Here is a 72,089-nt window from a genome sequence, read left to right as displayed (position 1 = left end):
AACTTGGGAATCGTCAGCATAAAAACGCCGGCCGCTAGCATTCAGGTCACTCTTCGAATTCCCATGAAGACGAAAGCACGGAGGAGCAGGGAGGCCGTATTTTTAATACAAGGTGAGCGATGGTCTCAGGGGTGGAGGGTAGATAGAAGCTAGAACCATTCCATTTAAAAAAAACCTGAGAATACCCACCCTATAAGCGCTTCGTGCCTTGCCCATAATCTATTGATAGTCGGTAGGCTTAACCTGGACTAATATAAAGTGAGATTTGGATAATAGCGGTTAGTACAATCTCTGTGATCCTTGAAACCTTTATGTTTCCATATGGAGCTTTAGATACAAACAGACTTTTTGGTTTTTTTGAGTCAAGCTTAAATAATTGAAATACATCTTGTTCAAATAGACTAACTGATAGATATTTCTTAAATTTAGCATTTTGTTTTAGTCATTTGATAAGCCCCTTCCGTATTTCTTTGTCGTATATCTACAGATTTCTTCTTCCAACCATAAAGAGAAGAATCGGATAAATATCAAGAATTATATAACTACCATGAATCCCATACATTAAAAGACTCACCTGATATCAAAACAGGTCAGTATACCATGTCCATGACATGATGGTTACAAACATCAACTACTTTCTAAAAACACCATATATGTGAAGATAGCTCAGACAGGTATGATCTTTATATATTCAGGTCTAAAGACCCAAAGAAGCTACTCCTCCTTACCAGCGGTGGCCCCTCCGTGTGCACAGAAGATCTTAGTTCTGACATTTGAGGTAAATCGATATTGCTCACAAACTTAAGGGTTAAGATCCCATGTAGATAAGTGACTATGTTGAGCCTTCTTGTGCTTATTGTTTATATAGCTCAAGGAAATATGAAATACCTGAGAAGCTCGTAACATATTGGAAATCATTTGAAACGCATCAAATTTATAATACAGGTACGAGTCATAATTTGCATCTAAATTCTAAGGGTTGGACTCATGTAGATAGTGCATGGGAACAAATAAGAGGAATATGTCTCAGATGTAATGAGAACCTCATGTGTGATCTCGAAACGAGCTCCTTAATATTGGAGTCTCTAAAGACTAGATCATTTAAATTAGGGGTTCTAGCATGTCTAAACACGTCTAGGCATTAAATGGTTTAAAGTAAAGGCAAGGCGAGTGTGATGAACTAACAAAATAAACAACAAACACTAAAATACTCTTATTTAATTTATAGAAACGGAGTCAAATGTTTTAAATGTCCTGAAGAAGGTGTCAAGATTGAAAAGCACCGAAACGCTGCGTCGACTGTTTTCACTTTGAATGTATGAGATATCCATTGTATTACCACTGTTGGTGGTTTTTTAAAACTTGTTTTTGATTATGTTTTAGATTGTAACCCAGTTGGGAGGTAAAGAATAAATTTCATGATCATTTTTAATATGACAAAAATCGTTTGCCTGGTATATTCACTGGTGGTTCCAATTTAATTTATCTTTTGGTTCAGTTGTTCACTCTGCCTTGCATGTGTTTCTAATTTGTATTGTGATATAGGGAATTATCCTACTTAAGCTAGACCCCGTCTATGAATAACAATTTAGCAATCCTAATATGCTAATTTCAAGACAGGGACTCTAAACCTTTTCTGATGTCACGACCCCCCTCCCTGCTATAAACTACAGGGGAACCTCCTACTTGTTATTACTAATGAGCCATTATGGACAACAAGCTATTAATGCATAGTTTTTGGAATACTATACTACCCTGTATCAGAGTCAACTAGATCCAATGGTGTTAGAAGGGGAAGGATTCTTAGATATTGAACTGCCTCAAATTGATGCAGATGAAGCAAAGACCCTAGGTCGGGATATAGAACTAGGTGAGATCAGGGGGGGCCATAAAACTCGTGGACAGAAACAAAACCCCTGGTACGGACGGACTCCCGTTTGAGTTCTACTCCACATATGTAGATGCCTTGGCTCCCCGCTTGATGGCCCTCTACAGTAGATCAAAGCGAAATGGGTGCTTGCCCGTATCAATGAGGGAAGCAGTAATTATACCGATCCTAAAACCGGATAAACCAGCCTGGGATTGCACTGCCTACCATCCCCTCGCCATGCTCAACCTAGATTACAAGATATTGTGCCACATTTTAGCTAGCCATCTGATTATTCACATGACAACGCTTGTGCACATAGATCAGGCTGGTTTTATTCCATTCCGGAACATGGCCATGAATATACGCCGACTGCTCCGGCTGCTGGACTCCCCCGCTCATGACAGGGATGAGGCGTGCATCTTGTGGATTAACATCGAGAAGGCCTTCGACAGTCTTGAATGGCCATATCTCCTTAGAGTTCTGAGGGATTTTAGGCTAGAAGAAGGATTGGTGACTTGGACTGCAATACTGGTTAAGAGCTCCACTGCCAGGGTGCGCCCGGGAGGTGTTATATCAGAGACCTGCGCTGCGGGCAGGGGAACGAGACAGGGATTTCCACTGTCTCCCCTCTTGTTCGCACTGGCAGTGGAACCTCTGGCTGTCCATGCGCGATCGGGGAGATACTACCGGGGACTGGATGGGATGGGCCAATCCCAATTTATTGCATTACATGCAGACGATCTACTAATTTTCCTCACCAACTCTTCAGACAATCTGCACGGCGCTAAGAGACTGCTGGCCAGGCTGGGAAGAGTGGCAGGCCTTAATGTCAACTGGAAAAAGACGTGCCTTTTCCCTGTTTTGAGTGGAAGGAATGACCCACCGGGTGAGTTAGATGCCTGACTTATTTGGGTGTACATATTTATCACAGAGCCACTGACTTACTGGAAGGCAATGTCGGACGAGCATTACAAATCACCAAGAGTAACTTTGAATTTTGGGGTACTCTCCCGCTATCAGTAGCAGGACGGGTGGCGCTGCTAAAGATGGTCACTCTACTGCGCTTGCTCTATTACTTTGGCTCGCTACCACTATGGATCCCGCGGAAATTCTTTAATCAACTTAACACCATGATCACTGGATTTTTATGAGGCTCTGGGAGACGCAGAGTAGCGCTCGCCACCATGATGAGGCCTAGGCGGGAGGGGGGCTTCGCAGTGCCTGACTTCGAGGCCTACTACCATGCAGCTTTACTGCAGTGGTTCATGAAATAGATGGCGGAAAGGCTTTGAAATAGGGAGGCCCATGGGGATACGGACCCAGATCTAGGACACCTCTCTCTAGTTCTGCTGCGGATCCCCTTGAGAGAACAAGAGGCTCCGGGAGAACTGTGGGCGATGCTCCAGTGTTGGAACCGGGCTAGTAAAAGAGCCCACCAGGGGCCCCCATATGCGCCTGAGATTCGGTTGCTGGTTTGCAAGGCACTACCAAATGTGGGAGACTGGCAGGGATTAAGGATCTGGGAAGTGGCGGGGATTTCCACTATCGGAGACCTCTACGAGGACAATACCCTTCTACCCTTTAATGATTTATTATAGAGATACAAACTTCCTAGGAGGGACTTTCTCTTACATGCTGCACTGACAGCAGCCACCCGTAAGCATTGGAAGAAGAGGATGGTGGAACCGCCCACTTCTTTACCAAGCCAGTACGTGGTATCAGCGGCCGGGACGAGCAAGACAGCCACATGCCTTTATAGGCAGCTCACCCAGGAGATCAGACGTCCCTTGGAGAGTCTGCGTATTGAATTGGAAACAGACCTTGGGATACCCATAGATGAGAAGCCGTGGTAAGCACTAGTTGAAAGAGCATGAAAGTGTTCCAGAAACGCGCAATTCCAGCTAATCCATTATCTCACCCGCACAAGAGGAATGAGTATTTTGGGACCCCGAACAGCCTGTCCACGGTGTAAGTTAAAAAATGCCGAATTTTTACATATGTTCTGGGAGTGTCCATTACTGGAGGGGTTCTGGAGTGCGGTTTTGACTAAGCTAGGAGACATAACGGAAAGAGACATCACACTGACCCCGGGATGTTGCCTACTACACTGGTTTCCTCATACTTCCCAAAATAAAGTTACCAGAAAATTCATAGACCTGGGGTTAGTCCTGGCTAAACAAGAAATTACCAGTCACTGGAAGGCGACCAGTGCCCCTAGTGTTTCAAGATGGTTGCGGGAATTTATACAATGGGCTGTCTGTGAAGGGATTTTTCGATTGCAAATGGCCCAGAGAATGGGTAATGAAAAAATGCTGGACACGGCGAGAGCATGGGTGGCGCTAGTAGACTCGCTCAAGCACCGACTAATGATAACGAACCACCCTTTAAATGAGGAGAACTGTGTGTGGGGGTTGAAATATTGTCCTACCTGGGAAAGTAACCTGTATAGCGGCTTCCCGTCTTTGGATCTCTTCTTGCTTGAAATATTGAGCCTGATACTTTCCATGACTAGATACTATACTCCACAGAGATGTAGATGAATGAGTGACATGCCTGAAGGGGAGGGGGGGAACATTCTCTTCTCCACATCCCTCGCATTCGGAAAGCCAGATGGGGTGGTAGGGCATTCTCCCTCTTGGCTCCTAAATGGTGGAACGACCTTCCATTAGAGCTCAGGTCCCTCCCTTCCCTCCAAACCTTCAGAGCTGCCCTTAAAACACGCCTCTTTGTCCAAGCGTATATGTAAGCGCATGAGTGCCCGCTTTCTGATCTTTTTGTTAGGCGCCTTGACACCTTCGGGTTTTAGTTTGCGCGTTACAAGATGCACAATAAATAAAATAAATAAATAGGAGTTGAATAGGGGATAGGGAGGAGAGGGTTTCGTAATTTTATTGTTTTCTTAGATTTTTGTGCGTTAGTACTGGAGCGGACTATTGAGATGTCGATATGCCGTCATAGGGATATAGGGCATGGCTCACCTACGGACTCTGATTTGACAACCAAAAACTGTTTCCCTTCTGTTATAGGACCATGCGTGGCGAGAATCCGTAACTGGCAATGTACGACCAGCAGTTATGATTGTCAACAGCATGATGGAAGCTCTAAAATCCCATTGTATTGCTCCTGCTTTATTGGCTATTACTAAATACAATCTGTTTACAAAAAAAAAAAAAGGTTTCCCACCTTCGAGACCTCTGCCTCTCCCAAACTGATCTCTGATCTGACACCAGCTGACACATGAGAGACTAGCATTACAAGCTATGAGGGTGAACCTATTATATTTTTTGAGACATGGCTTCACACTTGGTTTAGTTTGCTCAACTTTAAGGAGCCAACTTTTCACAACTTAGAATTTTAGGGCTTCTAACGTGAAAAATGTGTCTGATCTAGCTTCGCCTTGCCTTAAAAGTTGTATTTGTATTTATTTTACAGAAATCAATCATTTAATCTCTGGTTCGATCTTGGTACCTTCCTTTGCTTTTTCGTCATCTCCAGTCCAGACCTTTTATATTTTTGAAGTCCGCACAGTTACAATTTTTAGGTGCTAATGCGAACTGTTAGTGGCTATTTTTGTAGGTCATATTATTGGGGTACTGTCTACTCAACAATGGATAGACAATTTTTTGGCACGTTCTACCAGATAAGATAGTTCTTATGCCTTCTCCATCTTTTGTGCCAAGATATCAAATTCATATCGCTTTAAACAGATTTACTTCGGCCTGTCCATTTTCAGAGGAGGATTGTATACACAAGGGGGCTTATTTACAAGCCCCTTGCGCCACTTGTGCGTCACTTTTCCCATGTTAAAAGTTTTTTTGTTTATTTGTAACCTAAGGCTCAACATGTCCCAAATTCCATCAATCCACAGTGACTGTGAGTTTCTGAGTTTCTGGTTCCATGCAGGATTGATCCACAAGAGCCATGTGCAGTTCTTGGGCAGCATTAAAAGAGTGGTCCATCAGAGATATATGTAATATAGCTACAGAATGATATCCTGTCTGTGTTAATGAACCAGTATCAATTGCTAGAAGGAATGTCTGTGTCTTCTAATTTCTGGCCAGATATTTTGAGTGTTATGAGGAAGGAAATAGTTAATGTATTATGAATTAGTATTTTCTTCCGATGATAATTGGCTCTTTGTGTACTTATTGTATCTATTTTTTTTATATCTGGTGCAGCCTGTGTATATCCTCATACACTAAGAGCTAGGCAAGGAAGATGGGTGATTATGATATTGGGATGATAGCCATTTGTAGAGTGGAATAGCTGCTTTAATCAGGTTCAGGTTTCAGGTTTTAAAGTCTTTATTTCGATAATAAAACCATAAAAGACAACATTTAAAAACACATAAGATTTGGACAACATAACAATATACCAATATACTGACATTTTACAACAACTGCTTTAATCAAAGAATCCTGGTGCTGACTAAAAGATGGTAAAACAGATCCTTCCTTCCCATGATGGACTGCTGAGACACAGGGGCCACCAACTCATACATGCCCTCCGCACTCATGGTGGAGGCCCTTCAATTATGGCTGGGGGGGGGCGCACTCATGCTGCGGGCCCTGCACTGGTGCCAGAACCTCACAGTGGGTAACTGCAGTATAGACATCCCGCCACGAGTGTGGGACACTCCCCACAACTCCGTGGCCTCTGCCACTACTTCAGAAACCCTTTGTGAATTGGGCCCACAGTTTGCATCTGCATAACCCATCTTACATACTGTGCTAACTCATGGCCCACTTGTCTGCCTTCGCTGCTTGTTTTTAATTGACTGCGGGTGGCTAGACACTTTCAACTGCAGGTAAAAGCTGCTCCTCTGTCTTACTTCCCAATAATCTCTCTCATTGTGCCACGGAAAAGGGTCATGAACAAGACGAGAGTCTTACACTTATATGTTTTACCTTTTACACACATGTGGCTAGGACAAGTACCACTGATGAACAGTCACAAGGAGAAAGTAAGAGGTTAGTAGTCAGTGGGGAAAATACATTTTTGACATACATTGGACAAAAGGCAAACATTCTGTCTGATACAAAACCATTTCCATAGATAGGCTATGCAATAAGCAATCTATGGCTCTGAGTTAGTGTTTGGAGGATAGGTACTCTGTCACATACATGACAAATATCCCATCCAGATAGAGTACAATTTGTGTCTTTTGTAATAAGCTCCTATGATGTCTTTTTCTATGAATTGTGCCCTTTAACTTTGATCCATTTGAGATAGTCTGTAGGTCAAAGGATGACGCCAGTGTTCTTTTCTGAGAGAAATACGTTTTTTTTTGCTTAAAAAGGGTGAATTAGGGACACCCAGATTAAGAGTATTCGGTAAATAAAACATGGAATTTCCGCAGCTTGTAAATCGAGTGCAAATGAAAAAAGAAACTGAGAAGAAATACTGAAATGTGAACAAGAATAAAAAGACTGTCCATTGTATAACATTTGAAAAACACATTAATGTTACACAACTATAAATAACATCTCCAAATCTTTGAAACCACAAAAAGTACAGAAATAAACACAGTTCTTACAATAAGCACAAGATTGTCTGAAATAATTGCTAATGTAGAATAAATAGGTAGACAGTATGTGTTTGAAGAATAAATAACATGAATATGCAGAGTGCTCATGGTAATATGAAAAAAACCTACTGACTGGTGCCTCGAGACACATTAATAAGCAAAGGCTGACCCATCACCCTTGTCATCAGACAGACAGTGCCCAGGTATTACCTTTTGCAAACAGTATGAATATTAAATGCACCAACTTAATTTGCACATTAAATCAAGTCTTTAAAATAGGATTGGCAAAGCTGTGTTTATATCCATAGCATTAATCACTTATTGTACCTGGATTGGCAGTTCAGGCTGAACTGTTTCCATGAGAAACAGGATCAAGCCTGATTTGCATTTGGCAGAGTCTGAACTGGGGTGGCGAAGGGTGCTAAAGAATGATGATGGCTTCAACCCAGATCAGTGACTGGAGGTGAGTGTCTGAAAAATGTCAGTGCTCCGTCCATCAACTCCTTGTGTTTGCTATGTTCGCTCTTGGTTGGCAGGGAATGCCCAGACGTGGGTCTCTTGCTCACTTTGCCATTGGACTCAAAGTCGCCTGGCTGATGAGGGGTATTACCTCAAAACCGGTCCTAGGATGCTTGTTTCCAGTCCAGGGAAGACCTGACTTGGCTGTTCAGGCGGGACTGCTCCCATGAGGAACAGGGTCAAGACTGATTTGCATATGGCTAGGCCTTAACTGGGGTGGCAAAGTGAGTTAAAAAACAAGGATGGATTTGACACAGATTTGTGACTGGGGGTGAGTATCTGAAAAGTTTGAGCGCTCCTTCCATAATCTAGTTGTGTTTGCCTCCTTTTATCATTTTACTAGACACATGCCATAATGACTCAGGTGAATCATCTATGTCTGTACTGCCTGCAGCCACATAGACAAAGTGGCATGACCCCTCACAGCAGTGGCATAACGAAACTTCAGGGGGCCCCCCTTCAAAGTACATGGAGAAGCCCTCCATGCTCTGGACCCAGTCAGGAGCCCGTACACAGTGCTGGTGGGTGCCCCTGGAGCTCGGACCCCAGCACTTCGGAGGCTATTGTTACTCCACTGCCTCACAGTGTACCGTGTAGGGGTGTTACAGCAGAAGTAGGATGTTTTTGCAGCATGAAACGGCAGAGCAATAACATCATAGCATTCCCCTTGCTCCAGCTGCAGCAGTGGGGTCCCAAGTAGAGCCTGTGGGGAAAGCGATACCACCAGTTCCTGGCAAACAAGGAGCCATACATGACAACATTTTAAAGCAGTAATGAAACAAGTGGTCCGTGGCTGCTTTAGAGAAGAATAAATTATAATTTATTGTGTGTGTAGCTAAAATAAGTCAAACTGTTAAAAAAAATACCAAAAATAAATGCAACAACATACCCTGCTGTCTAAGATAGCATTGTTCCAAACACACAGTCAATGTAAAACACAAAAGCGCCAAAGAATTGTTTGAGTTCAGTATATTTAATTTCATATACTTGAAACAGATCAAAATTAATTTGACAAAAGGAAGGTACAAAGGTTGCTCAAAGGAAGGGAGAAGAATGGGTGCGCTTGTGATGGGTAGAGAAAAGTGAATAGTCACAAATGTTCAGAGTTTATAAATTTTTACGACTTTGGCAATGGACTGGTAAAGAGACCAATACAGAAAGGCCTGTCCCAAACAAATCATTTATAAAAACATGTATATACTTTTTGTAAATGCATAAATGCAACATCAAGCAAAGGGGATGGGATGTGGTACAGGCAGTTAGTGGGTGGGGTGCGTCGACGTTTCGACTCGACTTGTGCATAGAGGGTGACTTAAACCTCTGCTGCGAGTCTTCTACAGAACGAAGGGGGCGGTGCAACCTAATCCTGGTGCCACACAGGCCTCTCAGGTACAACACTGGAGGTTGAGTACTTAATGGCTCTGTCAGGGTTTTCCAATAGTAGTGAGCTGAAATCCACTCATGAGGGCCCACCTTGTGAAGTCCTCACCGGTTTTTAAAACCGTAAATTAGTTATGATATGGTCATCAGACAATTGAATTAATCTGTCAAGACCATGAGAGAAAAACTAGGTGTCGCACGCCTCATAGAATCCCTTCTGCCAAGTTCAAGTGCACTTGAACTTGGCGTCCTGAAGAAGACTCGCAGCTGAGGTTTAAGTCACCCTCTATGCACAAACCGAGTCGAAACGTCGACGGACCCCACCCACTAACGGACTGTATCACATCCAGTCACTGCAGACATTTTCCTCTTTCAATGCGTGCTACAGAATGCAGCATGCATTGAAAGAGAAAAAAACAAGGAGAAATGAAAACATTTCTCTTTGTTTCGCTTGGCTACGCCACCCCTAGGGTGGTGTAGCAAACTGACGCATTTCCAGGTTTACGATTTCTCGTAAAACTGGAAATGCATCAGTGGACATGGGTGTTGCGTGAGAACACCCACAGCAACACCCATGTCCGGCCCCTAAAACGCAAAGTGTTTCATGAACAGGGGCGATATTTACAAGCACAGGTTAAGTCACGCAGGGTGACTTTGCCTGTGCTTCTAAATATCCCTTAGCAGGCTGCGCCACCGGTGCGTCACGCAACGTGATGCACCGGCGGTGCATGGGGCTTGTAAATCTGCCCCAAAGTATGTTAGGCCCTTACCTGCAGAAGTCCAACGTGTAAATTGAGCCTGTCTGTCTCCTAAGAGATTCTGAATAGAGGAGCAACTCTCCAGTCCCCCTGGCCAGTAAACCTTTTCTGAGGTCACTGAGACCTTGTATAATCTGCTATTGGCTGGTGTGTGCCCTGATTGGTGGTTGTATCTGGTTTTTCTATTGGATTTGGGTTATTGTTATCATTGGTTGGGTATTTGATTGGTTCCTAGGTCAGTGACTCAATTAGTGTAGGGTTGGGACTAGGGTTAGGTTTGCTATTGGTAGTAGAGATTCGTTTTTTTCTGTCGATTGGTTGCTGGGACAAGGGTTGGAGTTCTATTGGAAGTAGGGATTAGGGTTTCCTGTGTGATTGGTTGCTGGACGAGGTGTGGGACTGGAACTAGGGTTAGTCTTTCTATTGGAAGTAAGGATTGGGGTTTCCTGTGTGATTGGTTACTGTGAGTGACTAGTGTTGGGACTAGGGCTAGGGTTAGGCTCTCTATTGGACATAAGGATTAAGATTCTATGCCTGATTGAGTGCTTGGACTTGGGCTGTGATTGGCTGTAAGGTCTTGGTCATCTTTGGTTCTAGAGTTTAGGGTTAGTGTTGTGATTCGTTAGGGTTAGGGCTAGGGTTACAATTGACTGTAGAGGTCACATGATTACTAGGGCTATATAAAGCCAGGGCTCATGGCATCCCAGCCCAGGCATTGAAGCTAAGGGCAGAGAGGACAAGGGCAGTTGCCTGTTCGAGACTGGTCAGGACTAGGGCCAGAAATGCTGCCTATTTTCCCATACATCAGCACATTCCCCACCCAAACCATGACCAGAGTAACATTCACACTTACACCAAATGTATTCCACACTTTTACTACAAAGCAACCCTATGCACAAATCAATGTACCAGAACACACCTTAAAACCATACAAACCTCACCTATACATCCTTTTATCCCAGCTACCACACATTTGCACCATCATCTACAAACAGTACCCAACTCTATCCTATGCCAACCTATCTACTTATCACTAACAAAACCAACATTCATACCATACTTAACTATAACCCATCAAGACACACACTCCCCAGTCAAATTGCTCCTAATAGACCCCTTTTTATCACTAACAAACCTATACTCACCCTTCCATCATTTGTCCAACCAACACCATCCGCTTCTTTCTACAACAATAACACAACAACACAACACTTACACTCCATGGCACCAAACATTTTAACTCTTGCAGCAATCAAGTCTAAGACAAACACTCTTAACTCTACTTCATCCCCTACACACAACATACATTCTACTCACAAACACATCACCACCCCTTTTACCTTACAACATCCTCTTACAAACAATGGGACATATTACCAACAACTAGCGATAATTATCTCTATGTTGGTTTAGCGGCGATATTTTTATCGCCGAGCTGCGGCGATTTTTATCGCTTAGGAACCTTGCTATTATCAAGGTTTATCTCCTAAGCGATAACAATCGGCCGAAACGCATGAATATCGCTGAAAAGTCAGCGATATTCATGAATTACCGAGCTAATGCTCTTAGCCATGTTATCCACCTACCATTGGATAACATGGCTAAGAACTGCTCAGGGGCAGGTGTTAGCTTATGGAGATATTCGCGCTTAGCGCGAATATCTCCAAAAGTTGGTAATAGGAGATAGCGATGTTAGCTACTGTTTCCAGTCGCTAACATCTTGGCACGCCCACTTTGCATGTCATTAGTGATAAATATCACTGACATGCAAAGCGGGGTCCAAGATGGTCGCTATCTCCTACTAGCTGTCGCTAACTGGTGTTAGCGACAGCTAGGTAATAGGGAGATAATTTTATCTCCGCTTTCTTGGCTTTTAAAGCCAAAAAAGCAGAGATAAACCCCCTTGATAATATGCCCCAATATTATACAAACAACTCCATCTCATAATACAATACATTAGCACCTCTTTTCACTACTCCTCAAAACCAAAACATATCATTCACACCAGTACCACAAAATCTCTCAAGCGCAACACCTCATAATACTTACAGTCACAAAATACAATCATACACCCACCTTTCAACCTACACAAATGAACAAACTACAATGCCAAGCTTTCTCTCTTCCACCACAACTACCACACACACAGCAAAACAGCAACTCTCTTCTAACCGACTCTCTTCCATTGGACAATTTAGAACCTTAACACATGACCCACATGCTGCACCACCACCCCTAACACATAAACCTTCAGCCCTAAACAAATGCAAACAATATAAGCAATGTGTTACACATCACAACTTTGCTTCTCCATGTCCACTGCACAACAATGTTACACCTTAAACACCGTCTCCACCACCTACGCAGGCAGACCCATCAAAATGCCTTCTTAGCCTGCTGGACGAGGACTACATTACAGAACAGCTACACAATTCCTAATCAAATATAGCTAACACCAGCACTAAAAATACACCTGCTACAAACCCACACAATACTGATCACTCTTGTACGAAACAAAGTCTCACTGCCACCAAAACACATTCTCTAAACTGTCTACTAATAAATGCTCGATCGCTCTCTAAAAACAAACATCACATTGACAGCCTTCTCACTGGCGCAAAACCAAACATACTATTCATAACTGAATCATGGTCGGGAGATGATGTGACTCCAGTCCTATATGAAGCCATTCCTCTAGGCTATCAAATGATCACCCAAAATTGTATAGGCAAAAAAGGAGGTGGCCTAGCTGTTGTGTTTAGGCATCACATTGACAACCTTCTCACTGGTGCAAAACCAAACATACTATTCATAACTGAATCATGGCCGGGAGATGATGTGACTCCAGTCCTACATGAAGCCATTCCTTTAGGCTATCAAATGATCACCCAAAATTGTATAGGCAAAAAAGGGTTGGCCTAGCTGTTGTGTTTAGGCAAACATTACAGATCACTAAAGTTGACGGCATCTCCATAAAGAATTGTGAGGCTCTTCTCACCAGATGCAATCCTACACTGTCTTTCTCCTGTAAATTCCTGGTCCTTTACAGACCTTCACCTAGCAAGGCGACATTTTCAGACAACCTTCTAGACAATTTCAAACCTGATAACAATACACTCCAAACTATGCATTTTGGGTGACCCCAACATTTGGTTTGACAAACCCAATATGGCCAGTCCAAAAATAATAATCACTGGCTAGGCGCACTGAACCTGCATCAGATCGTTCACTGACCCACACACATTGCTGGACACCTCCTAGGTGTCATTTTTGCGAATACCGAACTTGTTACCTTTCTAACTATAACTCGAGTCACATGGACATACAACCACTTGCTTGCTTTCCAACATAAAACAACACTAAGTGATTCGCCTAGAACCACCTTACATGACTCCGCCTATCGGCCATGGAACAGACTCAATTTGGAACACTTGAAACACAACAAGCATCCAGTAGAGATCTAGAAACAATAAATTATGTTAAAATGCTATATAAGTGACTAGAGGAAGCTTTTGATATCCTGATAACACTCAAAACCACACAAAAGAAAACAAGCACCTTGGAGAAATAGAGAGATAAAAGACATAAAACAACAAATTGCTAAATGTGCAAATAAAGAATTCTATAAAATACTCTATGAATTTCATAAAACAAATTGCCTAGAAGGAACTCATCCCTTTACTCAAGATTTCAAAGACAAACTGGCAAATCATTACACGGAGAAAGTAAGACATGTTGAACTCATATTTAAAATAGAGACAAAGCACCAGCACTAACTCTTTTACAAAACAACAATTCAAGAATACTCTTACCCAGCCTCTCTGTTTCTTCCAACACATTTCACATGATTCATTTATGGACCTGGCTTGCCGGCAACCCTTCTGACCCATGTCCACTGCAAACTTTCAAAACAATTCTTCTAACAACCTCTACTGCCACTCCAGTAAAAAGAATCATCAATGATTCCTTAACTTCCAGAATATTTCCAGAAGAACTCAAAAAGTCATACATACGCCCTTTACTAAAGAAAACAAACTTGGACCCGCTGAACCCTGACAACGACAGACCCATTACAAATGGGCCTTTCCTGGGTAAACTGATAGAAAGAGCAGCATTTGCCCAGATATCACAATTCATAGAAGAGAATGCAATACTTACAAACTTACAAACAGGATTCCGTCCAGGCACAGAATATACCCTCTTTGCCATTTGGGATGGCTTGAAGAACACAGTTGACCGCAACTGGGTTGCTGCGCTACTCCTTTTGGACCTCTTAGCTGTCTTTGACAGATTTGACTATGACACTCTGATACAAAGACTCCACGAAACCGGCATAGAGGTGACAGCTCTAGACTGGATCACGTCCTACCATCCAAACAGAACTAATGTCATCCATACCCCACCTTTCTCGTCCAAACCTTACTCCACAAAAGCCGGGGTCCCTCAAGGCTCTTTCATCATGCCCATGCTTTTCAACATATACATGAAGTTATTACCGGTACTGATCAATCAATTTCACCTTACGTGCTATAACTATGCAGATGACACACAAATACTCCTTCAACTGGAATGCCCCAAAGAAACTGAAAACTTGCCAATTTTTAGTTGTCTTAGAACCGTGAATCAATGGATGACTTGGAGCCCTATCAATTTGAATGCTTCCAAAATGAAAATACTCATGTGTGGCGATTGGAAACATTGTGATCCACTTGCCACCAGGCCTGATGAACTGGGATCACCGCCTAAAGTATCAAAGGAAGTGATAAACCTCGGAATGAACATGGACTCCAAGCTATCGATGAATGCCTAAGTGGAGGAACTAGCACGATCAAGCTTTGTTACTAGAAAAAATCTGCAACTAATCTTTCCCCATTTGGGATTTCCACACACGGTCCAAGCTACCATCTCCCTTGTTCTGTCAAAACGTGATTACGCCAATAGCATCTACCATGGATCACCTTCAACAACCATGAAAAGACTACAATAGATTCACAACTCAGATGCCAGACTACTCTTGCATATCAAACCGCAAGACCAAATCTCCCCTGCCTTGAAAGCCCTGCATTGGTACTGGTTGCCAGAAGATCCATGTTCAAGCTGCCTTGTATAATCCACAAAGCGATACATGGAAACGGACCGCTCTTCATAAGCAATAAAATCACCAAGCACATTCAACAAAGGAACGTCCACTCTAGAGTGGAACCTCACCTCAAAATCCCAATATACAAGAAAAAAACCTGGGTGGCACATCCTTCTCTGTTCAAGCAGCCAAACTATGGAACTCTTTACCCCAACATAAGATCCATGGACAACCACCTTATCTTCAGAAAACTACCCAAGAATTGGCTCTTCCCCACATAAGCACCATACGCAAACAGAAATATACAGCGTGGCACACTGTATATAAGCATTTATTTGTATTATAGATATGTACCTATATATGTGTATTGCTTTGTATGAACATGTAGAATAATTATGTTTTTTTAAAGAAATAAAATACATTTTTAAGTACAACAACACTTGAGTTGCTCAAATGCATCTTTTACCTACTTTATGCATCTATATACCTTCCATGTACTTGGATCTATATATTTATTACTTTTCTCCTAAAAAAGCATACAATGCAATACCCTTTTTCCTCTCTCAATATATCCTCTACTTTAACTCTCGGACTCATCTCAAACCTCTATATACTACTCTTTCCAATGCACTACCCTGTTTCTCTCCCTACACCTCTATCAATATCTTTAATCTACATATACCTACTTCCTTTATGCATCTATATACTTTCCATGTACTTATGGATCTATATATTTATTACTTTCTTCTAATTCAGCAAATCCGATGCACTACCCTAGTCTCACCCTATACCTCTCTCAATATATCTTCTACCTCAACTCTCTGACTCATCTCAAACCTCTTTCTACTACTCTTTCCAATGCACTACCCTATTTCTCACCCTATACCTCTATCAATATGTCCTCTACATCCACTCTCTCATTCATTACAAACCCCATACCGCTACTATGCTCCCTAAAAATAACCCTTTCAAGACACTTCCCTACTCAACCCCTCCTTGCATCATCTCATACCTCTTTTTACTATGCCGATCCCCAAAACAAGCCTTTCTAAACTCTTCCCTCTGACTCTTCCCCTTCCTATCCCTTTTTACTCAGCCTAAGCCCCCCCCTACTGCTATGACCACCAATACAAAAAAATCTAATTCCATCATTCTTCTATCCCTCCACTATCATTTCAGTCAAAATAACTGACTTACATGTCCACTTCTCAAATTTATTTTTTCACTATGCAATTTCACTACTAATCCTTTATGGGTCCCAGAGTAGTGTTGTACTCGCTAAAAAAGTGCTTCAAAAGTCCATCAGGGGTAACAAGCGCTATATAAATGCAAACCTTTTCCCCTCTTCTATCCCTCTGCTACCCTACTCAATCAAAATAACTGACTAACATATCAACCACTAAAATACTTTCATATTTCCCTATACTTATTCACCACTAATGGATCCGGAGTAGCTTGCTACTCGCCAAAAACACACCTCAACACCCCATCAGGAGTAACCAGAGCTGTATAAATGCAAAACTTTTTCCCTCTTCCATTCTTTTCAATCTAAATAACTGACTAACCTTTCTACCACTCAAATCACTTGCATATTTCACTATACTAATTCAGTTCAGTTCAGTAGATCTTTATTTCGATGATTAAAAACTATCATAAAAATACATTATACAAAATACATTAATTACATTTCTGAACCGTACATCATTAAAAAAGAAGGTTAAAACATTTAAAATATATGGCAGTATAGACATCATTGCTCAGTCTCTTGTGTTTCTTAATCTTACCGCTATTTTTTAAAAATTCATAATAGAGCACAAGGTACGCATATCACTAGCATTTTGCAAAAAGAGTAGGGCAATCTTAGCTTGACGGAGTTTTGCCTCTTTTAAAATATCAACAAGAAATCTACGACGAGGAGTTCGATAAAAAGAACACAAAAGTACAAAATGAAGGGTGTCCTGCGGAGACCTATTGTCACAGCCGCAGGCACCCTTCTGCTCAATTAGTAAAACCTGATGGATAGGCTAAAATATTATGTAACAAATTGAGCCTAAAACAACACATTAAAAATCTATTCTGCTGGTTATACATTAAAAATAAATCGTGCTCCATACCCTCTCCATTACTCACTAGACGGTGTGCCACAACCGATCTTTTTACTGAGTCAGAGCTTAATCTACCCAGTTCAAATTTTTCTAGTAGCTGTTTTTTAATTTGATGTCTGCATGAGGTGGTAATGGAGGTCGGATCACTAAAGAGTAACGGCTGATCAATGATTCCTAGTGTATCCTTGATATACTTCAGCCAGGGAATTTGGAGGCAGTTGTCTTTTTGTAAGCAATCGCCAACTATTACCCTACTTAGCTCAGCTTTGGGGTTCCCCCAAATTCTGAACCATATCATAATAGGCCTCACCTTCACCTGGTCTATGATAAATGGGATCCCAAGCTCAGTGTGTACAATTCCTGCTGGGGTACTCTGTGGTATCTTCAGGATCCTACGTAGGAATTTGTCTTCCTCCAATTGTAAAAGTCTTACATCCCTAAAACCCCAGACCTCTGCACCATATAGAGCATTTGCAGTGCTTACAGCTACATATAGATTCATTACTTGCTCTGGTGACCAGCGACCCAGCCTTCGGGCAAAGTTAAGTATCGCAAGGTTTGCGGAAACCAGCTTTCTGCACCTTTCCTCAATTAAAAAGTCTAACTTTATCTCCCCGTCAAACAGAAGACCCAGGTAGGAAAAAGAACTTACAGTTTCTAGAGTGTGGAACCCTATTTTAAATACAAATTTCCTGCAGGGTTTCTTGCCCGCCACCATCACGAAGGATTTGTTCAAATTCACGGACAGATCTAACTTGTCCATGAATTCCACAAATCCATCAACGAGATGTTGTAGACTCAGTGCTTTTTGTGCAAGCAGGACCGCGTTATCCGCGTACAGCAGTACCGGAATATGACGCTTTCCTGCTTTGGGGCAATCCACATTTAAGGCAACCAGTGTTCTCTCCAAATCATTTATATAAAGAGAAAATAAAAAGGGGGCAAGGATACATCCCTGCCTCCCTCCGCTGATGCACGGGAAGGGATCAGTAACCCCCCCCCCGTGCTAAAGCGGACCTTGGCAGTGGTGTTCCAATGTAATTCTTTGAGAATGTTGATAAGTCCGGGGTCAATTCCCAAGTTACTCATCATGGCCCAAAGTTTACTCCTATTTACATTATCAAAGGCCGCAGCCAGATCCATAAATCCCATGTAGAGTGTTCCTTTACTAGCTTTTGTGTATTTTGCAACTAATAAATAAATGTTAAGGCATTGATCGCTTGTTGATTTACCCGATCTAAAGCCATATTGGGTATCTGCTATGATGTGGTGCTCATCTGTCCAGGCCATAAGGCGATTTAAAACTGCCCTGCCCAGCAATTTAGCTGACACGTCTATCAACGAAATTGGTCTATAGCATTGAGGGTTGTCCCTGCTCCCTTTTTTAAAGATAGGGACAATCAGTGCAGTAGACCAAGATGGCGGAAGCCCAGATTTTATAGCTGCATTTAACACCCTTGTCATAATAGGAGCCCAAAGGTCGATGTTACTTAAATAGAGGTCTGGTGGAGTGCCATCAGGCCCCTGTGCTTTGTTACGGGTCAAGCCTTGGATCGCTTGGGTAATTTCTTGGAGGGAAAATTCTGGTTCTCCGAGCCGAACCCCATCCCAACCCCCTACAGACACAGTATCACAGCTGTGATTGTAAAGGCCCTTAAAATGAGCCTCCCACTGTTCGGGGAGTATATTATTACTAATCACCGGGGCGTTGCTGTCTTGAAAGCAGGGTCTGTTGATGATTTTCCAAAATTCGTTAAAATCTCTATTCTCCCCAGCCTCCCTCAGGTCAGCCCAGACTTCCGCTTGAAGCGAGGTCTTCCTCTGATTTACCTTTGTTTTATATATATTTCTACAGAGGGCTACTTTCTGCTTGTCCCTAGGTTGGGTTTTAAGGCATGATTTTAAATCTCTCAGTGCTCGAGAACATTCGGTATCAAACCATTGTGGTTGTGTTCCGTTCTTTTTGGTACCTTTTACTTTCAGTAGTTCGTCAACCAGGTTAGTTAAAGACTCGAACGCTGAGACCAGCACACCTCCCTCTACTGAGGGTTCAAGACAATCATGGATCTGTTTTTTGCCTTTTTTCTACTAGAGTTCCGTAGAACTCCTGGGCATTAATTTTGGACCATCTAAGTCGCCTCCCCTGGTCCACTGGTTGCAACTCAATGGCTGCCGGTTTACTTCTAATGGAGCGACCACTGTATATTAATTCCAGGATCAGTGGGTTATGGTCACTCAAGGGACTCCAATCTATTCTCACCTCCTTGACCCGTTCCTTTGCAAAGGTAGATATCATCATGTAGTCTATGATGGAGTGGCATCCCCTGCCTTTGAATGTTGGTGTAAGGGTACCATCCCTACCCGGGGCCACCAAGTCTAATGTATGTGTTAGAGCGTAAATGCCTAATAACTTCATTAAGGTTGTTCCCTCCTTGTTATGCTCAAAATGTGGCCCACTCTCTGCCGGGCATGATGACCAGTCAGCACTTACAGGGAACAATTTTGGGCAAAGATGGCAATTTAAATCACCCATTATCAGGACTATTGGTTCTCCTCCCCCTTTCCTCTGCTTGATCTCATGATTGAGTCTGTTATCTAGTTCCTGGATTACTGAGTAATTCCCATCCACTGGCCCTGAGTTATAGATATTAAATATCAGTAACCTCCGCCCTTGTCCTTGAAATACAACTGCCTGGAGGGTATGCGACGTCCAGGAAGGTTGTGACCATGAGCCTTCTATGCCCAGATCAACGTACAGAACTAGCCCTCCCTTAGCTCTGCCTGATCTGCCTTCTTTAGCTGGTACAAAAAAACACGTATAACCCTCTATTTGATAAGGGGAGGATTTTACCGCCCATGTCTCCTGGAAAGCTAATATATGGCAGCCGCGGAGGTTTTTCTTCCAATCACCATTTTCAAATTTCCCTGCCAGGCCTACAATATTCCAGGACATTAAAATCTAACCTTCACTCAGTACTTTTCCAACCTCTCCTCCCTGTTTGTATGTCTTAGGATCATCCTTCCTAAGCAACGTAACCCCCTGATCTCCCTCACCTCCAGTTGCTCGGTGTTCATCCACCCTCTTTGCTTGGTAGCTTTCTGTGGCCCTATGTGCACTTAATTTGTTGTCCACCCTTTCGGCCATCTTTTCATGGCATTTCCCAGTTTGGGGTAGTCAATCATTTTCATCGAGGGACAGTAGAGGGCTAAATCTGTTTGCCCACTGAGTGTAACCCTGTCCTCTCTGCTCTTGCATTGTAGCCCAGTGTCTTGCTGGTGCATTTCCTATTCTAGCATCAGCGTAGTTCAAGATGTTTACAGCGCGTCTCCTCGGGTACAAATATATCCTAATGGTAAGGAACATATGGTGCTAGTATGGTTTTTATTGTAGCTACCTAATATGTATTTCACTAGATCGGTGTTCCTAAAATTTACCACAATGCAATCCCCTGTGATATCTTTCCTCCTGCTGCCTATCCAGTTTACTCTTCTCACATGAAGAATCTCCCCACATTCTCCTCCCTGCAGGGGCCTATGTATGTTTAACCACTTTATTATTTTGTTTTTCAATTCCGTGTGTGACTCTTTCTCCCCTTCCCTGAGTTCGGTTACCCCAGTAAAAACAACAACATAAGGGCATGCTTCAGGGGGCAGATTAATATGTGGTGGTGCAGGATGAACAAATCTGTCATTCGGCTCATGGCCTGTCGGATTTGTATCAGTGGAAACATTAGTTGTTGGATTTCCTATTTGTACTAGCAGGGCATTTGTTCGCTGTTGGGCCTTATCAATGCTCTTTGTCCCCCCCTTCTGAATGTTTCCCCTCTCTACCTGGGCTGTAGGTTTCGGTGTGTCGTGGACTTGTACAATAGTACATTGCTCGTTGCTCACACAGTTATTATTGCCAACTATATGTTCGGCTGGCGTGGTGCCTAAGGAGGAGTTTGCTGTTAAATTACAGTCTGTAGGGCCCTTTGACCTTCCCTGCTTTGTCAATTCATTTATCACTTTATCTAGCCTGCTAATTATTGGTTTCAGCTGATTCATAATAAAAGTTTCCTGGTGTTTTTTGAGGTCTCCTATTACTTCGTCCATCCATCCTGGTGGAATTTGATGACGTGCCACTGTCACTTCGGTGACTGCTGCCTCCCTATCTTTTGGACCGTGTGTGACCCTACTTTGTTTGTTTTTCCGAGGTTGGCCCTTCCTGAAGCCCCCTTGTTTTGTTTTCATACTTGTAGCATTATTTCTATTTTTATTTGTATCTGTAACTACTTCTTTTACCACCTGCGCACAAGGAATACCTTCAGTGGAGTTTTCTAAAGAGTCGTTATGAGAAATTACTGATATGTTTAAATCAATGTGTTGTGTAGGTGTGTCTGGGATAGGCAGACTTCTCTCTGTGCGCTCAATCTCCCTATTGACTTTTCTCAACATCAGGGCAATCGCGGTAGGTTGTAACGCAACATTTGGTTCAAGCCCTAAAGGATTCGAGGTGCGAGACAAATGTACTTTGCTCGTGTCAGAGCGCGTTTTCGTTCTGTTGGACATGACTAAAACAGGAAGGGAGGAAGGTGTAGGAACTTACACTACACCTACCCACCACTACACTCCCTCCTTGTCTGGTAAACTGGTGAGTGAATCCTCCCTGCTTTACAGCAGAATATGAGAATTGACCCCTCCCCGTCCCGCAATTACACAATGATTTATAGTCCACTATTTATACTGTCTTTTTGTTTACAGTCAGTTCAGAGTTGGGTAGGCGTCTGGGTATCGTGTTACTAGGAGGGAATTAATAATGTAGTACCTCTGAAACAGTCACAAGGGGGATGGCCCAGCCCAGCCTCTTCTGGCCACTGATGGTCGCAGATAGTCCCGCCCTTGTCCCGGGCTTCTCCCGGGGTCACCCGCGCGTATCCCGCGATGCGGGGGCTGCGCTGTTGTTTTCTAGCGCCTCCAGGCGCGTGATTGGCGGCAGGCGGCTGTTGCAAATGCCGCTAGGGAGTCTGGGGGATGTGGTCCTCTCCTCCGCTCTGCGGCCGCTGGGTGTAGTGGTGGCGGCGGGAGGGAGAGCCCAGGCACAGCGTCAGGGAACAGATGGCACGCGTGATGAGCCCCACACGTGAGTAAGCAGCCCCCCACTATACTAATTCAAAACTAATCCTTTATGGGTTCTGGAGTAGTGCGCTACTCGCCTAAATAGCGCTTTGACACCTCATCAGCGGTAGTAATCGCTTTATAAATGCTATTATAATACAATACAATACACTACATTCTTCAAACCTCAAATGTAAGAAGAAAACACTATAACATGATATACAGCTGCCTTAAATGCTCCATCGCTGATAGCTTAAGATAAACAAAGACCACAAACCCAAGTTAAAAATTAATAGGGATGATTTTATATGAAGTTCTATTTAAGTATCATGTCTGGGCATTGCTCTACTGTGTTTTTCCCCTTTCTACAGAAAAAAACACATTAGGCCACCTTTGTACTCGTGCTTTTGCTCCTTGCTAGTACTGCCACAGCAGATGTGTGCTTTGGGATTAAAGCAACATCCAGCCTCTTAGTTATCAGATAGGGGAGCCTGCTGCTGCTCAACCACGCTGGGTTGCTGAATTGCCATTGTTTTGCTCTGCTTGGCACAATCCCTTTGTAGGTTTACAGATGCTCAGCAGAGTTCAGCCTGTTGGCACCATGTTTCGCCCCTTGCTGATACTTTGGGCCTTTTCCTTCCACTCTGGACTGCCACCTGAGCTGGAGTTGCTTGTCCAAGCACCAGTCAACCTCCATGTACTTCACCTGATGCTGTGCACCAGGATGGCCTCCCCAGGAGACGCGCTGGCAGTAGCTGTGATGGAGTGAGGTGGTAAACGCAAAATTTAGTGAACCCCTGATGAAATTAATGTTCCATAATGATTAACATTTACTAATGGTGTGACGTGTTTAAATAATCAACCTTAGAGTAATATGCATTCATAAACACATGGGAAGTACTAATTTTGCTTGCATGGAGTGAAAAATTCAATTAATATATGTTGTCATTGTGATGTGAATTAATGCTCAGCTTAATTATAAACAAATGCAATTTAAATGTGCTTATTGTAAACGTTTTGTGCTAAAAGGTCGATGGATATGTAAGTATAAATCGCATTTATGTGGCTTATTTGCTAGGTAACAACTAATAGGGAAATATTAGAATGGTGGGAGGTAAACAGAAGGGTTTCATTACTATAATTAACATGAATTTGTGTTTGTTTCTATGATAGTTCCAAATGTGGCCCGTGAGGCCTAGTATGAAAATGGCCGCTCTGAGCCACTGCGAGCGAGTACTGGTCTACGCATGCGCTTCAAAGATTTCTGCCAGCGCAAGTGAGCTGACTGTGCTTGATGGGGAGTTCAAGGCCACCTTGCCCGGAACCTAGGATGGGTGCCAAGTATGGACGATGTAATGCCCAAATCCTGGGAAAGCTGATGTATGTTACGAGTGCAGGATGCGCCTAGGCCACGAACTGTCTTAAATCAAAGAACCTTTATTTTTCTGCTGATTCATCGTGAAAACAATGCTGTAATGATGAGGAAGCGCTCATCTACCCCAAATTTGTCCAATCAGATCTCGAATTGGTGATGTTAGTTAATTTTTAGGTAGATTAAGTTAGGGATTTAGTGTATAAAAACCCCAGATTTTGTTTAGAAGGGGTCGATTTCCTCTGGAGATGCTGCCGGACTGAAGATCGATTACTTGGAATGTAAGGACTTTAATTTCTGACTGATTATTTTTCTTTGCAGGTCTGTTAGGATAAGATGAGGGTGTTAGCTAGGGATGTTAGGAGAGAATGAATTTGGAACTATCTGTTCTTTGCTAAACTTTTGCTAAACTTCTAAATTAATGTCTATTTCTGAGCTTTAAAAATGAATGATCATTTTTTAAAATAAAGTTAAAGATTCTTATTGAATAAAGAAATAAATAAATGCCTAAATGTCGGACATACTAAAGTTTGCTTTGAATAAAAGTTAGATAAAGGAAGAATATAAAAGCGGGTCTTTGATTCTTCCTACGCCTAATTTTCGTTCTAGTAGATCCATTGCCATTATGGTGGTGTGTCTGAATAAAATGGTGTTTAAATTAGAACCATGGTAAACTGTGTTATATTGAAAGTGTAAATAAAAATAGTTAAATAAGTTTAGACACTCCACCAAATGTTATAGTGAGACTCCTGAGTTGATGGCCAAATTTCTGATCTGAATTAAATGAACAGAGTAAGTATGCAGTGCAATGGGCCCCACTGTTGAATGTTATGTGTGTTTCTGAGGTTCTGGAGAAATGGCCATTGGTGATTTAGAATGTATTTCTGGAGTCCCGCTGTAGCAGTTATAACTTGGTAGCAGAGTAGTGGTTGCTAAGGAAATTAGCTAGGATTATGTATAAAGCACTATATAGAGTTTAAAATGTACAGATTTATGAACTAACATCTGTTGAGTTTGTATTACGTTATATGTAGTTCAGAAAAGCTTCCAAGTGTTGTGTGAAGCTAGAGTCTCTGTCTGCAGGCAGAGGAAGTGTGGCAAGTAAAGTCGCACAGTGCATTAGTCTGTTTCAAAGAAGTAGTAGTCATATACTGCGGTGGTATTGTCGTATATCACTGTTTAGGGACATTAGGTGTGAAAGGATAAATGTATAGTGAGGACAGTCTATGAAATCTCGGCTTTCAAGTATAGGGATCATTGCGTATCCTGACTAAAACTTATCGCTGAGAAGAGTAGTAGGACTTAACCCGATCTTGATAGAAGGGTAAAGGAGTGGCGTCTACTTTACTACTGATAAGAGGAATTCTGTGATTGGATAGTTGGAAGTGCTGCCTACTGGTGATATATGTGAATAGCGTTTTCTGTATGGACGTGTGTAAATGTAATTGCAATACGCGTTCAACTGAAACTCTGGGATTGTCTCTAAGGAGGTGAAAAAGATCTCTGTATGTGCTTTCCAAAAGAAACAAGTTTGTTATTGCCTGATAGAAGGGTAAGGCCAGTAGTGTTGCTTTATCGGCGAATCTAAAATTCTGAGGAGATATGCGTCGTCTACTCTGGTTACAGAATACTTGTGTGATTGAAAATTCTATCACTTTATTAGCGAAACAGGCAAATGGTATTGTTTACTGTAAGTTACTAACTGATTTAGTAAAATATCTTGTAAATACGGCTTTTTGAAAAAACCCTGTGAAGGAGGGGTCAGTCGGCGCTGCAGAAGCCGGAGCGCTGGTGACGTCAAAAGTGTCGTCCTGAGATTGGTTCACGTGACCAAGACAGGTTAGGAGCTGATAGGTTCATCACGAGAAAGCAGTAAAACGATTGGTTAAGCACTTAGAAAAACGTATTGTGTTCAAATTGGTGCGTTAGTGTGAACCGCGCTGCTATAAGTTGGTGTACGGAACAGTAAACAGGGAGTGCACGATCTTTTGTAAGACAGAGAATTATCAAAAAGATGTCTTATTATTACGAAGAAGAGAAGAAGAAACCTTCATGGTTTAAGAAATTAAAGAATGCCTTTTCAAAAGACAAAGAAATTGTGACTAGAGAGGGAAAATTACTTCCACCACCGAAAACGCCAGCATCTTATATGTTATCAAAATATGGTTACCATGGATGTACCATGTTACAACGCATACCATTACAACTACCTACTATTACAACGCGACGATTACAACGCATACCATTACAACGCATAGCGCTTTGAGGTGCTGGATAGTGGTAAGTATAATTTACTATTCTAACTCCAGTCCCCGTGGACACTAGGGAAGGTGTTGGATAGTAAATTATACTTATTCCCTATCCTAGAGCGCCCCCCAGCGCAATGCGTTGTAATGGTATGCGTTGTAAAAGTAGCGTTGTAATAGTAGGTAGTTGTAAAAGTTGCGTTGTAACAGGTGTATACCGGTTACCATACATGTGTTTGGTTAGAAAACTGTTTTTTCAGCAAAACAAGGGAACCCAATAAGTACCTAGGGACCATGGGTGATCAATTATTAAGGAGAACAACGGTCCTTAGGATTAGCAAATTCAAAACAATACAATGGAATATAGACTCGAATCAGTACTATATCAAAAGGTTTATTCAGTACCCAGCCGGGCCTGAATCTTTTTAATCAAAATATATACATCAAAATAGGTAAAGACCACCAGAGGGGTCCAATTCAGAAGCTGATAGGGTACAAGCCTGTACCTATCCAGAGCACACTAGAACAGGGTTCAGGAGTGAGAGAAAATAGGAAAGCAAGAAAAAATAAAATAAAAAGAATACCAGGCAAAAAAGCAAAGTGGGAGCCAACTGTCTCTTGCAGCATTAATACAATTTGTAAAGCAAGTTCAGACAACAATTACTGTAACATTATTAACAAAATTGGAAGAGATTACAGAATTGTTAAAATGTCGACGACGTTTCGATCCCTGGCTCCTAGTGAACTGGGATCATCATCAGGACTTAATAATAGAATGCCTGTTTGTACTTTTGTCAGAGCCTTCCAGAGTAAGTTACTCCAAAAAGACGGCAGAAGGTGAGATTCAGTGAATGAAGGACGGACGTCTCGTAATTGTAAATTGGTGGACTAATTATTGCCACGCGTTCGGGGTGATTCTTCACGATGGAAATTACATCGGGATCCGCAACCTAGGAAATTGCGCTCGAAATGACTCGAGATCTTAAAATACAGTCGTTGCTGCCTTGCTCGAAATCGGGGCAGAATTCACTCGGCGTGCTCAATGGCACCGTGCCGATTATGCGGGAGTCCGGACTCCCGCATAATCGGCACGGTGCCATTGAGCACGCCGAGTGAATTCTGCTCCGAATCACCCTGAACGCGTGGCAATAATTAGTCCACCAATTTACAATTACGAGACGTCCGTCCTTCATTCACTGAATCTCACCTTCTGCCGTCTTTTTGGAGTAACTTACTCTGGAAGGCTCTGACAAAAGTACAAACAGGCATTCTATTATTAAGTCCTGATGATGATCCCAGTTCACTAGGAGCCAGGGATCGAAACGTCGTCGACATTTTAACAATTCTGTAATCTCTTCCAATTTTGTCAATAATGTTACAGTAATTGTTGTCTGAACTTGCTTTACAAATTGTAATAATGCTGCAAGAGACAGCTGGCTCCCACTTTGCTTTTTTGCCTGGTATTCTTTTTATTTTTTCTTGCTTTCCTATTTTCTCTCACTCCTGAACCCTGTTCTAGTGTGCTCTGGATAGGTACAGGCTTGTACCCTATCAGCTTCTGAATTGGACCCCTCTGGTGGTCTTTACCTATTTTGATGTATATATTTTGATTAAAAAGATTCAGGCCCGGCTGGGTACTGAATAAACCTTTTGATATAGTACTGATTCGAGTCTATATTCCATTGTATTGTTTTGAATTTGCTAATCCTAAGGACCGTTGTTCTCCTTAATAATGGTTAGAAAACTGGGCAAGATATACTCAGGAGGATGGTGTGTTAGCCTTTCCTGAGGAAGGATCGCTTGATGCGGCTGTTTTGAGAAATTTGAGAGACAAAATGATGAAGCTTGAGCCGAGACCTAGACCGACGCAAATTGAGGCTTTAGTTGAATGGGCAGATGAGATGCATGAGCAAGAGAGTGAGAGACTACGCAGACATATCAGACCGAGAGGTAGAGGTCGAAATTTATGGGGTGAAACTCATGAAAGTAGGATGCGTAGATGGAGAGACAGTAATAGGTTTGATGGTATGCATCCAGTTAGATTAGTGGATGAATATGAGGGTCGGAATTGTACAGAAAAGAAATAGAATACAGAGACAACAAATCAAAATTATGGTGACAGTGAATCAGAAGATGCTGTAATAGAAGAAATTTTAAATAGGAGACCGCCACCATATCAGCCAAGTTCTTTATGGACTACTCTGAATGCTCCAACAATAGATGAAAGAAATGATGAAACCCCAAGACCATATTTAAGTTTAAGAGATGTGCCAGACAGAGTAGAGGTTAGATATACTCCAAATACACCTGTTGCGGAAACTAGAATTACAGGTACTCCTGTATCAAGGAATGATTCACACAGAAGTGTGCAAAGTAGTGAAAATAGAAATGATCTGCAACCAAATATTACTGATTATGAATGTTCTACACATGAATTAATTCAGAACCTTACTAAAAACATGGAAGCAGTAACAGTCCCTGTAACGATAGGACCAGTAATACCAGTATTTGAAAATCAGAAAATAAAAGAACCAAGTTTGACAATTCCGTTACAACAAAGTTTGCAAAAAGCAAGAGAGAATATTTATCCTGATTTGTCAGAAATAAAGCGAATTGCTAATGTGAATCCACCCAAATTGACTTTTAACCAAAGTTCATTGTACAAATACCCGATGGGTGCAGAATCTGACTCTGCAACACCAGAGAGAAGCCTGGATAAAATAGATTTAATACAAACTCCTGTAGGACCGTCAGATAGGGAGTTGAGTGAGTGGATTAAAACTTTGAAATTAAAAGAGAATGAACCGAAAATATTGGATGTAGCAAAACTAAAAGTAGATATGGAAGATTTAATTATTGGAACAATTGGTACAGATAGACTGAAAACGTATCGGGATGATGAACTTATGTTTATGTGTAAAAGCATTACATGGAGAGCTAAATCAGTATATGATCAATTGGAAGAATTAGCAAATGAGTTAGGAGTGGAATTTTCAAAATTCAAATCATTGCAGAAATCATACAGAGTGGATTTTGCAGAAAGGGACATTGAAAACATGAATACTGCAGGAAGATTGTTGCAAATAAAAGAGCTAATTGTGTTGTTGCGAAGATGGGGAGATGTAAGTAAATGGAGACATAAGTGGGCAAAGAAGAAGGAAGAAAATAATGATAAATCCACATTAGCTTTTCCGGTCAGGGAAAAAGAGACAGTAACAACTGAGTTTCCCATGAGAGAGATACCTGGAGGAGGATATGTACATGTTCCTTGGAGCAGACAGGACATATTGTCATTTACTAATGATTTTCCAAGATTGAGAGAGAAACCAGTAGAATGGTATTGTCAAGTAGACAGATTTGTGAAAGTGTCAAAAGTTCTGTGGATTGATCTGGATGGATTGTTTGACATAGTAGTGCCAGCAGATTTATGGTCAGAATGCAAAATAGCTATAGATTGGCCAAGGGAAGAATTTGCCAGAGACAAAGTTACCGGAGCTCCGTCACCAGATGTGATGCGAAAATATGAACAGGTAATAGTATGGCTGAAAAATAAAATACCTCCAAAAGAAATTGATTGGGTAAAAATAGACAGGACCACACAGGAACCAAAAGAATCTGTACATTCATTTTATGAAAGATTGTTGTTAGTCTTTAAACAATATAGTGGTTATGAGGAATTAAATGAGAAAGATATGAGCCATTTCATATACAGACTTGTGTATGGATTAAGACCAGAGATTGGAAACATGATTCGACACAATATGATAGGATGGCAGTCAGGTACTGTGGATGATGTTTTGAAAAAAGCGAAATATTGCAGTGAAGAGATTGATGCAAAACAGAAAAAGCTAAAAGAGAAAGCCATGTGGGCGCAAGTAAAGGTAGCGGAACAGCAAGTAGCGCAAATGGAAAGTAAGAATGCAGGGATCAAGGAAACTTTAAGAGTAAACCAAAGTTAGTGGGAAACATAGATGAATTGAAGAAAAAGCATCCTTGTTTTAATTGCGGCAAGTTAGGGCACTGGAAGAAAGAGTGTAAATGTCCGCCAAGAGTTAATGCGGAAAATAATTCATTGAAGTCGCAGGTGCAGTTTGAGGTAAATCCACAACAGCAAAAACAGCAGATAGCAAATCAGCAAAGTCAGGTGCCACAACCGCCACTGCCAAACAGTGTAAACCAGCAGAGATACAGTACAGAGACAGGATTCAGCGGAGGTGAACAGGTAAAAAGACCGCAAAGAGTGAATGCGTGTCCTCAGTATTGGTTACAAGAAGAAGGTGGCAGTGAGTCGGATGAAAGTTTATGACGGTGCCTGAGAGAGGGAGAAGAGTGTATGCTTGGAGCCACTCTTGAGGTAGATCAGTCTGGTCCATTTGTGAACGGAAAGATGAATGATGTAGAAATATCTTCTCTACTATAAGATCAGTGGAAATTCAAAATCTTCCTCTCTCGGGAGAGTCCATCCAAGTTGTAGGTGTAGCAAATAGACAGATACAAACCCCTTTGACAGAACCAGTTGAAGTAGAAATTGGAAGTTACAAAGATATGCATCAATTTGTGGTGTGTGACAGTAGTCCTGTTAATCTGCTAGGTAGAGATATAGGCCTAGATGTAGGTAATAGCAATTTACCGAATGGTAAATACCGAATTTTACAGATTCGGTATTCACTATTCGGTAATTGCTATGTAGGTAAAATATTCGGTAAAAATACAGAATCTGTATAGAAATCAATGGCAAATACTGATTCTGTAATTACAGAATCGGTAAAATTACCGATTTTGCAAGGGTGACAGGGTGTCACTTTGACACCCTGTTGCACCCCTGTTTCTGGCTTGTGTGCCATGTGACACACAGACATGCCCTTAGGGCATGTCTGTGTGCCACATGGCACAGGTGTACATGCACAGATGTGCATGTACACTGGAATTCGTTATTTACCATGGAATAGTATTCCATGGTAAATAACGATTCGGTAAGGGCTTGTGGCACTGATTACAGTGCCACCTACATCTTGATTTACAGAATCGGTATATTTACCGATTCAGTATTTTACCGATTCGGTATATTTATCGAATCGGTAAATATACCGATTCTGTAAATAAAATGCCCCCTACATCTCAATAGCCAAATACCGGTCGGAAACGGCTGAAATCGGCCGTTTCGGACCGGTATTAAGGCTCCTACATCTGGCCCATACTGTGTAAGATGAACTGTGTCATATATTGCTCACCAGATGGCATAGAATTGCAAACTCCAGATGAAGACAGTTTCTACAAAATGACGATGCTCATGATTGAGGCAGAGCGGAGCAAGTTATTTCCTGTTTTTGATCGAGAAAAGATTCCTGCTGAATTGAAAGAAGAAGTGAAAGAGGAAGTATGGGATTTTACTGGAAAAGATATAGGATTGATGAAAGGTGTTGATCCTGTAAAAGTTACAGTAAAAGAAGGTGCAAGTTACCCAAATATACCTCAGTATAAGACGACTGCAGAAATAATTGAGGGAATCACTCCAGTGATTGACAAAATGATTGAGCAAGGAATTCTTAGACAAATAGAAAGCAGCCCTTGTAACTCACAATATATGACTAACAGCAGAATGACTCGTTATGAAAAAGTAATTTTGGGAGCTGAAAATTTGACCATTGCCAGATGTGTGAATGTTAATCCTTCTATATTATTACCTGACACTATTGAAGCAGAAGAGAAAGGTGAACTTGATCATAAATGTCTGGATGTTCTTGAGTATTGCCCAAAACCCAGGTCCGACATTAAGGATGAACCATTACCTGAATCAGATTATGTGATGTTTGTAGATGGATCATGTCTGAGAACAGAAAGTGGCATTTTGAGTGCTGCTTATGCCATTTGCACAGTAGCAGAAGTGTTGGAAGCATCTTGTTTGAAAGGAATTCATTCTGCTCAAGTAGCGGAGTTGATTGCTTTGATACGAGCATGTGAACTGGGAAAAGAGGTGAAAGTAACCATAGTGACTGATAGTCAGTATGGTTATGGAGTTGTTCATGATTATGGACAGCTTTGGTCTCAAAGAGGGTATTTAACTTCTGCGGGAACACCCATTCGGAATGCAGAGTTTGTGAAGAAACTTTTTGATGTAATTCAGCTTCCTGCAAGAATAGCGGTGGTAAAGTGTACAGCACATAAAAAGATTGAGGATTATATTTCTAAAGGAAATAATTATGCGGATGCCATTGCTAAGCATTGTGCGAAAAATCTAATTTCAATCAATCGAGACAAATCAAAAGAACATGTTCCGAGGCCTTTGACGCTAACTACTGTAGTTGAGACATGGCAGGAAGTGAAGTAGATACAGGAAGAGGCAGAATCAGAAGAAAAGGATATTTGGCTAAAGGCAGGATGTAGACAGTGAGAAGAAGACATGGCTCGAATGTACCATGGTCAAGCCCATATTGGAAGAGATGCCATGATTCGTCTTTTTAGACAAACTTGGTATAATCCTAAATTTAGGATGATTGCTGAGAGTTTGTGTCAAAGATGTCTAGTGTGCCAACAATTCAATCCAAACAGAAGAACCGTTGTGAGTTTGGGAACCATAGGATGGGAGGGTGGTCCATTCACGAGTGTTCAGATGGATTTTGTGGAATTGCCTCCATGCAACTGACTTAGATATGTTCTTGTGATAATCTGTTTGTTCTCCCGATGGGTTGAAGCATTCCCCACAAGGAGGAATGATGGAATAACTGTTGCTAAACTGTTTTTACGAGAAATAATAACGCGATTCGGTTTCCCAGTGTCCATTGAATCAGACCGCGGACCACATTTCCAAAATGAGTTGATGCAAATGATCTGTGAAGCTCTGGAAATTTGCCAGAAGCTGCATTGTGCTTACAGACCTGAGGCTTCAGGGGTTGTAGAGCAGGTAAATGGAACCATTAAAAATAGAATTGCAAAGGTGTGTTTAGCAACAGGACTTAAGTGGCCAGACGCTTTGCCGCTTGTTTTGATGACGTTGAGAAGTATTCCTGACAGGAAGACTGGATTAAGTCCACATGAAATCTTGATGGGCAGGGTTATGAGACAAGCTTATGTACCTGTTAATAAATTGCTAACCATAAATGATGATATCATATTGGACTACTGCAAAAATCTGTCTGGTGCGGTAACTTCTATGCTCCACCAGGTGGGAACTGAGTCAAATTCTAAAGAGAAAAATCCAGCTCATGATCTAGTCCCTGGAGACTGGGTTCGAGTGAAAGTACATCGCAGAAGAAACTGTTTGGTACCTCGGTGGCAGAAGCCACGCCAGGTAATCCTGGTCAGTACTACTGCAGTCAAGTGTGCTGGATTGAAGAGGTGGGTACATGCCAGCCTCACCATCCGTGTGCCTGCACCTGAATACCCATACAACGGTGAAAGTACAACTGACTCTGATTCTGAAACTGAATCAGAAGAAAATCCAGATACTGAAGATTGACAGGAACGTCGACATCTGGAAGTATCAGAAGCCAGTTCTGCGTCTGAAGGTGAAGGTGAAAGGGAGATTGTGGAGATACCAGATTCCGAAAATCAACTTGAAGGTCGAGAATCGGTAAAGACAGACACCAGAAAAGACGCAAAAGCAAGTAAAGACAAAGTCATTGAAGAGGAAAAAGCTGAAGAGAAATCTGAAAACTCTGAAGGCAGGAACGGAAATCCTGAAACTGGGGAAGAGGAAGTAACTCACGAAAAGAATGAGAATCCAAGTACCAGTTATGAAGGTGTTCCTAACAGAGTAATAGAAAAGAAAGCTGAATCTGATGAAGATAAAGACATTGTGAAAATCATAATCAATGACACAGTTGAAGATACAGAAAGTGAAATCGATGAAAGTTCAGATGAAATTGTGTTAAGAAAAAGTCCAAGGAAAAGAGCTTGGAGAGTGGAGAAAACACAATAGAGCCAAAGACCAATAGAATCCGTAAGGGAGATAATTGGCCTAAAGAAAGTGGTGGACTGAGATTTAAGTTTGTAAACAACGCAAAAGAGACAGAAGAGCAGGTGAATGAGATCACTAGCCAGAGAGAAACATTGGGAAAGAAAATAGAAGTTGTACAAAGGCAAAAAAGAGTAAGACGACCAAATCAGAAATACAAATCGCCTGAGTGGACTTATATAGTCCTACCACCTATTGCTGAAGTTAATAGTAGTCAGGAAAATGTGTACTGCCCAAAAGAAATTGAGAATAGTGCGTAAAGAAGTCAATTTAAGAGAACAATTATTTGGTAATCAAAGTATATGATATTAAGTAAAAGTCTGTAGTCCTGTGAGACGAATATTGTAAATATAGAAGAGGTCGGAGTTGACACAAGGTCGAAGAAAACTTGATAGAGAAATAATTTATAATATAGATTAGAATAGAATTGACATAAGGTCGAAGAAACACTGTTAGTGAACTGATATTGTAGAAACTATAGGTGACACAAGGTCAAAGAAACACTGTTAGAGAAAATGCTGATAATTAACCATAAAACGAAGTGTTCTATTTTTAGAAAATGGTGTAGATGTTGTTCCATTTGTATGGGATTATTGATAATATTATGGATAATTTTAGCTATTGTTATTCCTTTCCAGGATAATTTAACAAAATTAAAATCAAATGTGAGTTTGAATAAGCCAAGTAAGAAAGTGGAGGTTCATGAGACTCATGTGCATAAACTAACCCTGGGCGTAGTGGGCGTAGTGGGGCTTCGCGGAGCTACGTGAAGTGGGCGAGAAACTACGCCCACCTCCGCACTCCGCGTAGCCCCACTACGCACCGCAGGCCTCCCTCCCGCCCTCCCTAAATACTTTAAATTAAGAGTGTAAAATAATTAAAAGGCACTTACCTTGCCCGCCGCTGCCCGCCGCGTCCCCGGGGCTCGCTATCTTCATTGCTGCCGTCTTGTTTACTAATGCGCATGCGCGGGCGGCCGCGCATGCGCATTAGTACATACTCACCCCAGAAACGTATGCTGCATTTAGTAATCTGGGTATTAATACTGTCCAATGTTTCTCCAGCTGCTAGGAGGAATCGCATTGATGTGTATCCATTTAATTTAGATGAATGGGACATTTGGTTGCACATTGCAAACTTAGGGCCATATTATCACGAAAGGGCGATACATTATCGCCCCTTTTATCGGCAGGAAACTGCCGCTAAACCGGAGATAATGGGCTTGATAATACACCCATGTGAATTCCCATAGAAGCCCAGGTTAACCTGGTTAACCTGGGCTTCTATGGAAATTCACACCACCAGCCACATTAGGATGGCGGTGGGAGCAGCGGCGGATGGCAAGTCCGTCCCCCGCTGATCCGCGGTGTGTGTAACCAAATATGGTGGCGGTGTCTGCAAGACACCGCCAGCCATATTATGATGCAGGCGGAAACATGCTTTTCCACGGCGGCTTTTCGGCTGTGGAAAAGCATGTGGTCTTTTGTGTTTGGGGGCCCGTTGCGAGCCCCCAGGGTGTTGGGGGTGGGGGTGCACATGTGGGGTACCTATGGTACCCCCCTGCTTTGGCATGCACAAGGTGGCAAGCACTACGCGGTGCCTGCCAAGTTGTGCTTGCCAAAGTTAAACATGCATATTTTACATTGCGGCAGGTGCTGCTCAAAGCAGCACCCGCCGCAATGTAAAATATACGGGATGTGACCGCCAGGGTGGCAGTCACATCCTAATTGCTACGGAGGGACCTCCGCTGCCCCTGCGGTCGGTTCCTCCACCTCGGGGGTGGCGGACGGACTCAAGTCCGTCCGCCATCCTAATCGACCACTTAATTTGGAATCATCCTGCCCAAACTTTTTGATGACACACTCCGTTGTTTGATTTACCTTTATATTAAATCCTGAATTTGTATTAGGACAAAAAATCAGAAAATATGATTTCGTTTCAGTTTCGATTTCTTCCGAAATTTCAGGATCATCACACACATTCTTACTAGATGATTGTAAGTCATGCGTTTTCTGATTGTGTGTCTTCCTTAACCTTTTTTTTGCCCTTTTCGAAAGAATTGCTGTTTTTAATGGAACACTTATTTCATGGTTTTGACTTATTCATACTGCGTGACTTGTGAGTTGACACTGAATAATCACTAGTCCCAACTCCTATTACCAAGCCATCTTTAATTATATTACATACCGATTTAGGTAGAGGAACCTCTGTGGCTTGTATTTTGCTATCATCATTTACAGGTTGTGCCTTACCATCATTAACTGAGCTGCTTACACTGTTAGATAGATCAATAATTTCATCATTGCCATGCGCTTTTCTACCCCACAACAATTTTACTTCATGCACCATTGAACTTACTATCGAAGGCAGGTCAGAAATTTTATCAATCAATTGCCCACAGGTGCAGGTTATAAACGGACTATCTTTATCTGCTTGCACCTTCGTAATCAGGTTAATTAAATGCAGGAGTTTTGTATCAATACCCACTACATGAGATGCTAGTGTGTTTAATATATCAACCTGAACATCCAATTTGTCGGAGTGGAAATTAAGCTCATTAGTACTTTAGTCCATGGTATGTAAAAGAAAGACAATCCCATATACCCCGCTCAGGACTAGCCTCACTTTTTTTAGATCACCTGGGCTAGCCTGAGAGTTGACCTTTAATTTAGTTAATAACAATATATTAGCTGGATTAAACTGGCCATTTAAGTCTAAGCTACATTAGTCGCTTGTATTAATAATCTTCTCAGAGCTGCCAACACCTGGATCGGACAGTGATTTATTGATGGTAAAGCTATTCTCCGTAATTATGCTTGACTGGTCCAGGTTAAAAAAAGCTGACATTACCACTTTTTACAAAACGGCTATTTGGGCTGGGAAGCGAGTCCACTGAGAACAATATTGGTTCACTAGACTTATCCTTGTGAGCTGGATTTTCTTTTTTTTTTTTAATTTTTTAAAACCTTTATTTGAAAAAGTGCACACAGCTATTCAGCCTGACATCCCGGAGGCAAGGCAGCATATAGAAACAGGAGAGCAATAGTGCAAGAATCAATGTCACAGTACAATGAAGGTTGATTTTATTGTTTTGTTGTATCTTATAGGAACATAGAGAGAGAAGAAGAAAAAGGCACCAGAAAGGCGCAGAAAGAGTGGCAATGGGGTAGAAAAAACCAGTGAAGCGTTGGTAGTGGGGCAGGGGGAAGCAGTGGGAACACAAGCACGGAAACAGGAGAGTAAATCAGGATAAAGGGGGGGGGGGAGAAGAGAAAACAGGATAAAATTTTACAACGTGTCACAGTTGGTGTCACAGGCTATGGTGACAAATGTTCCTCCAATGAGACAGGTTCCGGGGGCACACAAATGTCTCCCCTGTAGGCATTCCAGGCCCCCCACACCCTCAACCACTTTTTGGGCTTAACCCTGGCAACATAGACCGTCTTTTCCCTGAACATACACCAATCCATGTTGGCTTTCCATTGCACCACCATGGGAGCTACCGAAGCCCCCCACTTCTGAGCGATATCGCGTTTAGCCACCATGTTGCCAAGGGTCACCCACTGCGTCTGAGCCACATTGTGGTCCATCGGTCCCCAAATGTTGAGGAGGCATCTCCTAGCTTCCACATTCGCTGCCACCCCAGTCACCTCATCCATAATCAAGTGCACTCGTTTCCAGAAGGAGGCTATGGCGGGGCATTCCCAGAGAATGTGCATAAAAGTGGCAAGGGCACCGCAGCCGCGGCGACAAAGCCCATCGACCGAGTAGCCCATATGCACAAGCCGGGGGCCAGTTACGTACACCCTATGCAGGATTTTGAGCTGCACTAGCCTGAGACGGGAAGAGATGGCAACCTCCTTAGGGGAAGAAACCGCACTCTGCCAATCCTCATCGTCGATTTCCAATCTGTCACGCACCCACTGATCCCGCACACCCAGGAGGAGGTCAGTGCGAACATTAATAAGTTTCTTATAAGACAGAGAGATGGCGCTGTCAGGCATATGGCCGTCCAGCACCCTGTCTTCCAACGGGGAGCTTTCTGGAATCGCCCCCTCATCTGGTTTAGCAGAAAGCAATGCGTGTCGCAACTGGGCATACCGGAAAGACTCTGAGGTACCCAGCTGATATTTAGCCTGCAGCTGGGAGAAGCTCTTGATCTCACCTCTCGATATCATATCATCCACCCTGGAGATACCTATAAGGTCCCACTTGTCAAACCCTTTGGTGTGCCATAACTTGCCCAAGATGTCGGAATCGTACAATGGGGTGAATCTAGTCAGCCTGCCTTGCCAGCCCTGTGCCTTGGTGATTGCCCTCCAAATATGGACCGCCGTTCTCGTTGGGCCCGACATCCGCCTGTCCGGAGACCTCGAGTAAAGCGCCCTGTAATAATTGCCGCCACTCAAGAGCCACTTATCCATCGCGTATCCAGGGTTATTTTCCGGACCATAGAAACCGTGATTGATGGCCGCCAATTGGGAGGCCCAGTAGTATCTACGCATGTCTGGTAGCGCTATACCCCCGTCGTACCACGGAAGCGTAAGCTTCGTGATAGCGATGCGGGGTCGGCCATCCCAGAGCAGGGCACGTTGAAGGCCTTCGATCTCCCGGAAATATCTGGCGGGAACCGGATCTTGGGTGTTCTGCAGGGCGTACAAGAACCTGGGCAAAGACATCATCTTAAATAATGCCGTGCGCCCGAGTAAAGAAAGCGGAAGTTTGCGCCAACCCTCCACGTCTCGCCGGAGGCGGAGAAGAGGGGGAAGCAGGTTGTGTTCATAGCGCGCCTTCGCATTACAAGAGATATAAATCCCTAAGTATTTAAAGCCCTGGCTGGCTACCTGGATGCCGCAGCCTCTAGGGAGGCGCGGTGTGTCCCCTTTCAGTACATACAGGGAAGACTTGGCCCAGTTAATAACGAGGCCAGAATATTGGCCAAAAAGTCTCAGTACATCACATGCCACAATAAGTGACGCGCAGGGGGAAGTGAGGTAAAGCAGAATATCATCCGCATAAAGGGAGACTCTGTCCTCGAAGCCAGGGGCCCAGCTGATACCATGTAGATCCGCATGAGTCCGTAACAAGGCCGCGAGTGGCTCAAGAGCGAGCGCAAACAAAAGAGGCAACAAGGGGCAACCCTGCCTGGTGCCCCTGTGAAGAGCAAAAGTCACCGAGATACGGCCATTGACGGCAACGTTAGCCAAAGGGTCAGCGTACAAAAGCTTCACCCATCCTACAAACACCGGGCCAAAACCGAGCTTCGCCAACACCGCCCAAAGGTAACTCCATTCGAGAGAGTCAAAAGCCATCGTGGCGACGCAAGGACCGCCGGCTCCTCAAGGGTGTGGGCCCTGGCCAGGGCGCCGTGGAGTCTACGCAAGTTAAGGGCAGTGTTGCGGTGTGGAATAAAGCCCGACTGGTCCGGATGCACTAAGTCACCAATAACACCAACCAGGCGATTAGCGAGTATCTTGGCGAGAATCTTAGGCTCAGCATTCAGGAGGGAGATGGGACGGTATGACCGACACAAATCTCTCGGCTTCCCTTCCTTATGGATGACCACAATCGTGGCCAGCCTCTGGTCAAGGGGAAGTAGGCCATTCTCCCGCGCTTCCAGGAACATGTTACGCAGGTGTGGGGAAACCACATCCGGCCTGATCTTATAGAGCTCAACTGGGATACCATTGGGACCAGGTGCCTTGCCCGATCGCAGTGAGCGGATCGCAATTGCGACCTCATCCACAGAGACGTCCCTGTCCAGGTCACCGCGCTCTTCGTCCGACAGGCACGGGAGATCAACAGCCGAAATTAACACTGTCCAATCGGTCTCAGACCGGTCCGAGACAGAGGTGTAGACGCCTCGAAAGTAGTCAGCGAAGGACTCGGCAATGGCACTTGGATCAGTGACGACAACTCCGTCCTCCCCCAATATCTCAGGTACAACACGGCTAGCCATCTCCATCCTGTCCAGCCAGGCCAGCAACTTCCCGGCCTTGTTGCCGACGTCGTATATCCGACCCTGCTGTTCTTTAGCTAAGGCAAGGGCAGCGTTTGTAGCAAGATCACGGTACTCCGACTGTTTGAGGGAGAGGTCATGCAGGAGAGCGGGATCGGGCTCAGCCTCCAACTGGGAGTCAAGCTCCATGATCTCCTCCTCAATGCGTACCAAGTCAGCATCCCTGACTCTACGGGCTTCCGCTATAAGAGCAAAAGCCTCGCCCCTCAACACTGTCTTAAACGCCTCCCATAAAGCTGCGGCCGACGCAACCGATCCCTCGTTTTCAGTAAAATAGAGATCGACAGCCTTGGCTAGGAGATTACGAGTCTTGGGATTACGGAAATACCACGGGTTAATAACCGCCGGTCGTTCCGACATGACAATGTCAAAGTCAAAGGAGACCCACAGCGGGGAATGATCAGAAACACCCCGTGCCAGAAAACGAGCCTCAGAAACAGCAGGCGCGTGAGCAGCCAATGTAAGAACGTAGTCGATCCTAGAGCGACTACCATGGGCACCAGAGTGGAAGGAGTAATGCATTGCGTGGGGTGCAAAAGCCGCCAACTATCTACCAGCCCCAACGTCTCGAGGAAAGATGGCAGCCACAATTGGGAGGCACGGAGGTTTCTAGGCGGATGGCGGTCCAAGGAACAGGAGCAAACCGAGTTGAAATCCCCCCCCACTATCAGCAATCCAGCAGGCAAATTCAAAATGGCGCCACCAAGGTCCTGGAAAGTGCTAGACTGTAGGCCCGGGGGAACGTAAACTGAAAGCAATGTCAGGGCACGCCCTTCCCATCGACCCGCCACGGCGGCGTACCGCCCCCTCTCATCGATCACAGTGGTGTCGACCTCAAGCGGAAGGGACGCTCGAACAAGAACACCCGCCCCCCGAGATCCCGAGGAGAACCCTGAATGAGCCACCATTTTGTACCCTTTACGATTAAGCGCTTTACACGTATTTCCAACCAGATGCGTCTCCTGCAGGAGAACGACATCCGGCATATGACGTTTAATCAATTGAATCACAACTCCTCTCTTAATACGGTCACCCAACCCGTTAACATTCCAACTGAGAACTCGTAGTTTCCTACCCCCCATCATCGTGACCCAGGCCCCACCCAGCCCCATCAAGCCTCAACAACAAGTGAAACTGATCAGTATATACAACCCATTGCCTAAGAGATAGAAAGAGAAAAGAAAGAGTGAACAAACAAACTTCCCCACCACCACCCCCCACCCTGCACCCCTGCAGCAGACTAAAAAGCCCCCCCAACCAGCAGTGTGCCTGTCGCCCCATAAACTAATCTACAAAAAGACCCTAGAGGAGTAAGGAATCTCTGCAATCCCCTCCCGCCACCCTCCATGTAAAAACAGAAGAAACATCAAGATCAGAAAAGCATTGGTATTAGCAGTCACAGACATCAGGGACACCAACCGCCATAATCGGCACAGCAGAACCTAGTCCTAGAGATCAGGGCCACCAGTTGCGCCACCGGAGTGTTCGTCGTGTTCTTCCCGGCGTTGCGGCAAAGTGTCCAGCCAATCGCTCACATTCTCTGGCACATCGAAGAACAGAGCTCGGTCCTCGTACTCAATCCGTAGTTTAGCAGGGAATAGCATAGAGTACTTAAAACCCATGTCTCTTAGGCGCCGTTTCACCCCTGCAAAGCTCTGACGTTGTCCCTGAACGGCCCTGGTGAAGTCCGGGTAGAAGTGCACCTCAGAGTTCTGAAATTTGAGCGGCCCATGTCTCCTGGAGGCTTAAAGGATCACATCCCGGTCTCTAAAGTTGAAGAGCCGGGCAATGATGGGTCTAGGTGCAACACCCGACTTCGGAGAGCCGCCAGGTATCCGATGGGCCCGTTCCACAGAAAAGAAGTTACTCAGGCCAGATGGTGCGAGATGCGTCTGTATCAAGTCTTCCACAAAAAGGTCCACTGCCGCCTCCTCCGCTCCCTCCGGTATACCAATAATGCGAACATTCTGCCGCCTTGCACGCCCTTTAAAATCCTCCAGCCTTCTGGAGAATTGGTCATTGACCGATCGTAGGGTCCGGACCTCTGCTTGCAGGTCCGAAACATCGGTAGTCAAACTGGAGGTCTTGATATCAAGGGATTTCACCCGATCGTTGGTCTTTCCCAAGTCGGCCCTGATCAGGTTGAGATCCACGGCCAGAGTGTCCACCTTATGAGTCAGGACCTCATGTTGCTTCTGCATTTCAGTCCGAATGCCCGCGATGGCCCCCATAATATCACTCAAAGTGGGCTCAGAGCCATCAGGCGAGCCCGCACATTGCGAGTCTTTAGAAGAGGCCACCACAGTGGGCGAGGTCCGCTGCTGGGCATACCGGTCAATCTTGTTCAACTGCGTCTGAGTCATCCTTCGAACGCCTCTGTTCGTCGTCTTGTCGGGGTCCCCTCTGCCGGCCATGATGGACCCAAGGAGAACAAAGGGCTACGCTGCCCGGACAAGGAAAGCAGATGTGTAGAACAGAGGCGAAGCCAGCAAATAAACCAGGCCGATAACAGGCGACTTCGCAGCTACACGCACTTCGCCAGCAGGGACCGGAGATATCCACTTCACATTCCAATCATGCGGAGCGTCGGCGCGAACAACAGCCACCCATGAGACAATGGCGCATCACTGGCATGAAGTTCAGCTCGACGTAACTTCGCCTAGGAGCAACGGATTTGAAAGCGGAAAGCAGTTCCTGCGTCCGCGACCTCTCACCAATCGAAATCCACTAACGTGGAGCAGGATTCTCAGCAGGATATTTGCGGAGGGTCGGAGGGTCCGCGGAGCTCCGAGCTTACGCGGCCATCTTGGTCGCCCGCGAAGCTCCTCCCCCGTGAGCTGGATTTTCGAACTCCAACTCCAAGATCGAACACAATAACATCTTTATTTTCATTCAGTGTCCTACAAGGAGACATATCACACACTACATCCAACCCTTTACTACACCCAACTGGTGTTTTATAACACAACGCCTGACTGGTAATTTGAAAATCATCGACCAGCTGTAACTCTATCTGATCTACCTGATCGGCAGTCGGGACACAAACGTGGATTTGCGCCTGAGCCCATAGCTGCCCAGCTACAGATAATGGCTGGAGTGAAGATGACAGCACCTTCTCCACTACAGCACCTTCGCCTTTTACACTCCCATCCTGACTGACCGCTACAGCATTCAATTTTTCATGCAACTTTGAATGAATCAAATCACTAGAAAAGCCACTTTTTTTCCCTTTTTTACACAGTGGTGACGGCAATGGAGAGGACAACGAACAGTCACTAACATTCCCACTGAGTTCTTTTGTTTTGGAGGACTTTCTTTTATGTTTATCGGACTGTTTTTGATGGTACTGAAAGAAGTAGCTCTTTATAGACGACTGCGCCACACATGGAGACTTCATGCGATCCACACAGTCCTTACTAAGAGATGCAGATAAAGCCTTTTCCTCGGCTGGCTGACACAAATTCTCCTCTATAAAGGCACTGCCGCTACTATTTACCACTTTTTCCTCTTTTTCTCCATTTTCCTTGTGCCTCTCCAGTTGAGGTGGAGCAACTGTTGACTCTTCGGTCATCTGGCTTTGTATAGAGTTTGGAGGTGCCCCACGCTGACGGCCAGACCTCATCCTTATTCACACAATACTTGACAGTATTTGTCTTAACCGCCCGTTCCTTTATTTTGCTCCCTTTGCTCTTCTCTCCGTGCGCCTTGACGGTGTCTACAGACTACGCTATTCACAGTCACAGACACAGGCACAGGTAAATCTACTTTCACCTTTGCTCACCTTCAGGCTCTTCCCACTCGAATGAACAAGCATTGGCGGGATTTCAAAAGTCGCACAACTGAGAATAGTTCACAGACCAGTGCATCAGAAAATGGCAAAAAGTATCAAAAAACTACACCACAGGGCACTATGGGAAACTACAGTGCAGCAACTGCTGATTCGGCTTTCTGTTCTATTCTATTCCATTTGGCGTTCGTGGGAGCTCCTGCTATGTAGGGATGGTGAGCATAGGGGGGGGGTGGGAGCTAAGCAAGCGGGGTGAGTGGAGGGAAGGGGAACATCTGTACAACTTGCCCCTCTTATCCCCTGCTACTTATCCACAAACAACAACCCACAAACCGTCTGCCCCCGTAGCCCCCCAGCTATCTTACACCCTCCGCACTAACCCCTACACTGGAGTAATCCTTCCTCTCCTTTGGTCGCTCGTACTCGTCCTAACGTCTTTGTTCACTACTGCACTACTACAACTGCTGCTCTAGTGTTCATGCAGCTCTAATGCAGCTCACCACGACTTGCCGCTCTCCGGTGCTTAGCAAGCTGATCTGCGGCTCCTGCCCCGTTAAACAAACTTTCGCGGGTCCGGGCAGCACCACCGCGTCTTGGACAAACTTTTCTGATATGCTCCTGCCACGTTAAACAAGATGTTTCTGAAATGCGCCTCCTGTGTGTTAAAGAAGCTTCTGAGCAAGCTTTATTTTACGGCTCTCACAGTGCCGAGTACCCCCACCGTGGCACAACCAGTCCGGTCGCCTTACCTCTGTGCTCAGGGCCAGGTGGGGGGCCGAGTCAGTCCCGGCTCACTGTCTGAGGCTTCGTGGCGTTTTCGGCGTTTGCAGCACTCACGTTCACAGCCGCTCGCAGCCTCTCACACTCTGCTCCTCTCAGAATCGCTGACCAGCAAAACGTGGACTGGATCAGAAATGCAGTTAACACTTGATTTGCATTTTACCTTCAGTGTGGAAGTTTTGCTGTATTTTGTTCCCATTAAAGGTATGGATAAAGCCGTATTAGTTAGCATAGAAGAGTTAATGTTTTGTTCAATAGAGAGGTGTGAAAGTAGAAAGTAGCACAAGAGGAATGTGGTGATGAGCACAGGAAGAATTCTCATGGAGGAGAAGAAGGATGGCCAAGGACAAGGAGGATTGCTTATCTGCGTGGGAAAGGAGCTGGCCGATGGAAAAGTACTTGAGGAATGGTCACGTGGAACATGCTTTTTCCGATGCAGTTGATATTGATTGTTGATACTTAGGAGAGACAGACACCTTTGAAACTTCGTAGGGTGTAGACCTATGCCTGCGTGACTTAATGCTATTTGACCCAATAATGAAGTACTTCTACTGGAGACTTCACTGCTGGCACCCTTCTTTTCTTTTTCTGAACATTGGTCCATCATCCATTGGAATATAGGTTCCCTAATAGGATAGTTTAGAGAAGGCTTGGATTAATAATGCTCGTTGAGACTCAATTAATGAAATTTGATTTAACTTCTTTTGTCTGATTGTCTATTTCATAATAATTGAACTAATCATCCTTTCTGTTCTGTATTTAGCTCTTCAGGAGATTTAGACAAAATTGACTAATTTTGTGTTTTTATATGTTCATGCTAAGAGTAGTTTATGTGAGCTTATTTTTGAATTTGTAATAAATCCTACTGAACCTTTTCCCATGTTGTGGAATGGGTTTTTGAGCAGCATAATGAGTTCCATCTTGAAACCTTGACACTTAAATTCATTTTCCCTTTTGCCTCTCATACAGGCAAAGATTCATTGGTAACAGAAAGCAAATGTGCTCAGATTTTCTCAGGGGAGTAAGCTAGAGCAGATAGTAACTTGTCAGATGGTTTACTCTTAAAGCAGAGGGAGACAAAAATAGAATAGGAGTAGTTTGGACCAAACTTTTGGTGGCCTTAATCCTGAAGGCTGAAATCGAGACATGGAGGATTGACGGAGTTCCAGTGGCGGATGATTTAAGCAGTGACGGTTGCAGATGGAGTATTAGTAGGGATGTGTGTGGCATTTGTGTTTAGCTTGTGGTTCAGTATTGATTGTGTGATGTCTGGCGGAGATGTTGTGAGAGTCGTGTGAATGCGGTATTAAGTTGATATTTGAATTCGAAGTTGTTATCGGGTCCAATAAGGCCAAAGATCCCGGGAAACATTAAAAGGTGCAGAAGACAGTGTATTATATTTGTCTGCTAAGTTGTGGGGTTTGTTGTGAGACGTCATTGATGGCTAGAGTTGAGATAGGGAACTATGCATGCAAGTTGCAGTTGTGGTGAACCCTTTTGCGCAGAATGGAAAATTATACTGATAAGTAAATCCCCGCTGGTCAAGGTTTCATCTGTGAATGTTTGCATTCCTTGAGTGGTTGAATTCTATTGATCTTTAGTGGAGCAGACCAATGTTGTTTAGTATAAGAAACTGAGTGAGAGAAAGTGTGTGTGCAGAAATTGTGAAGGAGGTTGAACTGCTGCGAGGCAGGAGAGTGAGGCCACAAAGTGCAGCGCTGTGATAGGTCGGTTGGTGAAATGCTGTGCTGAGATTGGTTGAAATCATTTCTTGGATACTGGACTGCTATTGGTGATCGTATTGTCGCTGAACTTAAATTTTCTTTAAGTTTGATTGAATTGAATGTGTTGAAACCAAACAAAACTTGAGGGGGGACCCCCTGCTAAGCATATGGAGGGCCCCCGGCGGCCCGGCCCACCAACTACCACTTTTGCCTCTCCGCCCAAAATTCTGGCATATTTTGATTTGAAACCTTCAACATTTAATCTAATGCCTCTATATTTTCTTGCTCAAAGTTCTAATAAGAAAGTGGGAAACACATTTAACTTTTAAGCTAAACCATTTGTAACAATACTGTCAAGAGCAGATTATTTAACTGAGGCAGCAATCAGAACAATGCCAAGGAGTGATCCCATTGTCTCAGGAACTGCCTATGCTGAAGAACAAAGAACAACCATGAAGGGTTTGAATTAGAAGTGACATTGATGGACAATAACTTGAAACTTTGCAAGACTAACTAAAATCTGCAATTATATAGACTTGACTGACAACATACATGAGAAGTACACAAAATATATAACTCAGTATCTTGCGAAATCCAAGTGATATAGACTGGTGAATTATCTGTATGCCACACACTTGCGACTGTCAAGGGTGCTGTATGATAATAACGTGAACTGAGGAAGCAATTTAAATTTCTACTGTCATGTATTTATTAGGAAGCAGGACCAAACAGGTAGGCAACGGAGGCTGAGTATGAAAAGTGTTTTGATGTTTCAGAACATTGATGCAGATGTTTGTCTGTTTGAATTTATCATTTCTGTAGTGTAAACAGTGCTAACTACAAGATTTAAGGCACACATATTACAGACAAGTGCAAGCAATACCAGAAATAAAACAGCATGTAGAATAAAAATAAACCATATCAGCAAGTACCTAATGGAAGAATCTTTACAAACTGTAGTTGGTAAAGCAAAAGAAAAGCGCAAATACTTTCAAAAGTACATAATAAAACAATCACCAGTCCAGCAATATACAAAAATCAAAGATGTTTTGTAAAACAATTCCCTGTCTTCTTGCATTAAGGTGAAAATACTTTCAATGTGCATGATAAAAACAAGTCCAGCAGTATTCAAAAATGAAGCCAGGTTAGACAAACAATTCCCTCTTTGGTGTGTTCATAAAGGCACAAATATTTCAAAGCAACTGGTAAACAATAATAATGCACCATACAAGAATCAAACCAGTTAAGACTAACAAGTCCCTTTTTGAAAGTGCAAATATTTCTAAGTGACTGGTAAAACAATAGCAAGTATAGCAAGCAGCAGCATACAAAAATCAAACCTATTTAGTCAAACGAATTCTCCTTGTATTTGTGCTTGAAGGAACAAATATTTCAAAGTGAATGGTAAAGCAATAACAAGTTTAGCAGCATAAACATCCAACCCATCTAGTCAAACAATTACCCTTTTATTTTTGCATAAAGGTGCACATATTTCAAAGGTAAAAACAAAACCAAGTTTAGCATTATAAACATTAAACCAGTCTAGACAAACTATGCTTCTTTAGTTTGTGCATAAAGGAGCAAATATTTAAGTGACTGGCAAAACAATAACAAGCCCAGCAGCAAAATAAACAAAGCTGTTAACTCAAACGATGCCCTTTTTGTCTTTGCAAAAGAAAGTGTCAAGGAGGGGAATATATCTCAGGGTAAACTGAATACCTCTCTTCTTCCCTCTATAAACGTGTCTTCATAATATTGAGGTAGCCTATATATAAGAGCACAATATTTAAAGTATGTTATACTGCCAGAATATCATATTACTTACTGCTTCCTCATGGGATTCAAAGGATAGATATATTTAGAAAATCACACTATGAGTAGGAACAGTTCTTGCAGGAGCCTGAATAAATTAATTGCAGAGTTTGAAGGCTGGCACAAAACAAAACAATACCTAAAAAGTGGACGTGAGGCTGAAGGCTGCTGACACCAGAAAGAGTGACTGGCAAATTGGACTGGTGGCTGAAGACTACTACTGCTTGGTTCACTGACTTGGAGAGATGTACTTGACCGAAATAATGTTTGCCTCTTTGCTTTCTTCGTGCAAACTCTTCTGTTAGAGCTTTCACATTTAATTATTTTGCCAGATCACTCTCGATACTTAAAGTTGCAAGTCCTGACGGTATTTCCTGCACCTTTCCTGTGTCATTGTGCATATGAGACAGTTCTAGATCAATTTTAACTTTGAAAATGACCTTTCTGCACTGGCTAAAGTAACTGGAATTGTAAGAAAAAGTTTCAGTGCTGTTGCATATCCAAAACACTGGGCAGAATTGCATTGTTTCTCAAAAATAAAAAGTCAGCCAGATCCTTTATTGTGCCTCCTGAGATAAGTTGTATTTGTTCCTTCAATGCTGCTTTGAATGCGATGAGCTGTGGAAACTCTAGGCACAAGTCTTTTTTGTAATGAGCTGCCAGGGTCATGGATGCTTCAGACTCCTCCTCAGTAGCTCTGAGGATTTCTGAAGACATAATGAAATGAAAGCATTGGATTACGGTGCTCATACCAGCAAATCGTGTTTTTATCTGATTAACAACAATATCTATGTTAGCATAAAACACAGACACCTTAAAATTGTCTTCGTAATTGCATAACCTTTGGTCTTCACAGAGTTCATCAAAGTGTTTTTTGTGTTGTGGTTGTTTTTATGTAAATGCAATTGAATTCTGGTGCGCTTACATTTTCAGTACTTCCTTCACTCGTTTGTAATAGTAGACTCAGAGTTCAGCACTTCCTTCACTCATCTGTAATAGTACACTCAGAGATTCAATTGGTGATGGTGTATTCTCAGTTTCTGAACTTCTTTCAGTCACTGGTAGCTGTGTAGGCTTAGCTGGTGTACTTGCAATTTCTTCCACTACTTGTGTAATGGATGGAGGCATTGCTGACACAGAGATTTTTTTATTTTTGCTTTCTACGATTACTGTTGTCGTTCTTGTTGTTGCCTGCAGTGCTGGCACAATTGGTGCTTCAATGCTAAAAAGTACATCTGTGATTTGATCTGGGCCCCGTCATGTTTGGTCATGTGGTGGCGCCAATTGTGATTGTGGCAATGATACTTTGTCTCCTATTGATAATGCAGCTGCATCGCCTTCTGGCAATGATACATGAGATGATGATGCACCATGATCACAATGACACCTAGACATAGAGTCAATTTTCATGAATTTGCTTTTAAACTTCTCTAGTTTTGACTTAATTTGCCACTTTTGAGCACTGCATAAATACTTTCTTGGCTGTTTGCTAATTTCTTTGAGTAAAATTTAATTTTAGAAAGTCAATGTGGTGGTAGAGTGCAAGACTATGAAGGCAGCAGTAAGAATATTTTTGTGCACACCACAAAGATTGTAATTGTGGGTTTTGCTCCAACAATACTGCCTAGAAGGAAGGGCTTACAGAAGCCTAGCAGTAAGTACTGCATTAGGCAGGATTTTAGGAAAAGAAACAATATTAGGGTTCCTTGTTGTACCATGGTACCAAATCCATCCGTGATATTGTTTCAGATTGAGGCTGATTGGTTCACTGTCATCGACCTTTGTCAAGCCTTTTTTTTGATGCCCCTCCATGAAGAAAGCTAATTTGTATTTGCTTTCAGGCTGGGGAATCAGGTCTTACGTGGTGCAGTGTCCCACAAGGGTATACAGAAATCTCTTCTATATTCAATCAAATCTTGAAAAATACCTTGGAGTCATTGATCATGCCCTGTAATTGTATCCTGATCCAGTATATCGATTAACTTTTGGTGGCATAGAATACTTGAGAAACATGAAAAATGGATACCATAGCCCTGCTTAACCATTTGAAGGAGAATGGACATAAGGTGTCCCCAAGCAACTTGGACATCACATACTGAAAGGTGCAAGAAAGGTGTCTCAAGAATGAATTTCAGTGATCATGCAAATGAATCCACCATGTACCCAGAAGGAAGTCAGGATGTTTTTGGGAATGGAGGGTTACTGTCACCAGTGCACACCTAGCTTTTCCTTATTGACCAACCCTTTACAAAGGCTGACACACAAGGATGTGTTTGATTTGGTGCCTTGGGGTAACGATTGCTTGAATGCTTTCTTGGAACTGAGAGAATGCCTTTGTTGCTCTATTGCCTTAGGAATGCCTGATTACAACAAATCATTTTTACTCTTTTGCAGTGATAAAGAAGGATGTACCCTTTCAGTATTGACTCAGAACCATGGAGGTGCCCATCAATCTGGCACCTATTTCTCAGCTACTTTAGATCCAGTAGCTTCAGCGTTACCTTGATGTCTCAAAGCCATTGCTGCAACAGGTGTCAGCATAGAGAGATGCAAGAGCATCATGATGGGTCATCCCCTGTCTATGTCCCTCCCTTGGTGGAGATATTGTTGACAAGAACAGCCCCACAGGAATATTTGGCTCACTAAATATGAGCACATTATTCTAGCTACGAAAAACAAGATTGGGGAGTGAAGAGGTAGTGTCCTTCGTGGGCACTCAAGGTGGATACTTCCTCCTCTAGAAATTCAAACAAAATAAAAGGATCCACCTTAAAGGAGGTTCACAAGAGTGTGTTTCCTATCTCAGTAGGACGTACACAGTGTTTGCTTAAATACCCCTCACACACCAAAAGGGCCCTTGGTGTCATGCTTCACCATAGGGGTCTTCCCGCCCCGCCACGGGGCAGGACGTACAATGACCAGCGACTACGCAAGAGCACTGATTTTACAGTACTATGTGTGGTGTAGGGGTAGTGAGAGGAAGAGTCAGGAGTGAATGCGGAAAGTGAATAAAAAAGGACCTGACCTCATGGACTTAAGAAACTTTAATAGGTCATGGAGCCTGGTCCTGTTAAAAAGGCAGTTCGGAGATGTCCTGCGTGTAATGTGCAGATACTCCTGATCAAGTCAACATGTTTCAAAGCATCAGGGCTTCTTCATCAGGACTAGGAATGATCCCTTCCGTACTCACTATGTTGCTATCAATTTGTGCTGAGATGATGTGCTCTACACAGAAAAGTGAAGAATATGCAAAGTATCATGCACTTTATACAGTACCCAATCGGTATTTCTAAAATGTAAGTCTGAAAAAGAGGGAGCACAGTTAGTTATACAACTGCACCTCCCAATGCGCAAACACGTTTAGCCTGTTAATACAAAGCATCACAATGTGACTGTGGTGTCATTAGCCTTAGTTGTAAATTGAAAACAAGTGCCATGACCTGTTAGGAAAAAATGGACAAAACGAGACACACAGACAAAAAACAGAAAACACACTCTCTATGCTTGAGATCAGAGTCACTGAAAATAAAGGTGGATAGTATGTAAAACAAAGACCCATAGGTGGATACATACTAGAATATGTAGGAGACAATGCTCTGTGAGCTTTTGAATGGGTGGGAAGGGTGTTGCCACTGTATTTTGTTTCGAAAAGAAAGGGTGGGAGGAAAGAATTCTAACAGTTGGGAGAAAGACAAAGCTAGAGATTCAAGGTAATCCTTAGAAAAGCTTATATAACTGGTTCCTTACACGGCTATACCTTACTCAGGTAGTAGTCAACAGATCCTTGCTCAAGATAACGCCCTCCTGCGGCTCCGTGGTGTGAGTGAGACCACGAGGGAGGATCTATTTATGTGGCAGTTAAATGTCACTTAGTAAACACAAATGGATGCACCTGTGCCGAAGTTCGTAGGCACCCGGAAGTGGATGTCCGATCACTTCTGGTGGCTGCGCTGCAATGCAGACTAGAGCGATAGTGTTCATCCAAACGGAAGTGACTCCAATGCTAGAGCGCTAACCTGTCCTTTCTACTGTGGAGAGGAAGTGATTCTTCTTTCTTATTTCGAAAGTGCTGATCTTTTGAATGTGCACATTGTTACGGAGTTCACAGTCTCTTATGACTGCAATATTAAATGTTGCAAGACTGAGCGTATTGAGCCTAAATACTCATTCAATTAAAAGTGGGTTATAAGTGGCAGTTGTTGGGCGCAGATCACATGGGGGGTATATATAGAGAATCCTGCTACCGAATACATGCTGGGAAGATGTAATCTCATTAGTAAAGCCACAGTCTAACACTATTCCATTAAGACGGCAAGGGTGCACGGTCTGGTTGGGATTGTTTGATGTTATGCCCATAGTATGGGGGGGAGGGGGTGGTTCTGAGAGGAAAATAGGTTCTTGTCACTTAAGTCCACAGAATGGGAGGGTTAACTTAGGAGTACGCATGGCTCTAGGCGAGTAGGTGCTCCTGGTGGTTTTTCCCATGAAGTGATTATTTTTAGGAGATAAAAGAATTTATAAAGATTTTAATTAGGAGGGTTTTTGGAAACGGTGGCAGGCTAACCTCCACTGGGTTCACTGTGGCATGGATTTGTAGAGTCTCCCAAAACCTGGACCAGAATATCTCAATGATATGATTGTCTCTGCATCGGGGTTCTTTGAAGTTCTAGGGACTCAGGGGTTTAGGACAGTTGAGCCCAGGGTATGTCGTTGTTAAGTCAAATAAAGTGTTCCCTTTGGATAAAATAGAAACCAAATTCTACACTTGCAAACTCATCGTTACAAACAGAATTAATTCAATCCATACAGCCTAGCAAGAGCAAAGATGATGCAGATGGTCAAAATTAAAAACGTGTACAATATATTATAACATTTATAAAAGAAGAAAATACAGTAAAATAGTTGTGTACATATCCTAACACAATAAAATAATTACCCAGAAAATCATAACACAGTGGGAATGATACATAAAAATAATTCTAATTAAAAAAGAAAAGGACACAATAGTCAGACATAATTAAATCAAACTCCAAATTGTACAAATATCTTGAATGGAGAAGTTATTTGGTCCAATGACTTTGTGTGTCACAATTCAAAATAGCATTGATGCGTTTCGGTTTTGGCAACTTGATTAAAAGCCAGCACCTTCTTCAGGATTAAAATATAAATTCCCACAATTTACAGTATATCTCCCTCGAGACAACAAAGGCCCTCCAAAATATTCCAATGCTTGGTCCGACATTCCTTGGTAAGTAGGGCGCTCTGAATGGAGCCTCTATTACGTTTTGTTTGGTCACATATTACGTTTTCTTTAGTTTCATCAGAGGGTGAGCTGACGATAATAATACATGAACCTTTGTGATTCTAATAATACAACCAGTATACTGTAGTGTAGTTCCTATTTTCCCAATAGGCTCTGCGCATTGGAATAACATAAACATCAGTGTGGACGTAGGACTGAGGTCATCTAGGTCTCTACTGACTATGTTAGACTTAATTTAGGTTTGCTAGCTAGCTCAGAGGTCACTAGAAATGTTCTCAAATGAATAGGGAGGGGTTAACTTCCCTGATTCAGACAAGAAGGGATTCAGCTTCTGACAACCGCATAAACATGACAACTTTGCTCCCTCAGAATAAAGAGTGTATTTCTAGAGTCGTGTGAAAACAATAGACGGCTTTTTCACTCAGTCAATCGTGCATACTTAGTATCACCAGAGTGCAGAGAAATAGAGAGACGGGCGTTTTCAATAAAAAGGTGTTATTTTATTGAGCAGTCTTCTTTCTCATGCAAGAGAAATGAATTGCCACAATTGCAATACTTATTATGAAGTAAAGTGCATGCAGTAAAAGTAGTATTACTAAATAATACTGTAAAAGCATAGATATGGTTTCTTATCCATATGATACTTAAAATAGATAAAATATATATACATACATAAAACCATTGACTAACGTACTCAACTGGTGCTTCTAACTACGCCTACCCCGATGTACCTGACCTAAGCCTAATACTTGGGAAGGAGTAAGTAAGTGGCAGTTTAAGTTAAGTTGGTTAAGATTGTTTTTGCCAAGGATCTGATTCAAGAATTCTCTTTTAGGGTTTAGCCAGCTCCGTACCTTAGTAATAGAATGTGGGAGGTCTGGTATCTCTTTCTTCAGGACTCAATCTTCCAGCAACCCGCAAGGGTGACTCGGGAACACCGGAGCTGGATTTTCTCTGCGTGAGAAAAAGTAGCTTCTCCAGCGCATCAAAGGGGAGGGGCGGCTTCCGTGGGCTCTCGCATCAGCTTGGCTCTCTGGCAAGTAGATAGCCGCTCTGCTCCAAACCACCGTGTGTTTGCTTAAGGCAACCATTGGTATTTTATACCTGAAAGGTGCCGGGTTTGACGTAAGGTTGGACATAAGACGTCACTAAGTACTAACAGTTCTTGCTGGACTCCAGGAGTTCTTGTTCAAATCAAAACAAAAGCAGGGGGGAATTTCCCGGGCTGCTGGAGGCTTGGTTTGTTTAAAGAACGCGTTGTGCTTTCTAGGAGTCAATGGGAGTAGCCGTACTGTGCTTTGGACTGCATGGGCTATTACTGAATATGGATATGATTCTTATGCCTTTGTAAGGATATTATTGATTATAACCGCACAAAGGCATGAATCGGGAATATTGAATTAGGGTCCTAGATAGAAATACAACACCCTCTCCACGGATTAATGTCCATCATTACTAAAAAACTAAGCAATAATAAATATGTAACAATGCATGTGTGTTTTCCAACCCAGCCCAAAATACATATTTCGCATTTGAAATGGTACATGGTAAATACACGAAAATGAGTATTGGTACTGTGCGCTTTTCAAGCAGTCTAGAAAAAACGGGGCCCCTGCCTAATAGGATAAACCCTAGCAAGGTTTAGTGTTTTTTGGAAAACAGAATGTGCACACCGGGTTATGTGTACACATAACCCAGTGTGCACATTCTGTTTTCCAAAAAACGCTTTTCAAGCAGTGTCATCATTCATAAAAATGCATATATATATTCAGCTGAACGATTTGCGAAAATTTACACATGAAATGGCTCTGAATACAGAAAAGAAGGTCAAGACCATTCCATCACATATTTATACAAAATGCTGTATGTGCTAGAGGTTGAGGTAAAATATTGTCTCTAGTATCCTAAAAATAGAAGCTCTGGTCTCTAAGAATAGTTCTACTTTAAGCAGAGTACCATGTGCCAAAAAAAAAGGTAAATATTTTGGAAATGGAAAAAATAATTTTGTTTTCAGGGCGAAAAATAGTTCCACATTTTTTCAGTAACTTTGTTTATCAAAACTGAAGGCCGAATTCAGAGTTCAGGGAACGCTGTGTGATCATTGTTTTTTAAGAATTACTTTCGTTGACTGGGGAGAACATCATATCAGACAGACTCGCAAAAAAATGGTCTACAACATCAGGTGAAAGTTCGACCAAGTTCGAAAATGCTGCGCTTGTGCAGTTTGGAGCGTGATTGCAATCATCGATGTTTGGATCAGCAATGCGCTCAGACGGTTGTACCTGTATAGTGCTGCTTTCCTCTCGTACCTCACCGCCAACTACTCGTAGTGGTGAAGTCTCAATGAATGCCGTCATCAGAATAGGTAGCCGCTGGGGACAATACGATGCATGAGTCGTTACCGGCCCTAGAAAAGTATCGTTATCCTTTGGTACTGCTGATGGTAGTGTAAGACTGATCTCCAGCACGCATTCTTCTCCGCATTGCAGACATCGAAACACAGGTAAGATGCAATCCTGCCAGATTGGTCTGAATGAAAGAAACCAGGTTGTAGTTAGATCTCTTAGCCGGGCCAATCCGAGGACCTTAGTGATACGGTCTCGGTATCGTATTGCTAGGATCGTTTCTTCCATCTTTGCTAGAGTCTTGTCTGTGGTTTGGCTTGCCATATCGGGGCAGAATGAACAAAAATAAAATTCCTGCCCCGAGTCCCAAGATTAATGGTAGGCCGTCAAACACAGAATAGACAAAATTCGGGAAGATGCCCAGAACTGTTTCAAAGGGTGCTAACAGTCCCGAAAAAACTGTCTTAAATACATGTGCGATGCCACTGGTATCAGACATGTTTAAGATTTGGCTTAACATTTATGCGAAATGCGCGGGGCAATTTGTCGATAAAAGAGACTGTATCTCTGCCGATATCCTTGCCATTTGTAGATCATACGTTTCTTTGGATGACGTTAGAGGCACAGTTGTCTGTAAAAGAATGGACTTCATTCTGCTTAAAGTATCAATTCGAATAGAAGAGATATTCAACGAAGGCCATAACCCAGCCCCCGTATCTGGATTGCTGTGTGGATACAATACTTGCATACAGCAATCGACCCTGGAAGTTACGGTCATGAGATAAGCTTTCCCTGGCACCATCCCACAACAGCTGTGGTCACTTATTAAAATGTAACTCCCGGTTACTAAGCTGTTTTAAAAATGGCTCTATCTGTTTTGCAGGCGTGCCATGCAGGTGACATGAAAGGTTATTTGAAGACCCTTCACAGGCTCCATGCAAGTTAATACCTTGACACAGAAGTGTACCGCTTAGTGATTTTTTACATTTGTTACCACTAAGGAATACATCCTTTTTCCCTTCACTATAACATCTGTGTGTATAGGGTAAATCCCATGTTGATTTGATGTATTCTTTACCCAACTTTTCATACTGGGCTGCTTTTGGCAGTATTTAAACTGGAAAGTTGTTATCGGAATTGAAATTGTTCCGTGTATTATCCATTCAATGACAGGTCTCTCTGACATTGTCAATGGTAATCTCTCAAGTTTTTCAATGCTCAGAATTGTATAATCTGCTCCTTTTTGTGCCAAACTGATTTGTTTATCAGTAAGGTTAAAGATACCGAATAATGGCGTTGTGTTGATTAAACGCCATGGTACGTAGCCTGAACGCAGATTTTGCAACGTCCAACCAAGCTGTACAATAGAACGTAATTGAGACTGTCCGTGTTGTAACATTAGTAAGTCCTGTTCTGTTATATCAATAGCAGATGATACAATGCTGTTCAATGACTATATTCTGGAGGACAGAGTTGTTAACCCATTGTCCACTACAGAAAGTGATTTTTCCAAATTAATACAATCAATTTCTCTTATTTTCTCTGCTGTTTCAATTTGCATTACTTTCCAGGCTTCGTTGTACGCAGTGTATATACCGGCCGCTATGAAACGTTTTTGACGCTGTTTGCGTGGTCCCATTATGAAATCACGCAAGTCAGCACCGTCTTTAAGGAAAGTCAAGTGTTGCTTAATTTCAGCCAATATGGATTTCTGTAGCCACTCAAGGCATAGCTTCCCTACACTGTATGTTGTAACTATCCCTGGATGTTGTCTCTGGGAGTATCTTGGGTCTGGCCTGGTCATTTTGAACCCCTGTGTTTTGTTCAGGAATCTATCTTGACAGTTGTTTGTGTCTGATGGCCAGATCAACCACTTTTTCCAATCAGGATGTGTTCTGTTTTGGTTAAAAATATGGGATATGTCTATCTCCACATCTGTAGTGCTATCACTATCAGTTATGGGTTTCGGAATAGACGGTGTATTTAAGTCTTTTATCTTAGCTAAGCCAAGACAAGTAGTTTGTTGAATTGTGTCATTCAAAAATATCATTTGTTCTGGGATCATGCCGGCCCTAAATAATGCTTCTAGGCCTTGCACTTGCCAATCTTTGTTTTTGTTTCAATGTTGTTTTTCCAAAATTCGAAACCAAATGTAGACATTTTGTCATAAAAATTTTCAGAAAAAATCAATTTAGTATTTGTCAACATTGTTTTCATTCCTGTCCTATTTAACATTTTAAAATAAAACGTTTTTGGATCACTGTTGTTAAACCCTGAGAAGTACTGAAATTTCTCATAAAATGTTTTCGAGCTGCCTTTTGGCGGTGTTGGACAGTGTTCCCATTGGTGATAAGATAAAACATTTCTAGGCTGTGCAGTTTTATGCAAATAGTGATCACCAAAGTGGTTATAACAGTATAACTCTTCATAATTCGATGAACCCTTTAAGTAATCATGTTCAGTAAATTTGGCTGACATTACTAAATCTGACATCATATTATTATTGTTTTCAAAGTCCCAATTATCAGAGAAAATACTTGGTTCCACAAAGTCACTTAATGAAACCTTGAACTGGTGTGGATACTTCAAGAGCTCAACCGGGCCAAAAATGCCATATTCAGTTCTGTCCCATGCTACCCCACCGGGTATTGGTTTGGCTGAGATGTTTACTGATGACAGTTCTCTTTTCTCGATGTAGGAGGATGTGTGAGGCTTTAGGACCAAGTTGATGTTCTGACTTGCTGTGTCCATTGTACTATATTTTCCATCAATGAATTTTCCCAAACATAGAACCATGATGAGCCAAATCAGGAGAGTAAGTACACCTAACACAATCCAAAATTCAATCCATGGTGAAATCAGATATGTTTCTTTTAGTTGAAGAGAAAGTTCAATTATTTTTTCTTTGAAAGTTTTTGTTGCAGGCGTTTCTTCATGCTCACTTGGATCTTCTGAGAAGTCGTCGAAGTTGATGAAGTAGCCAGATGCAGTTCCGTCAATTGTTGGGATTTTTTCCGGATTTTCATTTGCTTTTGCATTTTTCTTTGTTTCATTAGAATAGACAGAGGCTACATCATTGTAGATTGATGTTTCTTGACGAACTGTTATAATTTGGGTTTCAAGAGGCACACGTTCCATGGCATTATTGCATAGTCCTTTTTTATTCACTGCAGGTTTATCAAATTTGATTAGTCTCTCAGCATGAGCCTCTTGGATTGTAGCAAATTTCGGTATTCTGAAATTTCTTGGGAGTCCACTGGGCCTACTACTTATTATTGGCCACATGATTGTGGTTTTACCAGGTCGATGGATACAACTCGGTTCTCCTTTTTACCAGCAAGGGGCGGTAGTACAACTGATCTCGTTCCGCTGATGGCTAAGACAGGTACAGCTTTTCTGTAAGAAGGCCCAAATTCCTTCTTCACCGCGATCTTCTCTCTGACCAGATCCCCAATCTTTGGAATCCAGACAGGTCTTGCTGGGACAGGTGGTTTTTCTTCAGTGTTTGTCGGCTGTTGTTTCAATTTTATGTTACTCAGTCTTGTTCTTGTTTCATTTAGATCCTGTAAGACAGCCAAACGGTCTTTGATATCAAAGCATTTTTCTTCTACCACTTAAGTGTGACAGTCAAGATCCTGAATTAGCATTCTAGTACCAAACAATAGTTCGTATGGAGTGAGACCTTTTAGAGAATTTCTTGGCAGATTATTAAGACTACGTTGGGCACTTGTTAAATGTTTGACCCACCCATCACCCGAACCTAATACCCTCGCCGTTATAGATTGCTTTATGTCCGGGTTTTTTCTTTCTACTACCGCATTTCCCTCAGGATGGAAGGGAGAAGAGTACCGCAATGCAATGCCCATGCTGTTCATGGCCTCTTTGTAAGCTCGAGAGCTAAACGCAGGACCCTGATCAGAATGTAGCATGCCAATTGCGTATGTGCCGATAAAGACTCGCAAATCTTTTATAACAGTCTCGGCGTCAGTTGAATGCTGCTGGTCTACATATTCAAGTTAATTTGTCTTAATAATTATTGGGACGCATTTTTCTGGTTGGATTTCTGTATCATAGAAAGCCTGAAGCTTTCTAACAAAGATATCAGGGCAGTATTCTGGTCCGGTTCACAGCTGCGATCTCTGTTGCAGTCTGGACAATCCATTGCAAATTTGTAAATTTGCACGCTCATTCCCGGCCACCGGTACTCTGATTGTAATTCTATTAAAGATTTCAAGATATGTTGGTGCCTCGGACCCAGTCCCATGTGTGCGCTTTCAATCAAGAAAACTCTCCGGTTCGTGTTTGGAATTACTCTATCCCCCACTCCAGGGATTTGAGCAAACGGAACGGAGTTTGCATCAATTATGTATGTATTACTGAGTGGATAGTTGAGAGGTAATGCTGCATAATTTCCTTTTAATGAGGCTTTTACTGCCAGCATGGTTTCCCCATGTATATGTTTTTCTGAACGCTTTTCAGTGGCTACGGAAGCCGGTTGAACCGCTTCCGCTGTGGCTGTGTTAGCCAATGAATTCCCTGCAACGTGAACGCCATCACGTTGATGACTCGATGCGTGTATCACGTGAGTCTTCTGTAGTTCTTTCTTTAAAAGAACTACTTGTTCCCAAAGCGTTTTATGCTTTATTATTGCACCTGTGTCATCTTTGTAACCGTTTTTGCTCCATGTCTGCATGTCACTGTTGTAGGACTTGACGCAGAAATGCGAATCACACACTATTAGTGTCGGGAATTCACGATCGGCATTTTCAAACGCCATCTTTAAAGATCTTATTTCAGCTCGCTGAGCTGAACAGTTTCTGATTGATTCAGTTTTGGTAATCATTGGTCTGAATTTACCAGAGCGCCAGCGACCTTTAACAATCGCACACGCTGCTTTGTATGATTTTTCCACTACGTTGTAGTGTTGTGCAAATCTGTCCATTTAGATTACACAAGTGTACTTTTCTAGAGGCAGAATTTCGATTGGCAGAGGATATTCTTGTTCGTACTCTAGATCATCTAGTTTCTTCAGTTTCGGGTCAAAATAGTATTTCACGTCTTCTGCAGCAAGAGAATTTTCCCATTGTATCCATTCTGGATCTAATGCCACAGCATTTAAATTGCGTGTACACGTTAATGCCTCAAGGGCTGATTCTGCTGTAAAAACAATTATCCTTCTGCCTTGGGCTTGGGCTCTTTCTTTTTCTACAGCAGATTGAACCACTATCAGAATTTTTTCTGTAGAACTGGATTTTATTTCAGCTTTAGTGTACAAATGTGATTTGTAAGCTATAGGTACCCTTTCTCCCTCATTAGAGGTCAGGTATGTGAATCCGCATCTTCCTGGGATGACTCGGATTACAAGATTGCATGTGTTTTCACGTGTTTGCAATTTTGTTTTAGTTAACATGTCTGTTTGTAGTGATCTTAAAATTTCTGTGTGTTTCTGAGTCCAATGTATTGGTTTGAAATCAGGTCTTACTAATTCATAGAGAGGTTTAACTCTCTCTGCATAATTTAGTATGTATGTTCTTCCGAAATTCAGGAAACCTAGTATTGATTGTGAATTCTTCAGCATTTTTGGTGCTTGGAGTACAGCACATTTCTCTAACAAATTGTCTGCCAGGCTCTTGCCTTCACTTGATAATTCATATCCTAAAAATAGGACTGCTAGATGGGCAATTCGTGACTTTTTAAAGTTGAATTTGTAACCCTCTGAAGCGAACCCAAGTATTATGGTGTTCACTCTTTTTAAGTGAGTCTCCAGATTATCATCTGTGAGGTAGATGTCATTGACATAGGATAATGCCTCATCATCGTAGATTTGTAGTAACTCTGTTACCCTTGCTGAGAATAATCCTGGGCTATTCTTGAATCCCTGTGGAAGTCTACAGAAGTGTTTTTGTGACTCCATTATTGAGAAAGCGGTCAAATACCTGCTTTCAGGTGCAATGTTTTGACAAAAGAATCCATTTAGAGATATCTAATTTCGTTTTATATTTTTTGCGCACAATGTTATTCATTAGTGCTGCACTGTGTGAGTTTTGTACTGCAAATGTTTTACAACGGGAGTTTAGGTGTCTGTAGTCCAAAACTAGACGATATGAATCGTCTGGTTTGGAGACAGAAAACAAAGGATTGTTCATTTGTGAGGTGCATGTTTTAATCACCCCTTGATATTCAAGTTGATCTAAAATCTCCTTGACTTGCTTTTTAGCTTCTTGTTTAACTGGGTGCTGCCTTTGTGTAGTGGGTTGATTTTTTAACTGGATTTTGTGGTGAGGCGAATCCTCATCCCATCCTACATGATTTTTACATAATGCAGGAGCTTGGGCTACTGCCCATTTTCTTGCAAGTGTATATTTTTTAAGAATTGGTATATGATTAGAGAAGGCAGGCATAATTATTTCTTCGCCATGAGGGCACTCCTTGACAAACTCTGGTGGCCAGTCTTTTTCAGCTAACAGGATGTCATAGCCTTACGAAAGATTATCCCAAAAGAGACTTCTTACTTTCCTCGTCTTGAACCCCCTCTATACGTAATGTTATTTCGTATAATTTATGGGGTTTGCTGACCCCGGTATCTGCAGTTTCCACCTGAATGTATTCATTTGTGTCCACTGTCTCCAGATGATTCATCAGGATCTTGCGAGCTATGGTCACTTCTGCTGCGCTGTCTAGCATTGTCTGGGACCACTCTCCGTTTTTCAGCTGTGTCCTCAGAATCCTCGGCATGTTTAATCTTAATACTTGCTACCTTCTTTCTGGGATATTGTGATTTATTACTTTGATGAGCAGGTTCCTTGTCTTTGGACTTGACGTGCTCTTCTCTGTGTTCTGATCGTCCTCTCCTTTCCGATTTCTGTGAGGAAGATCGAGAAAGATTGAGTGAGAGTGATCGAGAGGGACATGTATCAATATCTTGATATCTATCAGGTTTTCTTAATTTATCCCTATTTCTAAGGTTGTATCTTTTTTCAGAGGGTTCCCTTTGGGGAGACTTGTTTCCTCGGTCTGGAGATTTTTCTCTCCGTTGAGGAGACCTTCCTCTGGACTGGAATCATTTTTCCGTGGGAGTAGACTGCTTATTACCCTCCCAGCTCCTTTTTGGAGTATTCAGATTATTTTTAATAAAGGTTATTTCAGGATTTTCAGTTAGTTGTGGTTTTACCGGTTTCCCACCCAAACTATCTCTCCCTAGTTCTTCATAGGATTTTTCTATGATTCTGGCAAGTTCAAATGGTTGTTCTGCTATATCTGTCTCCTTCAATTTCTGGCGGATCGCCACAGATGCTGCTAGTTGAACTAATTCTCTCTATGCCTTTGTTAATTCTTTCAGGAAGGGTTTCGCAGCGGTCGAAGCGCCTTGGGACCCTCCGGGTAAGTAGTGCGCTATATAAATGCCTATACATACATACATATACATACATAAATAGCAGTGTAGATGTAGGACTGAGGTCATCTAGGTCTCTACTGACTATGTTAGACTTAATTTAGGTTTGCCAGCTAGCTCAGAGGTCACTAGAAACGTTCTCGAATAAATAGGGAGGGGTTAACTTCCCTGATTCAGACAAGAAGGGATTCAGCTTCTGACACCCGCATAAACATGACAACTTTGCTCCTTCAGAATAAAGAGTGTATCTCTAGAGTCGTGTGAAAACAATAGACGGCTATTTCACTCAGTCAATCGTGCATACTTAGTTTCACCAGAGTGCAGAGAAATAGAGAGACTGGCGTTTTCAATAAAAAGGTGTTATTTTATTGAGCAGTTTTCTTTCTCATGGAAGAGAAATTAATTGCCACAATTGCAATACTTATTATGAAGTAAAGTGCGTACAGTAAAAGTAGTATTACTAAATAATACTGTAAAAGCATAGATATGGTTTCTTAGCCATATGATACTTAAAATAGATCAAATATATATAAATACATAAAACCATTGACTAACGTACTCAACTGGTGCTTCTAACTACGCCTACCCCGATGTACCTGACCTAAGCCTAATACTTGGGAAGGAGTAAGTAAGTAGCAGTTTAAGTTAAGTTGGTTAAGATTGTTTTTGCCAAGGATCTGATTCAAGAATTCTCTTTAAGGGTTTAGTCAGCTCCGTACCTTAGTAATAGAATGTGGGAGGTCTGGTATCTCTTTCTTCAGGACTCAATCTCCCAGCAAACCGCAAGGGTGACTCGGGAACACCGGAGCTGGATTTTCTCGGCGTGAGAAAAAGTAGCTTCTCAGGCGCGTCAAAGGGGAGGGGCGGCTTCCATAGGCTCTCGCATCAGCTGGGCTCTCGGGTAAGTAGATAGCCGCTCTGCTCCAAACCACTGTGTGTTTGCTTAAGGTAACCGTTGGTATTTTATACCTGAAAGGTGCCGGGTTTGACGTAAGGTTGGACATAAGACGTCACTAAGAACTAACAGTTCTTGCTAGACTCCAGGAGATCTTGTTCAAATCAAAACAAAAGCAGGGGGGGAATTTCCAGGGCTGCTGGAGGCTTGGTTTGTTTAAAGAATGTGTTGTGCTTTCTAGGAGTCGATGGGAGTAGCCGTGCTGTGCTTTGGACTGCATGGGCTATTACTGAATATGGATATGATTCTTATGCCTTTGTAAGGATATTATTGATTATAATCGCACAAGGGCATGAATCGGGAATATCAAATTAGGGTCCTAGATAGAAATACAACAATACAACGCACGTAGAATAACGTTGCAATTCTGGCTCTTGTATCCAATTATGTTCGCGATGAGGAATACGCACTCCCGTTAAAAGTTAGACCGCCCGCAGTCTCTTTATGAATATAGCGTAGCGGCGTGTGATGGTGTCCATGCCTCGATAAAAAAGTGCATATGTCATTGTTAAGACCAGTTAGGTGAGTGCCGAGACTGAACACCCAACGTTGTTCTTTTTCCAGCAGGCCATCTTCATTGTGGAGTTGCTCAATCACGGTTCATTTTAAGTCATCCATGCTGTGCGACATAGTTAGGTAGTGACTTGCCATCTATTTGGTGCTCTTTTTACAGTGAACATTACTCTTGTGCTCACCAATACGGATCCTTATTGGTCTTGATGTCATGCCGATGTATTCTTGACTGCATGAACACGTGATCATATATATCACGTTTCTGCTGTTACAGTTTGTGAATCCTCTTTGTTCCCAGACTGCGCCATTTGTGAACGTGATGTTTTTACTCCTTTTCATGAGATTACATGTCCTACATGGGTAATGACCCTGTACAGGTGGGAGGGTGGTGGTAGCCAAATTCCCCACAGGTTCACGTGGGGTCTAGTATCGACCAAGATGTCCTTCAGGTTCCTGCCTCTCTTGTGGGAGAACATGGGTTTAGGAAAATCGAGACTCCCGCAATTGAGAATTCTCCAGTGTCTATTCACTATTTTTGACACTTGATTTGAGTGTTGAAAGTGGTTATGCAAATGGGTCTTGTTTCCTGTTATTTGGGAACACGGTTTTCAAAAAGAGCGTCTCTGTTGTTGTTTCTTGCCCGTTTCAACCCTCTCTTCACAATCCGTTCTGGGGAAGACCCCTATGGTGAAGCATGACACCAAGGGCCCTTTTGGTGCGTGAGGAGTATTTAAGCAAACACTGTGTGCGTCCTACCAAGATAGGAAACACACTATTGTGAACCATATTATTCTAGCTGTACAGAACATGAGTCTAAAAAGATGCTCTCTTTTGAACCCTGTAACACTATTTTGCCTGATTGCGATACCAATGATGTGGAAGTGGAACATGGCTGTCTCAATGTCACCGAACTGTGCACCAAGCCACGTCCTGATATTATGGCTGAACCCTTGCCTAAATCTGATTATACTCTATTTGTAGAAGGCTTGTGTCTTAGAGACAATGAAGGACATTTATGGGCTCATGATGCTGCTTGCACAATTTCGGGAGTGGTGGAAGCTACCTGGATTCGAGGAGTATGCTCCGCACAGGTGGAAGAACTGATCGCTCTTACTAGAGCCTGCTGTGTTTCAGACCAGCTAAAGGTGAAAATATTCAATGATATGCAAGGAAAAAATAAGCACCCAGCAGTTCTAAGAAGTCTAACACTTGCCTGGGAAAAACACCATTTTTTGTTGAAAACTCACCCACCAGGGCTACTCCTTGGTGGCATGCTTCATCATTGGGTCCATCCAGTCCCGCAGCGGAACGGGGCATGATGTGACCTACGAGCTACGCTGGAGCACTTTAAATGACTGGGGAATGGTGTATTTTAAAAAAATACCTAGATAGTAGGTTTTTTTTGTTTTATCTGACACCTATTCGGTAAACAGGTGCGAATTTAGGAAAAAAGGGGGTAATGTTCCTAATTCTAATGGCACACATGTTTCTAGCTATACCCCTATTAGCTATTCTTCAGGACCTAGGGAATTCACTATTTATTGTAATTGGCAAGTGCCTGGTTCCACAGTCATCCAAACCACCGAAGCTTACATGAACGAATGCCTAAGACTACTAGGAAAGTGTTATAAACAGGGGGTAACCCAATTGGAGTCAAAGGACCTGGGTGTCAAGTATTATAGAAAAAATGGTCCTAGACATTAATTAAACATTGACAATGTCAGCATAGATTACTTGTTCATTTCACTTCAAATAATCATCCGAATGAATCTGTAATGGTAGATATCAATCAAACCAGAAAAACCATATTATCCCAAAGTATTTGTTGATGCAAGAAAAAGAGAAAGAACAACTGTGTCTCATCCAATCCAAGAGACTGTATTATTTAATATACAATTAGAAAAACAGCATCCTAGGATTTTTTCAAACTAAAAAATCACAGTTATTTACATAAGGGGTTCATTTGTCAGGAGACGTGCATAGAGAAAAGTGATAGTAAGTGCTCATGTGTGAAAGCGACCAAAGAGGTCAGTGAAAAGATAAAAGTTAAAATACAATGAGGTTTTTCGAACAGGAACTAAGGTTCAATCTTTAGAGTTGAACATAAGTGAGCCTGCCCTCCACATTTGCAAAAAATGTAATTCTTTCTTGCTGGTACATGATTGAAAGATCCTCCGTATTCTGATTGGCACAAGGGAAAGGGGCGTAGGAAGAACACAGGTGCAGGCTCGGGGAAAGTATGTCGATGTTTCGACCCAAGGGTAAACAGGGTAACTGATTTCCTCAGGGGCGGGTCTTCATCAGGACGAGGGAAGAGTAGAGACTCACAATGCACGAGAAATAAAGTAACCCCAAATTGAGTGGGCACCCTTGAATGGTGTGCCACTAAATGCGCAATCAATCAGCGCCCAACAGCCTTGGTATGACTCAGGCAGTTCCAACGTGCCAAACAGCACCACGATCGAGTTCACATATACATTTTCTGGGGTAGATGTTAAAGATGTAACTTAATTACAATCAAGGGAACGGAAGACGTCCACCTTACTCCGTTCACAACCGCTGCCTCTGAAGCTGTGTCAGCTGTGTCAGCTTCAGAGGCAGCGGTTGTGAACGGAGTAAGGCAGACGTCTTCCGTTCCCTTGATTGTAATTAAGTTACATCTTCAACATCTACCCCAGAAAATGTATATGTGAACTCGATCGTGGTGCTGTTTGGCATATTGTAACTGCCTGAGTCATACCAAGGCTGTTGGGCGCTGATTGATTGCGCATTTAGTGGCACACCATTCAAGGGTGCCCACTCAATTTGGGGTTACTTTATTTCTCGTGCATTGTGAGTCTCTACTCTCCCCTCGTCCTGATGAAGACCCGCCCCTGAGGAAATCAGTTACCCTGTTTACCCTTGGGTCGAAACGTCGACATACTTTCCCCGAGCCTGCACCTGTGTTCTTCCTACGCCCCTTTCCCTTGTGCCTATCAGAATACGGAGGATCTTTGTTATGTTATGTTATGTTATAGTTTTGGTAAAGCGCAAACAGCTGCCCCAGCAAAGAGGCGTCCCGGCGCTAAGGAACTACAGATACTCTACTGAGGATGGGAAGAGAGGGGAAGAGGTGGCCTAGGGGGAGGGGAACAGGTGGGTCTTGATGGCCTTCCGGAGGGGTAGCCAGGTTATCCAAGGAGCGAATGTTCTGTGGCAGAGTGTTCCAAAGCTTGGCTCCCAGAACCCTGAAGGAGCGACCGCCAGTGCGGCAGAGCTTTGTGCGGGGTACGCTCAGTAGGTGTTGGCCTGAGGAGCGCAGATTGCCCGCGGTACATAGGGCATAAGGAGAGGTCGCAACAGTTATGGGCGTCTGAGTTTAATGATTTTGAAAGTCATAATGAGGGTTTTAAACTGGATTCTGGAGTCAATAGGTAGCCAGTGCAGCTTACGGATCGTGGCTCTAGCGGAGCATCTGCGAGGAATACCAACCAAGGCTCTTGCCGCAGAATTCTGCATGCATTGCAGTCGCGCTATCTCTCCTTTGTTGGCGCCAAGAAGAAGAACATTGGCGTAATCTAGGCGGGAGAGAATTGTGGCTTGGACAATGAGTTGACGAACCTTGGCATCAAAGAAGCCAAGTATGGGGCTGAGACTCCTCAACAGACCAACACAAGTAGCTGCCACTTTTTTTGTGTGGGTCTGAAAGTTGATTGAGGAGTCCATCCAAACTCCTAGGTTTTTGACCAGGGTTTTGGGAGGTGGGATGGTGCCTAGTGACGAGGGCCACCAGTGCTCATTCCAGTAGCTGGTGTTCTTTCCAAGGAGCAGCACCTCCGTCTTGCCTGCATTGAGCTGCAGGCAGTTGTCCGTCATCCATTGGGCCACTGCAGCAAGGCCATCCCTAAATCTCGAGGCCGAAGTGGAAGGGCCTTCCGTGAGAGTGATGGCCAGCTGCGTGTCATCAGCGTAAGACACCAGCGTTAGGTCCCACTCTTTAGCCACTTTCGCAAGTGGCTGCACGAACAGATTAAAAAGGGATGGGCTCAGTGCAGAGCCTTGTGGAACTCCCTGTCCGATGCGATGGGGTTTTGATAGAAATGGGGGAGCTGACACCCGGAAGGATCTGTCTTTCAGGAAGGAACGGAACCATTCCAGGGCAAGACCGGAGATCCCTACTGTCTCCAGACGATTGAGTAGGATGTTGTGGGACACCGTGTCAAAGGCTGCGCTGAGGTCTAGTAGGATCAGCGCAGCACTTTGACCGGCATCGAGGATCGTCCGGAGGTGTTCCCTCATAGCCAGGAGGGCAGACTCAGTGCTGTGGCCCGGTCTGAACCCGTTTTGGGATGGGTCCAGGATGTTGTTTTGGTCCATGTGAAGGGACAGGGCGTTGTTGGCATGGGCCTCAGCAAGTTTGGACAGCCATGGGAGCAGGGAGATAGGTCGGAAATTTTCCAGTTTGGAAGGGTCCAGGGTGGGCTTCTTGATGATAGGGGAGACCCAGGCTTGTTTCCAGGCTGTCGGGACGCTAGCCGATGAGAAGGAGAGATTCAGAATGGAGGCCAGGGAAGGCAGAAAGAATTCGAGAGATTCCATAAATTGAGTAGGTCTCATGGGGTCTGCTGGGGAGTGGGATTTGACTTTCCTGCATAGTTTAGTGAGGTCTTCATATGAGATTTCTGGTATGTGCGTTAAGGTAGAGCCGTTGGTAATGGAATTGGAAGGGTTGGTCGGAGTGGGGAGTGCTGTGGAAATGATCTGTACATTCTTTGTACTTTCTCTACAAAGAACGTGGCAAGGTCGCCACATTGCTCCGCGGAGGAAATGCTGGAGGAGGGAGATTTGTTGCTCTGTAGTTCTTGTACCAGTTTAAAAACGACTTTTGCAGGATTCGAGCTCGAGTTAATTTCTTCTGCGTAGAAGGAGGCGCGTGCGGCGCAGATAGCTTTGTGATAACGTTTTTGTTTGGATAGGTAAAGAACTTTGTCCTCATTATTGTATTCCCTTCTCCAGAGACACCTAGCATTTTTGCAGTCTTTTCGCATGGCTTTTAGGGTGTCGTTGTACCATGGGTTGGAGGGGGAGCTGCGCCCTTTGGTCCATTTGGCTGGGATGAGAGCATCTAGTCCTCTGGTAATCCAACCGTGGAAAGCGTCATAGGTCCTATTGATGTCCTGGTTTGCCTCACAATGGAATTCTCCTAGGGTGACTGGTAGAAAGTTTGTGCCAGGGTCTCTTTAGACGGCAAGTTGGCTCAGTTCTGTTCAATGTTTCTTTAACTAACATAGTCATTTTAATAAGATAGTGGTCAGTCCATCCCATAGGTTTAGGCACGTCTGTCTTAACCTCCGGGATGTTGGTGAAGACAGGGTCGAGAATATGTCCAGCCGAGTGCGTGGGGGCTTGGATTAGAGAATTGAGTTGTAAGGCAGCAAAGTCGGCCAGGAGATTTTTGATAGTCGGGTCTTGAGATAGATCAAAATGGAGATTGAGGTCGCCCAATATAGTGAAGTTGGCTGATCTCATCACTAAGGAGTTCGCCACCTTAAGGAGAGCTTCGATACATTTGGAAGCAGGTCCGGGTGGGCGACAGATGTAGAGGCCTGACAGGGTGAAGTGAGGGCTGGTTATGATTTTGAAACGGGCACTTTCAGAGCCCGGAATTTCTTCCTTGGTGAAGGAGCAAGTAAATTGCTTTTTGTAGATGACTGCGATACCTCCACCTCTCACGTCTCTATTTAGGGTCATCATTAAGTAGTTCTCTGGTAGCGTGAGGTTAGGTATGGTGGTCGAGTCATCGCGTAACCAGGTTTCGCATAGGAAGAGAATGTCAGGATTCTCGTCAAGTAGGAGGGTGCTAACCTCTAGGTAATGTTTAGTGAGCGACCTGATGTTGAGTTGGAGGACGGTGAGAGGGGTAAGATTGGGCGAGCCTCTCCTCTGTCTAGAATGACGGGGGCTAGGTGTGGTAAAGTGGCAAGACTTACATTGAAGGCATGTGCAGCCAAGGATGCCAGATGCCAGATGTCTCTTCACAGCTCCATCCAGGGTTCAGGGCGATAATGAGTTCTCTATCATAATGACGGAGTTCCCGTGGAGCTCGGCCAGGGGGACAGGCGAGAGGCTATGTCTTGGCGATGACGGGCACAGACAGGCTTGCCTTAGGCGCGACTTCGGCGCGCAAACGTCGCGCCCGCTGCGCTCGTCCGCTGCGCGTCTGGGAAATGCACATTATTTATGGATAGGAGGGAAGGCGATCGCGGGGGCGTGGCTTCTGAAAAAGAGGCGTGGCCTGCGGGCGTGCCGGAATGGCGGCAGGAGTGTTTGTTTGTATGTCGTGTCAGCTCTAAATCCGCTGCGCGATGCCTGAAGCCAGAGCAGAGGGTGAGTTTTAAAAACACAGAAATATTGCAGTGACAATCAAGTTTTCAAGTTTTAAAAAGAGGTTCTCGCTTCCGGCTTCCGCCGCAGGAGCAGTGTGCAGTACAAGTGGCCCTCTTATTCAGCGTCTATATGTAGTGCCGGTGATCGGGGGCATGGCCTCCGAAAAAGGGGCGTGGCCTGTGGGCGTGTCGTAATGGCGGCAGGAGTGTTTGCTTGTATGTCGCGTCAGTGCTAAATCCGCTGCGCGATGCCTGAAGCCAGAGCAGAGGGTGAGTTTTAAAAACACAGAAATATTGCAGTGACAATCAAGTTTTCAAGTTTTAAAAAGAGGTTCTCGCTCCCGGCTTCCGCCTCAGGAGCAGTATGCAGTACAAGTGGCGCTCTTATTCAGCGTCTATATGTAGTGCCGGTGATTGGGGGCGTGGCCTCCGAAAAAGGGGCGTGGTCTGCGGGTGTGCCGGAATGACGGCAGCAGTGTTTGTTTGTATGTCGCGTCAGCGCTAAATCCGCTGCGCGATGCCTGAAGCCAGAGCAGAGGGTGAGTTTTAAAAACACAGAAATATTGCAGTGACAATCAAGTTTTCAAGTTTTAAAAAGAGGTTCTCGCTCCCGGCTTCCGCCTCAGGAGCAGTGTGCAGTACAAGTGGCGCTCTTATTTAGCGTCTATATGTAGTGCCGGTGATCTAGGGCGTGGCCTCCGAAAAAGGGGCGTGGCCTGCGGGCGTGCCGGAATGGCGGCAGGAGTGTTTGTTTGTATGTCGCGTCAGTGCTAAATCCGCTGCGCGATGCCTGAAGCCAGAGCAGAGGGTGAGTTTTAAAAACACAGAAATATTGTAGTGACAATCAAGTTTTCAAGTTTTAAAAAGAGGTTCTCGCTCCCAGCTTTCAATCACGTAACAGCAAGAAAGAATTACATTTTTTGCAAATGTGGAGGGCAGGCTCACTTATGTTCTACACTAAGGATTGAACCTTAGTTCCTGTTTAAAAAACCTCATTGTATTTTAACTTTTATCTTTTCACTGACCTCTTTGGTCGCTTTCACACATGAGCACTTACTATCCCTTTTCTCTATGCACGTCTTCTGACAAATGAATCCCTTATGTAAATAACTGTGATTTTTTTAGTTTGAAAACAACCTAGGATGCTGTTTTTCTAAACGTATATTAAATAATACAGTCTCTTGGACTGGATGAGACACAGTTGTTCTTTCTCTTTTTCTTGCAT

General features: G+C 43.1%; 1 protein-coding gene across 1 annotated transcript; it reads left to right on the top strand.

The window, feature by feature from the left end:
- Nucleotides 1-28,413: 28,413 nt before the first annotated feature.
- Nucleotides 28,414-65,603, top strand: LOC147732896 (uncharacterized). Its single transcript, XM_086954956.1, has 2 exons — nt 28,414-29,484; nt 65,481-65,603. The coding sequence occupies exons 1-2, from the start codon at nt 28,414-28,416 to the stop codon at nt 65,601-65,603; spliced, it is 1,194 nt and encodes a 397-aa protein (XP_086811082.1).
- Nucleotides 65,604-72,089: the final 6,486 nt, after the last annotated feature.

Source organism: Lissotriton vulgaris, chromosome 2_1 (assembly GCF_964263255.1).
Source record: "Lissotriton vulgaris chromosome 2_1, aLisVul1.2, whole genome shotgun sequence".
In the NCBI taxonomy this organism is placed as follows: Eukaryota; Metazoa; Chordata; class Amphibia; order Caudata; family Salamandridae; genus Lissotriton; species Lissotriton vulgaris.
This window is presented reverse-complemented; position numbering and strand designations above follow the sequence as displayed.

What these genes read in the sequence shown, in the direction of transcription:
- LOC147732896 (XM_086954956.1), top strand. Translation starts at nt 28,414, where the DNA reads ATGGAAGCAGTAACAGTCCCTGTAACGATAGGACCAGTAATACCAGTA. An exon ending in TGATGCGAAAATATGAACAG is followed by an intron (nt 29,485 to 65,480) that starts GTAATAGTATGG and finishes CTCTATTTGTAG; the next exon opens with AAGGCTTGTGTCTTAGAGAC.